This window comes from Homalodisca vitripennis, chromosome X, assembly GCF_021130785.1.
Source record: "Homalodisca vitripennis isolate AUS2020 chromosome X, UT_GWSS_2.1, whole genome shotgun sequence".
Taxonomy (NCBI): Eukaryota; Metazoa; Arthropoda; class Insecta; order Hemiptera; family Cicadellidae; genus Homalodisca; species Homalodisca vitripennis.
Genome location: NC_060215.1, coordinates 71,889,693 through 71,956,788, shown reverse-complemented (window position 1 = coordinate 71,956,788; position 67,096 = coordinate 71,889,693). Strand labels below are relative to the sequence as shown.

General features: G+C 32.2%; 1 protein-coding gene across 3 annotated transcripts; it reads right to left on the bottom strand.

Annotated features, from left to right (window-relative positions):
* Positions 1-20,776: 20,776 nt before the first annotated feature.
* On the bottom strand, positions 20,777-49,147 carry LOC124369183 (cysteine dioxygenase type 1). 3 transcript variants are annotated; one of them, XM_046826995.1, is made up of 7 exons: positions 40,929-41,091; positions 31,121-31,300; positions 29,937-30,224; positions 28,050-28,176; positions 26,884-26,998; positions 22,737-22,906; positions 20,777-21,034 (listed from the first exon to the last, which is right to left on the bottom strand). In XM_046826995.1, exons 3-7 carry the CDS (start codon positions 30,206-30,208, stop codon positions 20,993-20,995), a joined length of 726 nt encoding a protein of 241 aa, XP_046682951.1. In that variant the 5' UTR covers positions 30,209-30,224; positions 31,121-31,300; positions 40,929-41,091; the 3' UTR covers positions 20,777-20,992. The 3 variants fall into 3 exon arrangements, with proteins under 3 accessions (XP_046682951.1, XP_046682952.1, XP_046682950.1); XM_046826996.1 differs by lacking the exons at positions 31,121-31,300; positions 40,929-41,091 and adding an exon at positions 49,015-49,147; XM_046826994.1 differs by lacking the exon at positions 31,121-31,300.
* Between the last annotated feature and the right edge of the window lie 17,949 nt (positions 49,148-67,096).

Below are 67,096 nucleotides of genomic sequence, written 5' to 3'. Positions count from 1 at the left end.
ATTAATAAATGAGAGAGAGAGAGAGAGAGAGGAGAGAGTGAGAAAGAGGGATGGAGGGAGTGATGGAGAGAGGGAGGGAGTGATTGAGAGGGAGGGAGTGAGAGAGAGAGAGAGGGAGGGATAGTGAGAAGGGGGATGGAGAGAGAGAGAGAGAGAGAGAGAGAGAGAGAGAGAGAGTGTGTGTGTGTGTGTGTGTGTGTGTGTGTGTGTGTGTGTGTGTGTTTCCAAAGTTTCCGCTTCCTTAAATTAAATCTAATCTAGTAAAGTATCTCGCATAAAAACTGTTCTGAAATGTTTTTATATTTTTACAAATTTCTTCAAATTCTCGGAAGGCTCATGGTCTCATTTCATTTTGCATGTAATACAGATCCAGTAAATCCTTCTAATTCTTTTGCTAAACAATTTAAAATATATCTAACTACAGGAATCACCTCTTTTTCTAACAAACCTCCCAATAATCTTTCAATTGATTACAAGAAAATTTAATTATAATTCCTTTATTGTTTTTCTTGTTTATCAAGTTTATTAAATTGTCTATTTTTATCATATATCATCTTTACCATTTTTAATTGATTTACATTTGTGTGTGTTTTAAGATGTTATTTTATATTTTTAAATAAAGTTTATATAAACAGATTTTTGAAATAATTTTCTAAATTAAAATTGAAGAATATATTCAATAACCATTCCTAATTTTCAGTGGAATATGTAACTTCCACTGATGGACGGTAATTCCTTCACCTAAACTACTATCTTTTGATAAAAGTCTATTCATTGCTTGATCTTGTGAAGTGTTTTGCAATATGTCTAGTATTTGTATCTCTGCGTTTACATAAAAAATACGGTATTCCGTTGCAGCTTTATAACATTTATTTATACCAGGACTCCTCTTTCATTCTTTTCTCAAGCTTTATTCCAGGTCTCAGATACTACTAACATACTAACATAGTACGTGCAATTCAATTGGTAAATTGTTGATACATTTTTTTGAAAGTACACTTTTTACTACAATTGGTGACCTTATTGCTGGAAAATTCTCTTTAAATACATAATTCTGTTTGTTTTTAATCATTTCATAAAGACGTTTATTCGAAATACAATTCTCAACTGTTTTCTTTTTGTAAAAAAAAGGCTGGTTTCCGCTTTTCCTTTGGCAAAAATACAATTAGTAATACTATCAAGTTGTATTAAATTGTCAATGTATCTCTTTCTAATTTTATCATTCGAATATTGCCTTATCCACGATCCTTCGATTTTATCTTTACTATTCCAAATTTGTTTGATTAAATTCATATTATTATACTTCTGCATGGTTTAGGCTTTTAGTTGGTGTATCACTTATAAATTGAATCAAATTTTCATAAAATTTTAGTACAATCTTTTTTATTTTCTTGAGACTATAAATTATCTTTTGGTACATATGTTGTCTTTAAACAATCTCCACATATCTTGAGTTCCATTATGTTCAAAATCCACTGTTAAATTTCCAAACATAAAACTTTTCTTTTATATCTCAATACAAACCAAATTGTCATATTTTGCTTTAGGAAAACTTTTTACCAATTTCACAATTTATTATAATATAACGACGTTACTGTAGACTACAATAATTTCAGGATGAAACTGTACTGAATATGGTAATTTCGGTAATTCCAATTCTTCTTCTGTATCTGGAAATGAAATATCTGTAATTTTTCGAACAACAGGAACCAAATTAATAACATTTTGATTTATTTAAAAACATTTTCAATTTTACCTCCAACTTTTTTCATAGCAGTACTTAAAAGTTGATTAATTTTTGACTAATTTATTGTTCTTTTGAAGTTTCTTCCAAAGTTAATTTTATCATTTATTTAGAAAAAATTGAAATGTTAAAAATAAAACACAAAAGTGAAATATCTTAATTATATAATATTTTTTTCAAATATGATCACATAATTCATGACATTTATAAAACTTGTTCAGAACAATATCAGAACAATATAATTGTTTTTAAATTTCCTTAAATAGTAGTTACTTTGCTTAAAACACATAAAATTTACATAGTATTTCTAATAATTTGTTTATCAACTTTAGAAAAACATTGTGAAAGACAATTACAAGATATATTTTTATGTTAATGCCATCTTGACTGTCTTAAATATAATCATAAAAAAGATCAAAGAGTTTGGTTTGCAGTCGTTCAATAAAACAATATCTTCTGAAGAATTATAACAGTATGTTATCTTATTGTTTGAATATTTCACAATATTTTTAAACCCTTTTTGTAAATTCTTATATCCATCTTGTTCTGAAGATTAAAAAAAACGTATAAATTTGAATAAATAAATAGATTGATTAAAATATCAATCTATTCTAGGTACATTTAAAGAGTAGTTTTTAAAATCCACTTGAAACAATTAATAATGTATTGGTTAATTTCTATAAATGTTTTGGTTTTATTTTACTTTTCTGTTTTAAACATTCCTTCATTTAAATAGCGCAGATGACATGTTTAAGTTAATTTCTGAAAATGCTAGATCAGTTCTAAATTTATAATATAGAATGCGTTTGAAAGAAATACAAATTAATTTATCGGATTGAGTAATATATATTTGGATAATGTTGTAATGATTATTGTTAAAAAAAACACGATAATAAAATAAAAGATCTTCTGGAATTAAAAAAGAATATTACACTTTTGACAAAATTAAAGATGTTAATGAGGATTATTTCATGATATTCAAACAATCGGATAAAACTTTACAATTCATTGAAAAAGACTCATAAAAATGTTACTTAATAACATTCAATTAAATTTCTTGATATGTTCTACTTTTTAATCATTTTGAATTAAATTTATTAAAAAGCGATTGAAGGAGAAATTTTTGAACCTTATCAAATGCATTTAAGAAATCCAACATGTTGATGTTACTTAAATTCATGGCATATTCTGAAACCTAGTTTTTAAAATCATTCTGAACATTCTATTCTCATTTACATAAATAATCTGAAATGTCATATACTTTTTTTTCCAAGAGTTGCATTTGGTTCTAAAATTAGTGCAGGTTGATTATAACTATTATTATATTTTGTTTTGACTAAATAATACATTAATTTATATCCTCAAGAGAGATCTAAATTGTCAAATTAAGTTCTTTGCTGATGTTTTTTAATGTGTTAAAATATAATAAGGAACCTCCAAACAGGCTTAGCCTTGGAGGCCCTATATTTTCTCATTTATTGTAAAGTATAGGCCTAAGCGCATTTAGCTGTAGGTTATTTTTTTAACTATAAGTTTAGTTTATAAGTATTTTGAAGAAGTAATTTTTTATTTCCAGTCTTTTGTAATGGTGCAGTCAGACCTGGCAAGATTTAGGAATATATAACTCCATTATGTTAATTTACCTTTATGTATTGATGTATGTATGTAGCCTGTAAGAAAATGAGAAAATAAATCATTCTTTATTATTATATTATTATTATTATTGAAAATCCAAATGAAATCGATTATATCGCAATACGATGGATTAAAATTATTGTTCGAACTATTAAAGATTCTGGAAGAAATTTGTCATTGCTATAAAATTTTCATCAAATATTTTAACGAATTTAAAATTTGTTTTATCTGCTTGATTTGTTAATAATCTTCATTTCCTAGTTTAATATCACTTCTATTTCTTACGTGTTCCAAAAACTGAATTTTCCATTAACTTATAAATTCTTTATAAACTCATTTATAACTCCAGTACTCATATCTATATTAAAATATACATCTTATAGATGATTTTCGATCAAATTCAATAAGTGTAATAACACGTTTCAAAATAATGTTTTGTTCTAGATAATATTTTTAATTTCTCGAATGAACGACCTATACAGATGTATTAAAAAGAGCCGTTCATAATTTATTTTTGTGATTTCATCATTCATTAATCACCAGTAAGTTCTAGAATTGAAACTTTCCATTTTTCAATTGCACAAGTTTTCGGATTCATTTATTTTATATCATCTTAATGTAAGTTTTATGGAAGTGCCCTAAACTATAAAGATTATTTGCATCAAAATATTTTAAGAAATGTTTAGGTTTAATTTCATTATAATCTTTTTAATATTTATCATTTTCTTTAACATATCGTTTTATTAGATTGAGAAATTCTATCTCCAATACCATTTTTAATAAAAAAATACGTACTATAATCATGAGTCAATTGCAATTTAATTTCGATCAATTTTAACATTGCATCCCAAGATAGACATGAAGCAGTTAGATGATGAAATGGATCTAACTAATAACAATGTACGCTGATTTATCAAAAATTTAAAAAATATCTGCAAGTAATAAAACATTTTGAATACTGTATATACCTTAATACTATACTTGATTTTGAACTTGATCAATACAGTCAAATAATGTTGACAATCTGTTTCAGAAATGTTCTCATTTGTTGGAATTGAATAAAAATCTTGAATTTTTAATTCTTCAGTAGAGAAAGAAAATTCTAATCAACAATTTAAAAGCCTTTGAACTTCTTATTGATCTATCTACAGATATTCCATAAAATAATCACCTTAAGCAATCTGAGTATAGGCACCCGAAAGACACTAACATACTCAAAAGGTCATTACATTAATCAGTTGGTTTGACAGTAGGCTACAATTATATTTTTTTTCTACTAGCGAATGAATAGTATAGAAATTTTAACAGTTGAAACTACTTAAACCTAAAAATGTGCCTGGTATCATGATAACTACCATCATGTCATTCAGAGTTAATTAGAAAAAATTTTGCCTTAAGAAATAAACTTAAAGACTATTAGTGTTTAATTACTTATGAAATATGCACTTTAAAAACTGTAAATCAAGTACAGGTGTATTCACTACATAGTTGCGCAATGGTTTATCCCCATCTTTAAATGTTTAAATTATACTTCTAACGTGCAATTGTTGGAATTGTTTTAGCCTATTTATTCTGAGTAAGTAGTCGTAAATCTATCTCAAAAGGACTAAAATATTAAATATTATGACTGATAAAAGTTTCAAGGCGCTTTTATATTATTCAATGTTATATGTTATAACTAAGTTCAGGCAACAAAAACATTGATGGTGTTTAGTTGGAATGTTACTGAAAATATGTTCAATGGATGGATTTATAACAGTAATACATACATAAAAGATTTTTTTAAACCTATTGATACATTTAATGACATTCGTAGACTTAAAAAGATCGAAATTGACATATTCATTAGGCCTAGTCACTTTCTTAGTAACAAAAGACGCTTGTTTTGGATTGTTAGATTTTACAAGCTTATTGTAGATCAAGATATAACCTTTCTACATTCCTTCTTTCAGCATACCTACTGATACAAATCCAATACAAGTGTAATACCTGTAGGGGACAGGTAGTTAGTTACCGAGCTTCACCCTGCAATGGTACTGACTTAGTGTGAACGAGTGACATCTTTATTGATGCAGATTATGATGAATGAGTGAGGTCATGCCTTGAAGAGCACAACTTATTTAGTGATACATTTCTCGAGAGAAATCGATCATCCCATTCAAAATTCGGAAAAACTGTTTAAAGTTTTGGATTGGCGGGTAGGGTAAAAGCCGTTCGAATTTCAGAAGACCAAAAAGACTGACGAATAACATTAATTTTGTAGAAACAAACAATCTTCCTCTGAATGATAATTCTAAAGCATGAGAAATATTATAGTTCATATATATTGTTTGAAGTATAATAGTTTTATGCTCTAAAATCCATTTATCACAAGAACTATAAAAATGCAGTTTTGCGCTGGAGAAAATCCTAACTGGGTAAGGAAATTTTTACACTCAGCAGCGGGATAAAATTAACGTGTGTGGGTTTGCATTTTAGAACGGGAATAAAATTATAGGAACCTTATTTTATGTTGGTAATTTGAATGAAATTATTAGCTGAGTTTTAATGAATCATACATAAAACACTAACAAACAAAGCCTTGTTGTTACTCGAGGGGCTGGAAAATTTTATTTCTGTCTACCTATTCACATTATACATCGAAAACAAACTGATATATATATATATATATATATATATATATCATATTACTTATTTATTTATTACTATACTGGCAACACTCGAGTTTGAGTATGGTTAATATTACTTCATAGGTTTTGGTTAAGCATTAGTGAATATTTGTTTGTGGGTCTTATAGGTAACCATGATGGCAAGAAAAATGTAGCAGAATAAATAAATTTGTTAAGAAATTCTGTCCAATCATATAAGATTTCAACATGCGACTTTCATTCATAGAGTGAACAGTATATATTTACTGTAAAGTCAATATTAAAAGATGGAGTCAAGATTTGATGTCGGTTCACTATTGCTTTGTATGACCCTCCTTAGCTCACCGGATCGTTAAACACTCTGTTAAGAAACCTGCCTTAATGAACAAAAATGTGATGTATCATGTGACAAGATATCTTGAGATATGTTTAATTGCTAGATTTACAATTTTGCATAAAACTGCATTTCTACATAGACAAGTATGAGTGGAGTCCAACCATGGAAATTGACTAAGCGTCATTGATAACTCTGTGTGTTGACAAGATTTTTCTTTTTCTGCTGGTGGGTAGGAGGGGGATAAATATTTATTCCTTTATGATTGTATTCTGTCCGCAGGACATCTCTAGAATAAATTGAACTATGGACTTGAAATATTGCATGCAATTTCGGCAAAGCCTATTACGCGCTCGTTGTGTGGTGCATAATCCTACCATGTTGTAATATGCTTCAGAACCAAACACTCCCTGCTGTTAAAAATGAAGACCAACACCGCATAGTCAGGTTTGAACAGAATAAAGCAGCTTCACAATTTGGAATGTGAGTACGAGAGTACTTACATAAACTAAATGTTCCCTCAAACATAAATTAGGCTAAGAGCTATCGTGATCACCAGATTTTATATTGTCTTTTGGCCACAGGTCCAAAACCTTGTGATATGTGAGGCAAGGACTATTTGATAAACTAGTCTAATTTATTAAAAAGCATTACATAACACAATAATATATATATATATTTATTTATTTATTTATTTATTTATCGTAACCTAATATTTATGAATCGAAAAAATCAATCATCAATATATACGAGTCGTAAACAAAGATATGTAAGACAAAGACTGACTCCGTGAGTTAAAGAATTTTAAAACAACAAGTGGAGATTTTTTGAAAGAGACTATTGTAGCGAATGGGAAATGGCGGTATGTGAATGTGAGGTGGGCAGACTCAGACACTACGGAGTACCGGCTCTCCATTATTCAAGGGCCGGGATGGCGAGATGGCCACTTCGGCTGAGTGCTCAGCGTGCAATCTTGCTCTGGAATTGTAAATGTAACTCGGACAACAGCGCGGGGAGGGAGGGTTTCCAGATTAGCTTCAAATCATTCCATCCCGGTTCCCTTGATCCTGGTTTTTCTCTGACACCAAGCTTTTACTCGATTACTTGGCGGAAGAGGGTGATTACCAAGTCAGCCAATCAATTTACCACAGAATTAGATAAACTACCCTCGGCAAACCGCGTCGACTATCACCTACAAAGCCATTTGTGTTCGAGTATCACTTACTTACGCTTTGGTTAGTCTCCCGCCGTACTCATGTTATTAACTTGTATACGGTGTCTTAGATAAATAATAGTTCACACCATCACAGTTGTCATACTCGTACGGCATCAATGTTAATACAACTACTTTATATTTTTATTCTGACCTGTTCAAAAAGTGTAAAACTTTAAACAATAATAACATTTTAAATATCGTTTAACGGTTCGTCCTTAACAGTTGTGTATCTATTAAATGTATCCTAAAACAAAAAATTATATTATGTGGTGCAACAATATAATTGAAAAATATAATAAATTATGTCAGTACAAGTTACTCAAAAAGTATAATGCTTAAAAATATAAGTTATAATTGTTATTTGTTCTAAAAATACAGACAAGACACATAATAATGAATTTTATTGGCTGAGCTTTAGCGAACTCGTGGAGCTGGAAAAGTTTCATTCATGTACGGGTATGTCTGTCTGTCTGTCTATCCACACGGTATTTCGAAAACGAACTGATCTACAGACTTGGAAATTGTGCATAAAGTTTCGTTTCTATATGAGGGACACAAAGTTCGGTGATGAGTCAGGTCACTCCATGGGATTTGGATGAGCGTTAGCGAATGTTTTTACATTGGTCTTATAGGTAACCATGTTGTCAACGAGAAAATAGAAGAATAAATAAATTAGTAAACAAACTGAATACACACATAAGACATTCATACATGGGATATACACTTGTATCCTAAATACAAAATCGGAGTGTATCATTTGGTAAGTATGTCGAGAAAGATTTAATGTGGATACCTTAAATTTTGCATGAAACTTTTTTTATACAAGAATAAGTTCTATGACACGTCATTTTCGTCTCAAACAATATTGTGAGGAAGTCTCGAGAGTGAAATAAATGAGCTATACATTTGAATTTTGCATTGGAACATCAGCGAGGGCTGTTACGACACTTGCTGTAATAAACTAATCTTGCACCGATGGTTTTATATTTGTTTTAGTGCTGTAAAGGTCCGTATTAGCACACAAATCAAACTTTTTGCATAATATTACACTCTTAAATATAATTTACGTTTGATGAGTTATATCTTTTTATTAAGAATAATAAACATGCTTAATAAGTATATGTTTTAGTAGGTTAGAAATTTTGAAGAGAGAGAAGAGACAAAATCTAATCTTTGCAAGTCCAGGTATAAACGTCTTGTTGATTAACGTCCTGCATAAAATAAGAATAAAACATGTGCAGGAATCTGTGTCATTTCCGTAGTTGTAGTTAGGTTTTCTTTTGTTACAATACGCTTAGTTATCAAAAGTTTTGTTTCTGTCAAAATCTATATCCTTCTCATATTTAAATATGTCATTTCTTAATACACTTGTAATATATTTGTAAGTTCACTTTATTTTGTAATTACATAAACAATGCTTCTTCAATTCTTTGCTTTACTGCTATATGACATATTCTAAAAAACGGACGTCTACAGTACGAGACCTATCAGTAAGAGATCTCAATTAATAATTTTAATACTAGTGCATTATACAACAGTTTATTTGGCACAATTCAAGCTTGTAATGATATGTTGTGTACTATTATAGTCCTCTCAATTTTTCTCAAAAACTTCATGTGTGAAACTTCAGAGATATTTAAGATTATTTGCCATGAAGCCAGTATTGTTCTGCAGCCTTTGGAACCGATAGGGCATTAGAATTACAATGATAAACGTTTTAGTTAATCTAATTCTAACTCATTCCTAACCTGCTAAAATAAAGTTTGTACAGTCAGGTGCTCTAATTAGTGAACCTGATCAATCTTAGTGTTTTATTGAAATATCAAACCTTTTCAGGAAAGTTTATAATTAGTACATCCTTTCAAATTAAAGAACAAGGTGGAGAGATCATTGTGGCTTAAAAATCTAACATATCGCGCAATAATAAAACATTCTGAAAATAAACTACTGAAGCGTATCGTCTAAAATTATAAGTCGACGACGAAGAAGTTCGAAGTCGTCATCATACATCGTTTCGACCTCACAGACATCCAGACTACAAAATCAAGTGTAACCTAGATGAAGAGGTGTTCTCATTGCCTCATCAGGTGCACAATTGTGTCTAAAACATCGTAGTGCACTGAACGTTCTGCCACACTTTCATGATGACTACATTCGGTGGCACCAAAAGCCTGCCTGCCGCTACCAACGAAGCTTGAGTCTCAGGGCAGTCAAGTGTAGTGTGTGTACGGGAACTAGGTAAGAGGACTGAAACTGCCGAAATAAACAAGGAAGAAAGAAACGGATGGAAAAGGAAGACAGGATATGCGATGATTCTCAGCGCTAAGGGCGATGTGGGGAGGTGGACAGATGTGTAGTAGCCTGCACAAATGTCAAGGTTAAGAGATATTGGAAGAAGGGAATAATGAAAATGGAAAGAAGCCTGGTTTACGACTTGTGCCGGAGTGGAGGTGGAAACACTATATAAAATATATATATAATATATATATATATTATATATATATAGAAACTAATATAAAATAAATAGCTTGTCTTATTTCAGCTGTCTTTCTATGTCCGCGTTGAGTTCTTCTAATAAACTTGGATCCAAATTTAATTTGTCTTCATATAAAATGTAAGTTTCATTTAATTGGCTTTAAATATATTTACACTGTTTGATAATTCCAACTAAATTTTAATTCATTATATATTTTCCATTGACCTTTTCTAAAGCTTCAGATCTTAATGTAAAATGGTTATGTTTTGGGTAAGGTGGCCTGATTTCAATTCTGTAAGTGTGCATTTTATTGAATAACCAAGACCTTTAAAATGATATGTTACAAGACTATGTGCTATTTAAAAATTGTGAGTTACCCCCACCTCTCTTCCCCCTCTGGATTAAAAATTTTCAAATTATCATTATTAGTGTAGCCCTTTGTATTTAGTAAGAGTGCCGCAAACAGATTTTACGTATCTAAAATAACAAAAACTTCGAGGGGGTGCAACTTACTTTTCAATCACCGTGTTTATACTTCTTCGGGTGAAGGAATTATTATAATCGGTAATAAGTAGTGCGTGAAAATAGACTACAGAATCTCTGATGAAATGGCAACATTTTAATTCTTGTATAATTAGTGTATGTTGATAAAATAATATGTCGAATAACGTACACAACAATAAATAAATTTAACGGTGTCACAAATTCTAACACATACCCATGATTTCTAATACAGAACTTGCAAAATACCGTGGTGATTGTAGAGATTGTTTGATATTATTCTTCTCCATTCATCAGTACGTTTATATATTCAATGTTTAAAGTACATGCACCACGTTGAATCTAATCAAGAAATACAATATTTTCAGTTTAATAATACATAAATCAGAGATTATTCCTTCTTTTGCATTTGTATTTTTGCTTGTATTTTGCAGTAGTCACAGGTGAAAAATTATGGGATTTCTATTAGATGTCTCCGTTGTGTTAGCGCCCGGAACAAAGTAGCTGCAATTATTACTTTTAAGTAAACGTATTGCTGTTAGCTAATTGAAGGCGTTATCATTTTCGCTTTAGTAGGGTATTATACCGGATACGTTTATATGTTATTTTAGACCATTCTTATCAATAGGGCAGTACTAGCCAGGAATTAGTTTCTATTAATATTAAAAATAATTTAACCCCTCTATTAACGTCTTTTAGTTGAAAATTAAATACAAATTTTAGGGAATGGTCATTACATTTCTTGACGTTTGTATATAAGCAATATTTAATCTCCATCCATTTTCCAAAAAAAAGGAAGATGTAAGGAACCATTCGGTATTTTATGACAGTCTAGACAGATTAAGACCCATTCAACAATTCAAGAGACCTTTGGGGCTATAATCTTTCTTGTTAACTTAATCACAAAGAATATACCTAAAATAAATATAAAAATGTAATGTGCTTCCTGACGATATGACTATTGATATCGTCTGCAAGACACATCACTGGGACGTGATGCGTGGCCAGGTGCATTTAATGATAAACCCCATTTGATCACAGCTAACTGCAGATATCAAGAAAACTAAGTATCTTCAAGTATTTATTAGAAATAAAATAGTTTCAATAGGTCACGTATTAAATGTAATCCTCCAAGTCACACCATATATGATGAACATTAGATTGTATGAATTCAGCTCTTAGATCGGTTCAAAGAATCACTACCTTTAAAATAAAATAATAAATAACGTCTTTATTCAGCAAGCTTTCTTCAAAGCTACAAACTCCGATTTACAGATCTTTTTGACATGCATTTTATACAAACTGTAATTAAGGCTCTTCAAAGCCGGGGGCAAAGCATTGTATATTTCTGGTTCAAAGTAGCTAAAGGATTTCTTGGCAATTTCTAGACGGACCCTTGGCAAATGAATTAGGCCGTCCTGTCGAGTATTGCGAGTGTTTATTTCATGCCTAATAAGCTTATGCCTGAGATTCAGGCTTGCCAGTCCGAAGTACTTTATAGATAAGTTGAGCAGTTTGCAAGTCGCAGCAGTCTTTAATCGATAACACCTGAGAACTTAACCTAAATTCACTTTTTAAGTTTGTTAATAACGATGCAAGGTTTGAAAGGATAATAGGATTTCGGACATTTGCCATCATTATAGGTTATAGTGTTATACCTTTTATAACTTATAACGATGCTAAATTCACTGATGTTATCAAATTTTTTGAGATTGTAGACAAATCTCAGACCTCTGTTTTGCAATCTACTCCGGACAACCATTACTCCGAGTAAGACAACGAGTGAAAGATGGAAAGCTTACTATTACAAAATAGGAAAAATTGTTGTGCGGAGAATTTCCGACTGAGTAGACACTGGCTACACATCTATATAGGATGTACGCTTGGTCACGACGCATGTACATAGTATAGATTTTACATGGTTCGTAAAATCAAGGTAAACATTCAGTCACTCCAAGGGTTCTTTAGAGAACTGTTTAACCCTCCAGTGTATATAAGAAAGAGTAATGATCCCAGGCAACTATCCTGAAGGACACTAACGAATCTGGGTAGCATGGAAGACAGCCGACCATTAACCCTAATACATACGACGAGAACTATCTAACTGTATTGTTATAAAAATGATCAAATCTAAGCTTTGCTAACCACAATACGAAATTAACCGAGTCGAAAACTTGTGAAAAGTATGAAACAGTAACCAAGGTCTGAAAACCATTATCCCTTGCAGAAAGCAGGTCATCAGTGACATTGAGAAGCGCGGAGCAGGTGCTAAATCTCCGTCTAAAACCTGATTGTGCTTCAGGCAGTAACTCCTCAGATTCCAAGTAGCTGACCATCTGTTCTGATACAATCCTCTCCAGTATTTTAAAAAGTACCGGATGGATGGATATTGGTCGAAACTGTTAAATCGAAGTAGGATTGTTTGTCTTTGGAAGAGGAATCGCTATGTTTTGATTCTACAAGGAAGGAAACCTTCCAGTACTCAGAGATACGAGTACATTGATTAGATACGTGATTGTTCCAGTATAAAAAGGGCTTAACCGTCTGGCCATAGTAATGGATACTCCTTCTATACAAAAAGCAGTATTTGTAAGACATGAGCTCTTTTATCTTTTGCTCAGACACAGGCACAAGGGTGAAAAGAGAATTGATACCTGCGTGCCTATTTTTCTTGAAGAAGCTAAGTTTATCCATGCTTATGTTCCCTCCACAACCCATGGTATAAAAATAGCCATTCAGCTCTTTTGATTAAAATGGATGGGGATTTTCTTCATTTGCACTCAGAATGCCACAAGTTCGTAACTTAGTCCAAAATCTCTTAGAGCTATTTATGTTTGGGTTCTTGGCGAAATACTTCTTTTTCGCCAATCGTATTTCAACATTGAGAACATTATGAACCCTGCAGCATTCGAATCTCGATTCTTGTGTTTTCAAGTACAGTAAACATCATTACACTTGTTCTTCTTTTGTGTAAGGATAATCAAGTTGGAATATTTCCAAGGAGTTCTTTTCCTTGTTTTTCTCTTTCTTTCCATAGGGGCGCACGCGTCAGACTTGGATAATATTTGAGGTTAACTCATTAGTGATGTCATCTACGTCTTTCAGAGTTATTATGTCTTCCCAACATAAACTTGAGGCAATCTCAATAAATTTAAAATCATATCTCTTTAAAATGGCGATATGAGATGAACTTAGCTTTAGACTTGGGTTCATTCCATCGCACGACACAATATATTAACTTATGATCTGTGATACGTTTCCCATTGTGCTCAAAAATATTGGAAGTATCAACTGTTCTCACAACTGGATTGAAATCCTTGTCCACAATTAGGACGTCAATAAGAGAAGATGTACTCTCTGTAATGCGAGTGGGTTCCCTTATAATTTGAACGACACCCAAAGAATGACACATTTTCTCAAAATTAACATCCTCTCTTCTTTGGCTAAGAAAATTCACAATAAGGTCGCCCAACAGAATCACCGAGTCTACTTCTGGTGACATTTCAATTAACAAAACATACATCAGAGAACTTGGTGCAAGAATATGGTGCATATGGTGGTCTACACGCAACACAGACACGCCGCTTCTGACCCATCAGATAACCAAGCAACAAATATATTCAATGTGAATATCTGCATTGAGAAATAGGACAAGAGTAAACTTAAAAATTGAACATTTATACTATAAGACGTCATGATACTACACTACACAGGCGCACAGCTGCAACATATTCTTGTATACTTGGTTTTGGATTTAAATTAGACGTTTGTGTTTTTTACTAACGATTTTGCTGTTGTTATTTATCTTAGGAGTGTTTTAACCATATTAACTTTATAACATGCTTAAACTTATTATGCACATTCTGACACAAGAAGAAGAGAGCAGATATCGGTTCTCCAATTATTGTCGTTTCAATGCATTTTATTTTAAAACTGAGGCATCTTCTTAGGACTGTTATGTTTGCCTACAAAACTGAAACCGCTTGAGATAAATCCCTCCACCACCCCCAAAATACCCCTTACCGATTTTTTAGGATGTTCCAAATAATTTTATCGAATTCTTTGGCCACAAAATGTGGGGGGAGGTTACAGTTGAAAAGGAGTTCTATCTTCAGTTGTTACACAGCTACAATCAGTGGCCCAGGTGGTTCACCCGGTATAACCGAGTAAGTTTCTCTTCGCCAAGAAAGAACTGCATTGCTTTTTGGTCACATAGGCTGTGTGCCTAGCTCGTATGCATAGAAGAGCTCCGCCGCGGGAATGTAAAAAGTGACTCTAGTGGGCAGCTGCTGTAATGTTACAGTAGTAAAACTGGCGAGCGGTTCCCTGTATCTTTCCCGCGTTAGCACTCTGCCCCACATTTAGCGTCAAATAATCAGTGTTATAATAGTGTTACAATGTTATAAATATCTTATACGTTTACTAAACTGCTATGATGGAATGATTTCTGGACAATATGTATGGCATCAATTAAATAATACACTAATTCAGAAGGTCCAAATATTACTTATGTAAATTAAAACAGCAGTTTATTATTATGATAAAGTTAAACTATTTTAAGCTGTTAATTTGTGGATTTATATTTTTACTAAGTTATTTTAAAAATATAATATATTTGTTTATATTATTACACTAAATACTAAAATGTCAAGACCCTGAAAAAATTAACGTTTAATAGTGTTTTATGTTATGGAAAGTTGTTATTAGTAAGGTTTTACCCATTTACAATCTTTTTTCTTGTGTATTTCAAATAAATATTTGTACTATTCAAATAATTATATTACTATAATAAACGTTCTTAATTTTTTAGTTAACCTGACAGCTTCTGGACATATATCTAGTAATTGTCTCTTCGAAATGTTAAGGAACCTTTTTTATGCGGTTCTCTGATTGAATAGCGTCCTTGTTACTGACAGGTGTCTATTGTTCTATACTGAAAACGGAGTCAAGTAATTCTGCGAGCTAGTATGACGAGGGTGATGTACAGTTTGCACTTTTCCATCTTCATCCTCTTCAACAATGTTAGATTTTAGAGACGGGTTTGGTAATTAATTGCATAAAGGCAATCTCTAAAACCGCTAACAAACGTCTGTTGCAGTTGTGTCGACAAACTTACTCCTCTTGGCTGGCTGAAATAATATCCAGTACGTCTTGGGTTAGCTAATAAGTGATGATTTGTTTAAACTCTGATGCTTAAGATCCTCCTATAAATGAAGTAAAGATTAAATAGAAATTAAAATTAATTTCTTAAAGGCAAGAACTTTTTTCTCCTTTATTTTACTTCTATTCTCGTGTGGTTATAAACATCCTTAAGTTGCATAAGAACTGCGTTTGCCTTGCGTTACCTTTTAAAGTTAGAAAATAAGGCTTCAGTTGATGTTAAACTTTAATCTAGTTTTTATTAGGGATTTATGGAGATATGTATTTAGTAGTTTCATTTTCCAATCTTAAGAGAGTGCGATAGCTAGCTGCCGGCTCCGCATCTGAAACTCTGCTTGTAACGTGAGGATAAAGTTTTAAACAGGAACTCGGTTCAAATCTATAAATATTTCAAAAGTTTGAGTTTTGTGTCTTATTGCTAATGAATTGTAGAAACAAGATTATCTGTTAATACTAATGGTTTAGAATTTATATTTAAAATAGGCTTTTTATGACAAAATCTATATTTAATATAAATTATTAGAGAAAGTCAGTTTGAAATAAAGTGGTGAAGCTCAGATCGGTACAATTTTAGAGCAGAGAAGCTTTGTTATAAATCAGGAGGACCTTACGACTGGATTATACTTTTCACATTACCAATGTCGTGGGTCTCATTAAAACTACTATATTACTGTACTGAGTAGGATTCTCCAAAGTAAATGGTTTAACAATAAATGATGAGTTGGTAATGTTATGTTGACAATATGGTTTGTAATTAAAATCCTTTAACCTCAATTGCACTCTTTCAGTTAAAATACAACATAAAAAAAATAATAGAAATAAAAAAATGAGTTTTGAGTTATATTTGAAATAGAAATGTGATAACAGTAAAAGACGTTATTAATTAGTTGAATTATTTGTGGATTAAATTATGGTAGTTGCAGTATGACATTCTTTATGTAGCAACAACAATAATGCTCATAGTTCTTGAGTTAAGACTATAACAATGCTTCATTCAGATTGATTTATTAATTGCTGATCAGTCAGAATAGACTTGGGTCTCTACGAAAAACTTAATATATTGGTTACAAAAAGGTAACGTTGAAAAGTGACCGTCAGTGTACATGGACTGTCCCTGAAAAGTGACCATCGGCGCAATTTGTATGTAATTTAGAAAAGCACTCTCTCTTGAAGTGGAGTCCCAAATGCGCAGCCAGCAGCGGACAAGAGTCTCTCTTAAGTCTTCATCAAAAAAGGTTTTCGGTTTTGTGGCGGCCAAAAGGAAGGTTAATGTTTTTCACTACTGATAGGGGAGCCTTTCCAAAGAATGTTGCAGCAACCTAACTTGGAAACAATAGATATGACGATAATTCCACTGTTTCTTGTTTGTTGTGTTGTTGTAATGATACAGTTAATATATTTTAGTCATAGTTTTGTCGGACTCTCAAAATGGATAGGCTGCCTTAAAGGTAAAGTCAGTCCTCTAGCCATGACAATCTGGACCTTATGAAAAGGGCTTAATGCTTGCTTGGTCTATCCGAGCGTGATAGGAAATCCTACAATTAGTATTCATTCTTCAAACCTAAGTTCTTTTCAAGACTAGACAAATTATTCTAGGTCTTTGAAAGTAGTTTCAATACATGGTACTTTTTATTCCATGGTGGCACTGACTCTTGAAACAGTATCGTCTTTATTTGTTTCTAATAGAAGAGACACCTAATTTTTCTCTAAAAAATCATACGAGTTTTGACTCATAGCTATCAGTATTACTGTTTTCGATATTTCTTCAGCATTCAATTTTACTCATTTTATGTTTTTTTTATTAATTCCTCGATTTGACAGTTTGTACAGATATTTTGGGTATTTTCATAAAATAATCTGAGATTAACATCATACTTTTCTTTTGTTTATGTTTTAAAAAACGTTGTACTTCAAACATCTGTTTAATTCGATATTAACTTTAAGTTTACATTTTGTTCATGAAGTCGCTTTTGGACTGTCTTTAATTAAGTATATTTAATTACGAAAATACTCTCATAACGCTCCGTCGGCTCCATCAACACTCTGTGATATCAGTTTATTTGAGAATTAATTAGTTAGTTATCTGAAAAATAGCTAATCAGCATAGTGTGTTAGAATAGGTAAGTTTTGAACAGACCACTGAGATCTAAATCATAGCAATAATCGGGAGGAACTCAGCATAAGATAACACAAACTATTGATAAATATACACACTTTTGTAACTTATTTTCGTAGTGGTCATCTAAGTATGATTTTTAACTCGCCTAATTATATCAGTGTATGAGCCTACTAAAATAAATGTGAATAATAAGTTGATAAGAACATTTATTTATTTATTTAAAACTTCAACTTCATTTGACTCAAAAGTGAAAAATATGTTTTATGAACAAGGTGCTTGGAACGTAGCCTAATGAGGGGGTACTAATTTCAGGATGTGCTATTTCCGATTCGTGTTTACTATCGTTTACTGGAATTAGCATCCATCTATACTAGCTTGCAGTTTTAATTCCAATACGGACGCAATACAACGTCGCAATAAAAATATTTATTTGTCCATAGCATTAATGAGTATATTAAGACTAGAGGGACCAAACATTAGACCACGTATGTGCGTTGAATAAGCCATCTTTGAAATATGGGGGGGGGGGGATAATTTAGCGCCTTGTAAGTACCCCAAAATATCCATGCGCTGAATAAGTTTATCCTAAGCGTGAAGTGGATGTCTTTATTTCAGTGCATGGTAAAGAAGCTAAACCTCACTTGTAGCGAAGAATTCATATGTAGTCACTCCCCACCTTCACAGTTCGTGCAGAGGCTTGAACTTATTAAACATGTACTGTCCACAAGTTTAATGACTTAAATACTCGATAATTATTCATTTTACATTTGAATAAAGATCTTCCGTACAGAATAACACGTTATCTGCCATATTAGTACTACTGCGATGGTAGTATCATGTACAATATTGTAGTGCAAATTAGAAATTGATTTCAGAACATTTTAAGCCGCAAAACGTTTTTAAAATGACTAAATACTGCATTTTATACGCATATACAAGTTTGTGAAGATAAATTTACTAAAAAAATCATGCAAGTAATAAATTGGAAATACTTCTGAGTGATTCAACCTAGTTTTATGAATTGAATGCGAATTCGACCTTTTAATATTCCACTGTACCAAATAGTGACACACCAGAAAAATACAACTGCTCGGTCGTGTAGTTAGTCTTGGTATAACGATGGTTAGTATGATAATACACCTAGCAGACCGCTAGATCACAAAAAGGTGACATACCAACAAACAGCAGTTGCTCGGTCGTGTAGTTGGTCTTGGTATAACGATGGTTAGTATGATAATACACCTAGCAGACCGCTAGATCACAAAAAGGTGACATACCAACAAACAGCAGTTGCTCGGTCGTGTAGTTAGTCTTGGTATAACGATGGTTAGTATGATAATACACCTAGCAGACCGCTAGATCACAAAAAGGTGACATACCAACAAACAGCAGTTGCTCGGTCGTGTGGTTGGTCTTGGTATAACGATGGTTAGTATGATAATACACCTAGCAGACCGCTAGATCACAAAAAGGTGACATACCAACAAACAGCAGTTGCTCGGTCGTGTAGTTGGTCTTGGTATAACGATGGTTAGTATGATAATACACCTAGCAGACCGCTAGATCACAAAAAGGTGACATACCAACAAACAGCAGTCGCTCGGTCGTGTAGTTGGTCTTGGTATAACGATGGTTAGGATGATAATACACCTAGCAGACTGCTAGATCACAAAAAGGTGACATACCAACAAACAGCAGTTGCTCGGTCGTGTAGTTGGTCTTGGTATAACGATGGTTAGTATGATAATACACCTAGCAGACCGCTAGATCACAAAAAGGTGACATACCAACAAACAGCAGTTGCTCGGTCGTGTAGTTGGTCTTGGTATAACGATGGTTAGGATGATAATACACCTAGCAGACTGCTAGATCACAAAAAGGTGACATACCACAAACAGCAGTTGCTCGGTCGTGTAGTTCACCTTGGTAACGTTAGGTTGTTCGTCGAAATCAATGTACCTAGCAGACTGGTGAAAAACAGCACTTGCCACGATAGTCTCGTGAGTACCATTAACTGTAATCGGACTCTAACAGCAGCATAATCTCGATTTAATAGAAATAATATATTTAATCAAGTAAGTTTACTTTTAAAATGTATTTCTTCCACTGTTTAAGAAACCGATTAAATACATTTATACCGAACATTGAAAATTATTCATTAAATAATACGTTAGTTAGTTTAAACTAAGATTAACCGCTCATTATATTTATACATTATTTATGAATGGTATATTTGATTGTATATTGTATAATTTGATCATTTTTAAGTTTTCAATTAAGTTGTAGATATACTTTTTGCAACTCATTAGATCATAGTGTTGATATTTATTATAAAATTAGTGTCCGTCCGTGTTTGTTTTTAATTGGAATATTAAAATACAATAATGAACGGAGAGAACCGGGTGTAAATCTTGAGTGAGCGCGTGGCCAAGAGTGTTATGAGGGGAGGGGGTGGCGGGCGGGCGACGGTGGATATTAGCGAGTTGAGCGGTGATTAGCCAAGATTTCCCAGGGGACTAGCTCTGACGTCACGGCTCCGGGGGATAATTAGTTTTAACGACTAGTGTTAATTGAAAGCAATTTCTCGGGCAGCAATAAAAACTGGCCTCACCCCTTGCCCGCACCCCCCGCCATCGGACAGGACCTGGCCGCCCGGCCCGCGCACATTACACGTAATGGGGACATGTTTCTCGGCAAATAAAACTGGAATGTACGAGAGGATGTTGGCACTTTTTTACATATTTTGGTTTTAAACTTTACCTGAACAGAGAACGCGTAACGCTAAATCTATGAAAACAAATTCACTATATAACATCACAACGTAATGTAAATGTTTACGACGCATTACGCCGTATCCATTTAATAATAGCTACCACACCCGCATATTTAGATATGCTGTTTTGAAATAATACATTTAGTTCGAGTAAATCAATAAAAGCTCAATAGAGTTTCTATTACATTTATTTGTTTCAATAACAATCTTTCGTTACAGCAAAATAAAAATAACGTTAAAAAATGTTAAAACATGCAGTACAATTTAATATATGTTTACATTAAATAGATTTCAATTGTGCGATACAGTATTCAAAGTTCATGTGTGAAACAACATTATATTTGTTGGTTGTGTCTCAAGGATAAAAGCTAAGGTTAAATATTGTATTAGTTGTCTTCTGGCTCTCTCTCTTCTTCGTCCTCGGATTTCTGAAACACAGAACACAATTTATTACTAACCCAAATCCAAGAGCATTCTTGAATTTATGATCAACGAGTAATACAGAGAGTTATTCTATAGGATTGGAACAGAGTGCCTTAGTTTTCATTGACGCCACAATTGAGGACAGAATAAGAAGGTGTTTATATGCTACTGCTAGCATTGAGTGTAGTGTAAACGGACACAGGCCTCATTTTTAGAATTTCTTTTGAATGCATACATTTTCATCTCCCCAAAGTCCCCTATTTTGGAAGAGTTTAACTCTTGTAAATGTGAAACCATTTTGAGTGGCATCATTGAGACAGAATAATAACACGCTTGCGAATTGTATTTATTCTTGATAGAAGGTGGGCAGCGGAAACTAGAATTCTCTGCTTTAGTTTGGATAAAAATTGCGTTTAACAAAGCAGATAGATCAAATTTAATATTCATAATTATCATTAATAACGATACAGTGAACAGGCGCAACGGAGTATCGAAGGGCCTGACATAATGCAACAAAAGTCTTTATGGAACTGATCGTACCTTTTTCCAGAATTATTTCAACTTTGTTGCACTTTGACCTTTGATCCCAAAATCAAAAGAGTTCTTCCCTGGATCAAGAGGAACCCACGTACCAAGTCTCAATGACCTTGTTATCGAGAGTTATCGCACAGACAGATAGACAATACTATTTTAAGTTCGGCCTCTCGGGTCCTTAATAGAGAACTGATTGCTTTAAGTATCCAGTGATACAGGGTTTGTGTGTATTAATTAATATTAATTGTTACAATCTTCATCAATAATAATATAGGTTTAATGTGTATAGTATCAGTAGCGTTTGTTATAAAATACAGCGTATTCTTAGGCCACAATTTTAAAATAACTATATTATAGAAAATGGAAATCAAAATGTAAAATATTTATTTTACCACTACAATACAGCAACTAATTTTTCCAGTTTGGTGGAAATTCGATGTATTTAGCAAAAATATATTTACTTTAAAAAATAAAATTTGTTTCTAAACGAAAGGACTTAGAAAAGGGCAAATATCATTTCATAGAAATGATAAACAGAGTCTGAGAATGTACAGCCAGTCACTTTTTTGTTGTAATATAGTGAAAGGAAGCAATATTTATTTTCAAAAGTGTACAATGAAAACTTAGTTTCTCACTACTGAAATGTTGTATACATTTAATTCTTTAAATGCAAGTTTGAAGTCATAATCTACTTAAATATTAATAGGAAAACTTTAATTTGACTAGATTAAGCTTGTTTCTAAATTAAATAAAAAAAATTCGGAAAAACAAAGATATGACAGATTTCCAAATATTTTTTTTACTGTTAGAATTAAAGAATCCTGATAGACGATGAATATACGGAAGTAAGGTCAGACTCGTGCTTGCTTATACATTACTCACTCTTTTTCAAATTCTATTTGTAGTCGAAATTTAATAACGTTTTCTTGAATACGAAAAAAGATTTAAGGTGTCGATGTCTGTACATATATTTCTGTAAAGTACACGAGAAATAAAAAAAATTTGTTTTTGCAAAGGATATGATCAATGTTAATACAGTAATGCCGACGTTTCCTATGCGCCTAGAATTTTAAGAAAGTAATATATCAGGGAAAATGGCATTAAAGTGTTTTGTGAACATTAATGATAAAATAAATACAAAATATATAGTTAACATAAGATAACTATAGTGACCTTGCTCTTCCTGTGGCCGAAGAGGGACCAGAAGGTGACCTGAGCTTTAGATCGTTGGCCAGTCTGCTGGTTGAAGACGGAGCAGCTCTGGAATGGTGGACAGTAGAGGTGAAGGCTCACAGAGACATCGCTGTGACTTGGATTTTCCACTCGGTGCAAGCCAAGGCTATCTGTAAAGTTGCTATATTTTACTACATTATAGAACTATATCTTCAACAATGTATCTGCATATATTAAATTCACCATTTACATTTCATGAATTGAAGATACACAAATTAAATTAACTTAAAGAACATATCCGATTTCTTTTGGAGCTTGTATAAATTCTTACTTCTATTTATCTTATTAGATTTTGTAACAGTCTCTGAATTAAATAAATTATACCTATCCTGTGATACAATTTTTAATATAAAGTATACAAATACTGAACGTTTTTATACAAATTATTCATCACTATAACTGTGTTCAATCAAAGCAATCGATGTTGCTATCCCTCAAAAGGGAATATACCATGATTAAAGATTAACGTTCTTAAACCTCTTAAAGTGCGTTCCAAAATTTGAGCCAAATAAAATCATTTTAACACCTAAAATCATTTCAAATCAAAACATGTTTGTGTGTACCATTTTGCGGGTATTCTGTAATACTGTTGTCTATATATAATTCGTTGTATGACGAGATATACTTTTCAGTTATTGCTAAGAATGAAATTAATATTTTAAAAATGGTCAGTACTCATTCGAAGTGCGGTCGAGTACTTGAGTCGAGGTCTGAGTACTGATGCGAGAACGCTTTGGTCCGGGGAGGGTTCATAGTAGGGTACATAGACAACAGACATCTGGACAGCGTATAGTAGCATGGGGTAGCTGGTAGAATATTGTAGTCTTACAACTGCCTAATTACATTCAGAAATTGTCGAATAATCGTAAAGTAAGACATACCTAGTACGACCAAAACATCAAAACTTGTATGTATATCGTTCGCTTTGTATACTTCATATCAACACTAAACAATTTGTATTTTTGACGTTGAGTGGTAGTGAGGTCCTGATACCCATACTCCGTGTCTTGAATAAAGTAATTTTTACTTCATTTCATTTATTTAATATTCTCTAAATCTAGGAGACATCAACGATTTAATCTTGTAGGCCTAGTTCATTTAATTGTCAAACACATAGCCTATATAAACACAACACAATACCATGTCAATAAATTGATAAGTTTATTACAAATGCGACCAAAATATTGATATTTCTATATGTACACAGGAGATTTTGATATCATACACCTATCAGAACTATCTGATAGATCTAATTGAGAAGATGGGAAACGATCAGAACTATAGCAAACGAACAGACTGCAACGTCATTTGTGGGTCATTTGCGTCATTTGCAACGTCAATCCATTTAAAGTAGTTTCATCAGATTGCATTTACAGATTGTGCAAAACCTGTGTTAAATGAGTTTATATTCAAATTGGCGGACCGATTTGTAACTAAATTAAGAGTATTATAAAACCCGTATTTTGTAAACGTGTAAATACGGGACAATAAACTAATACATTCTACACATTCATCAAATTTCATCAAAGCAACAAGCTACATGATCATATCAACCAGTTTATAAACCCCCAAACTGTAATATTTTGTAGACTCTTGGAGCAATTGGAAAATTCTTTAAATATTACTAAATGTAAACAACACCTAAACATTACCTTTTCCAAATTGTTTATTTTTTGGACGAGGCCTTTCGAATCCAAAGGTTTCATCTTCAGGTAACTCCACAAAGGAGTGTTTTTATTAAAATTTAGTAATATTTAAGTAATATATTGAACAAATTTAAAAAAGTACGGAAAGGTATGTTATGTTGTACCACATTTTAATGTATTTCAAAAAGGAACTTACATTGATTTACAATTGTTTTGTATTGTTAATCTTCCATATAAAAACTCAAAATTTTAATTGGATGTATATGGATGCAATATATTATTTTGTTAATAGTAGTGGACAAAATATTCTTTGAATCCAATATGTTACGTACTTATACAAATATAATGAAGAATGGATTTCCCACAAAATAGAGTACCACTTCTGACTACATGTACCTATACATTTACATACTTGAGTAGCATAACTTTCAAAAAATATAGAAGGATGGATACGTCATATAACACTTAATATTTTATAAACGTCATTAAAAAGGTAAAATTTAAAATTTGTATCCAGTGTTGCGTGAATTGTGTGAGAGCTCTAAAAATGTTTGTCAATAACATTATATGATAACTTTACACTGCTACATCGCTTACTTCAGAAAAACAAGTTATTTCTTATATTAAACCGATTTGGTTTGTATCCAAAACAAATAATAAGCAATTTGCTTGTTTATCAATAGGTGTTTGCTAACCAATATGCAAGCTGCAGTTTGTGCTTGCGGCCATATTTTGCAAGCCACTGTGTCTCAAAACCATTCAATATTCATCAGTAACAACCACTAGCTGAATTTTAGGATATTCCCTATCTTTTAACTGTTTGGATAGTAAATTTACTGTAACAGAAAAAATATTTTATTCACATGACCTGTGAAAAGTTGCATTTATCGCATTTCACGTACGTCGTACATGGATCAATAGTTATCAGAGTTAAAATTGAAGGGGAAAGATCCGTATGACGGGGTATGGCAGGCGCAATAGTTATCTCATTCAGCTTATCCCCGCCCTTCTAACGTAAGATATGTGGACGAAATACCTGATGACACCGTGCAGGTCACAGCTTTTGTGATAAAAATGTTCCGGTTTTTGACGCTTTTTAACCAAACTGCAATTTGGAAAATTCATAACTCGGAAACTTTTGATCCTGTTTGCACTAATTTTTTATACAAGATAGATACAAGTGTACTATTTGTGAGTATGAAGTTCTAGAATATGAAAATATTTGTGAGTACATTACTATCTTAACTTTTATTCGTTGACCAGGCGATTCAAAGAATTGCCACCATTGGTCTCGTTGTGGTGCTCATAAAATCATTATCATGGACGTTTAATCTTTTTAACCACTATTTAGAATTTTGAACACAGATGTAATTCAGCAGGTTTTGTCAATTTAACGTGACCAGCGCCTGCTCGTTTAGACACACAAACTGCCGTACCACTGATGCAACACCGCCCTGGGCAATCTTAATCAGATCTTATTTCTTATCATAACCGGATCACAAATTTCCGAGTATAACAAAAAGTACTACTATCTACTATTTACACTACTATTTACTATCTACTATCTACTATTACTATCTACTATCTACTATTTACACTACTATCTACTATTTACTATCTATACTTTTTTATCCGAGAGTAGTCGCAAGTTCCGGTGAGCAAAAGAGATATATGGCCAAAAGATATACGGAATTATGTAGTTGAGACCATAAATGATTATGCATGTAGACAAGAAGAAAATTATTATTAGTCTCTATAGTTTGAGACAGGACCAATGCCAATGTCTGATTGCTCTGATACTTAATCACCTACATGTCATGCAAACTGATTACTGTAGGATCTGCACTGACTAGCATACTTCAGTGTTGCTAGCACACAAGATGTTGTCTCTATTGCAAGTACAGCTAAAATCATGAGGTATCCCTTAAATAGATCATGATGTATCCCTTAAATCTGTCTTTAATGTAATAAATATGATAAAGCAGCACACATCATGGCACTCAATGCGATCGTCATCTGTTCTGAGGAAACTTTCTACGAGTATTGTGGAAACTGGAAGATAAACTCTTAATTTCTTTATTAAAATTTAATTTTTTTCCTTTCATAATTTTTTTAAGAACTTGTTGCAAGTTATTTAAAATACTTATCTATATCATTGTTATCAATTTTAAATACGTTAATCAATCACTCGTCTCTCAAATCTTTTCCTAATTCATAATGAAATTGACTATGCAAAAAAACTACAGTATAATTGTTGTTACTATTCCATTATACTCCTGGACCGACTTATTGAATTCTCGATCGAATAATGTACATCGCTTGAAGATTATTTCTGCTGTAAAAAACGGCAGTTGGGTCACAAGAGTATTTGAAGGTTAAAACCCTGATATCTTTAAATTAAGGCGTAACTAATTGTACCAAAGTTAGACTGGTCCACCTACCGTTAATATAGCATACTTCATTTTTATGAAGCGTTGACCTGGATATCTCCACCATTGAAGTCTGTTCGCTCATACCTTCCTTAGGCCAATCAAACCGTATTTCTGACAGTTCACCCTGAAATTTAATATTTTGTCAATAATTTGGTCTAATAAACTTTTTACTTACATGTGAATTTGTATTTTTATAAATACATATGACTTCATTGAAATATTACTTGACATTATTACACTTTTCTCTATAAATCTAGTCGGTGATTTACCTTCAATCAATACAATGAAACAATAATCTAAGTCTAAATTTTGTAATAAGGGCAGTGACAAAATACCAACCTTCTATTTGAAGTAGAGGAACTCTGAAATGTTTTGTGAGATGAATTACTTAGAGTATTACTTCAAATTTCATGGTTGATGAGACAAAATTAACGACACCAAAAATCTTCTGATTTCTCCATATGAAATGAGTACTGTTTAAATACAAGTAAATTTACAACTTAAATTAGTTGTGTCAAATGTTGAATAGAATCAACTTAGTGACCTCTAACTTTTTCCGTTATTCTTTTATTTATCAAAACTTTAAAAATGAGGTGTTAGACGATGAGGTTACTGGTAAAACACTTCCCTTCATAAAAAATAGAAGCTTGCAGGGTTTAGAAACGGCATTTTTAATTACTAATCACACTTCTTTGTAATGTTCAAGTTACAATTAATGCATTGTTCATACTGCACTCATTTTGGACATAGAAGACAGAAAGTAGTTAGGTTTTGTCACAACCTTTAATTTCAGGTAGCACTTGATGGATCGCATTACAAACGTTTGAGTTGATCCCCACGTAGGGAAAAAGGGAGATAATTTTTGAATTGATCAAAAATATCTGCGAGTAATCATATCACTTATCTCTAAACGAGATTTAAACATTTGCATCCACTCAAAAGTTAAGGTAGAGGGGACGGTTAAGTTTTTTGAACAATCATTACTTTTGTTGTATATGTTAGTTTATACGGACATTTGTAGCACTCACATTTAGTATCATATTTTATATTACATGGAGCAAGACAAATAAGGAAAAAAGTAATTTAAAAGACTAATTCAAATTTTTTTAAACTCATTCTCATGTAATTTATTGTGTTTTTAATTGTTGAAACACAAACACAAACAATCCATTTACCTCCAACATCTTCATGAAACAATGTGCGTTTGCGTGATCGTGTATTGCTGACCCGTGACCTTCTCCCCAACACAGAATCATCAAGTTAAACTTGCCATTTCCTTCATCCACGAGATTTCTTGTGTACCTTTAAAAATAGTAAAACATTGTGTTATATAAGTCAATACTCAGTATTTCAATAATTTTATTGTAGTGATTATATCGTCTACCGAGGTGGCCCAGTTAGCCAGTGTGCACAGTTTTGCTTCCCACAACAGTTGGCAACAATTTTTCGGTTGTTTTTCATTGAGTTCAGAATTGGGCCACAATCAGGCAGATGACATATCGTGGAAAGTCTCAAGGCCGAAATATTTCAGGATGTCAATTATGTAAGCAATATTTCAACGTGGACTTTGAACCGAAAGACTTTGATAACTATGTTAGTAAGCCTACGAACTAAGTGCGTAAATATTGTTGTATTTGGTATTTTATATTGTTATTATTGTTTTGTTACTATTATTAGATTTATATAATCTTATTATTTATCTATTAAATAGTACATAAGTAGATCGAAGTTAGATTTCATAAACAAGACAGTAGAGCACGTCTCTACGCTTGCTGCTCCGTACTCACGAACTCTTGTAGTGCCTACAGTGTTATCTCGGTTCAGTGATATCGCTTGGGACCTAAGGCCTGAAGTACCGGCGGTCGATACCCGCTCTGTGTGATTATGTTTGCTGGACTGGGCAACGATTTTAACCTTGTGATATGTGTTTTCAACTTCAGTGTTGATAATTTTTAATTATTTATTTATGCACCTTAACCAGACTTTTACTTTATTTCAACAATTTTATATGTTAAACTATTTATTTATTAACTACCCTATGTATTTATTTATTAACTTCGCTATTTATTTATTGCCTACCATTTTATCTATTTTGATCTACTGGTAACTAAGCATGAGGCATGACAGAACTCACAAAAAACGGCAAGCCCAATATTCTGTACAGCAATAACATATACCGAGAAAGTTATTGTTTGAAAAAACTGGTGAGGTTGTGTGGTGCTGTCTGCGTATAAACTGCGGTGCTACAATAAAAACAAATTCTGAAATAACTGTAGTCACCGTAGTTAATAGCAAAGACACAGGCCCTCACCCTGTCACGATGAGGGTCCTGGGGACATCTCCCCAGCCACGAGCCTCACCATCCTCTGCTGACACCGCTGTACCCCGGGCCTCTCATGTTCACACCACAAGAGCCATCTCCTGTCTCTTCGTCCTGATTTTCTCGGTCTGATTCAAGATTAATTACAACTACACCCACCCTTTCAGCCGTACAATAAGAAAATCTTAAACTCAAGGACGAACTCAAGTATCTGAAGGAAATGCACACGCGTGTATTGGATCATTTGATCGAATCGGACACCCGCCTGCTATTTGTGGCAAATACATCTCGAGTGACTGCCAATAAACTTCATTCTTCAATTGACTGCAGCGTACAGTGCAACTTGCCAATCAACTGTGTGGACGAGAGATGTATTACTACTGGAACTATTGGAAAACTTCAAGACAACGGTGGAGGCTCCGACTACCCGAAAAACTACACCAGACTTCCATCACAACTCGACATAGCACATCTGTCAGCTTCCTGTACGTCACCATCTAGAGCGAAAGTCATGCAGGGACTTGGTCAGCTGTAATTTAATTGATTATAACCTGTATTATAACATGAAAATAAACACTGGAACAAAAGCTATTCTTTCTACTAAAAAACTTTCCCAGGTAAATTTAAAATTCTAATTTGTAGTCAAGCTTTTGGTTAAGAAGGTCTTTAATGTACTTTAATTTATTATTTTAATTTTACAGTTGTCACTTATCTATGTAATATTTGTAGTCCCGTCACCTACCTGTATCGGTCAAATCTGGCGTATTTCCTCCACTCAGAAGGATTGCTCTGGTAGGCCACCATGAGGGCGTGCACGTGTTCAATGTTCACGTGGTCACTCTCAAATACCTTGTGCAATTCGGCGATTAACTCTTGCAGTGTTCTTATTTTCGAGTCCTTCCTTTTTAAACTACTAATGGCCCTTTTTATTTCTCCCATGTCGCCAACAAAATCTTCTCTTCTTACATCTTTTCCTACGATCTCTTCTTGTCGTGGTCCTCTATTTAACGCCATGTTGCAAGTTTTCTACCTGAACAGACGAATTTGCATTTATCGAAATTATAAACTAAAACTACAACAAACATAAAACTAAAAATGGTATATTTACTCGAGTCTCTTTTTTTGAATAGATCACGATATTTACTCTTTCTTAAATGGAATAATTCCGTGTATTAATTCTTTTTGTAAACATTATGGTGTTTCCTATAAAATTTCGTTACCATACATTTCACAAAATGCCAATATAATGTAAAACTGTCCTAATAAATACCAAATTTAAATTGTATTTTGGCAGATAAATTTCTCTAACCGTAATAATTTTGTTTCGAATCCTACTTTTTAATGGTCCTGTTTAGTTCGTAAAAATCCATTTAAAAAAAATTGAGAACTTCCTTTAAGTAACCTAACGTGCAAATGAGCTCTAAAACTTAATAAGATTGAATATTTTATAAAACACTGACCTGAATGAGCTTGTCTGTTACAAAAAAAAAATAATAAACTCAATAGATTAAAAGGTGTATAATTTCAAGTTAAGAATTTAGTACCATAACTAAGTATACTGTTGGAGGGTGTTAAAATCGCTATGACCACTTTTCGATTGTATTATTGAAACTGTATTTAAGACACATAAAGCAGCAATGGTGGGAAGATTTAGCCTTATCTTGTAATTATTTTCCTAAATATCCAACTTTCCCTATTTTAAGGTGTTGGAAGATGAAAAAGTAACGTTTAGTATTAATATCGATTATTGGGGACATGTTAACGATATCACGAAATTAAATTTCAATTTCAACATTTTATACTTTTAAGCGGGATCTCCATATATTGTTACTCCTTTGTTTGTTTTCAATAAAGTGAACGAGAAATCGCGTGCAGATGTTCCCATTCCCTATTTGGCTATTGTAGAGAGGATAAAAGCCTGCTTACCTTAGCCTTCAACTTGAATCTCTTGTTCTGGTGATCTTTTTTGCATGTGTAGAAAAATTATATATCTCTTTCTTGGTTTTGGCCTGAGGCCTTTGTTTCTTTGACGTGAGATCGATCGATGGGCTTGCATTCTGATACCTCATTTGCAGACTTCGGCCTTCGGCCTTGCATGAATCCGTCCTGGGACAGAACTAATGTCAGATTGATAGTAACTAGTTTTAACCACCTACGAGTTTCTTAGGAAATAAAAATATTCTTAGTTTTCACTAATGTATTGTTATACTGATTCGTCAAATAAATCCAAAAGTGGCATTGTGCCACCACCATGTTAGAAAAGTCTGTACCCTCAATATTTTTCTGAAGTGTCGTTATAAAAACATAATGCGGAGGTTTACTTCATACTATAAGTTTACATATTTCCAGATGCCAAACTTACATTTTGCCACATATGTAAAGAAGGACCTTTGACACCACAAAGAAAATCATGACATTCTCTTAAAGGACCCGTTAAGCATCAAAACTAAATCAATCCATTTCTAAAGGAGAAGTTATCGATACAGTTGTGTTCTCCTAGAGAAAGTAAATAAATTTTTAGCGCACTTTGAATACCTGTAAAGATTACAAAGGCAACATATATTTTATTTTGAGGTTTTAAGCTAAAAATGTTGTTACAACGAAAACATAAAACAAAAATGTTATAAAAGACTTATACTTTGAAACTTGGCCTGCTATACTTCATTAGGGTTTCTATTTAAAAGAAATGCTTGCTAAATCCAATTTTAGTACATGTTTTGAAAAACTTTGTTAAATTAATTTTTATACAACTTTAAATTGGTGGGCACCGATACAAAACAAATTGTTATTGTTAAAACAAATTGAAATATTTGTTGTTATCAAATATATGCTCGAATGGGGTACTATAAGGTGTTCTCATACTTGACTTGAATCCGCCATTTTGGATTTAAAAATATATAATTTATGTGCACAGGATCTCCAAAAACTAATATTTTTATTTACAATTTGTGCAAAAATAAAATGCATTAAAACGTACTTGAGAAGATATTAAAATAAAGGTTTTGGTTTACCGAATAGTGGCATACAAAAATTTAAAATTTCGAGGAACGGATCCAATGATTTTTTTATATTTATAATGTTTAGAGAATTTTAACAATTTTTAACGTATTCGTGTATTGGTTACAAAATAAAAGTTATTTTCATACCATAACGAAATCTGTTTTTGGTCACATTTGAGGGCATCTGTGTCCGAATAGTTTTTCTAAAGTACACCACGTTTACCAGCAACCCTACCTCACCAGTCTGGAGGAAGAATTTAAAATACGCCGGCTTAGCCGATGTCCAGCCATACTTGAGAAAAATATACTTAGGTCTGAATCTTGTTAGCCTCAAGACGGTATTGGGAATACTCTTGTTAATTCTAATCTTCAGCGCAATGGTGAGATTAAGAAATAAATATAGACTTCTCAAGTAGATCTATTATATCTCTAAGCAGTGTTGGGAATTCACCGACTTTACCAGCAAACTAGAAAGTATAACGGCTTTTGTCTGCACGCTTTTCCGCTTTGTGGTTATGGGAATCGCCAAGACAGCAACTTCGTATTTCAGCATAAAGGAGGAATTGAGAGTACAAATTATTAATAACCTTATCTCGTTAACACCAATGTTGTATTTGGGGACATATCAACGCTATCAGCAAACTTTTTTGTATCTGGTTCAAGATAGTAATGGGAATACACCGTCTTCGTTTGCAACCCGATTTGACATTTATGAAAATAATAATAAATATTTATTATACAGCTCTCCAAAATGGTACATCAAATATTTTAGAAATGTTGATCCGTTCACTTAAATACTTTGCACTTTGAATTGCATTCCACCCAACGTAACATTGTAATTTTTCACAAACTCAAAGCAATTTTTGAACATACTTTCTTTGAGGATTGTAGGATTCTTTCTTTCTTAATAAACCAGATGTGCTAGAGGTTTAATAGAAATTGTATCATCTATTTTGAGAAAATTCAGACTTTAGCATATATTAGTTTTGTTATAAGTATTAAAGTCACTTTGTTTAAAGTTTGTTATTGACTATGGTTGATTTAAAAGGATTTCGGACATTTGCCACCGTTAAATATTACAAAAAGTATAACACTAAGTTTCGAGGGTTTAAATCTATACCTGACGAAGAGGGTAGATTTCAACCCTCGAAACGCAGTGTTATACTTTTTGTAACGTATTTAGTTTGTTGTTTGAAAGCATAAACAATAAAATAGGTAGCGTGCAGTTTAATTTCATTGGTATCTCGAAAACTGCTGACCTCCTGTTAAACTCTCTTGACAAAATCAGAGGGAGCAGGTTCCAATTTAATTTTATAGATGCCGAATTCCATCAAATCATCGGGTTGTTCTCCATAACGATTTACTTAAATTCTAATAAAAGTTAAATTCAGCCTTTTGTAGTTATAATACATATTTTTATTAGGGTGCATTTTCTGAAAAACAATATTTTTCATGTTTAACATAATTATATGTAATATGTTTTAGCTGAGTTATTATATTACAAATGTTCTAACTGTATTGTTTCTTCTTTGAAATATTTATGCCGTTGAAATAAATATATAATCAAAATAATTAGAGGGGTTGATATAAAATAATATATTTGCTTTTACCAAAAACACGGTATTTACAGTTTTAAAACTGTAAATTTAAAACTGTATATCTTTACAAATTATTTCCACATTCAACATATTATCAAAATTCGACCATTCGTATAGCTCCGTACACTGACCGGATGAACATACGAAATCACAAGACATGCTCAATAAGTGCCGTCAAAATTGTTCATATTTTCAAATTTAATGAATTCAGAATATCACCTAACAAAAATATAAATTTTGATAACTAAAGTTTTGTAATCATTAATCAGTTAAGAGATTATCGACATTAACAATATTCCACTCAACACTAGGAAACTTCTCAGTACTACGGTACGAATAGTCCTTATCGTTGTCGAGGTAAGAGAAATAGTTTTTCGTTAATTTAACTAATTTATTTGTTCTGCAAATAAATTACCTGATTTGTTCGGAAAATATGGACACGAAGACTAAGTGGCATTAACGCTTAATTTAACGTTTGTTAATTTGGTTTGAAGAGATTCGATCTCTCATCTTCATTACTTGTCTTCAATTCAAATCCCTTTATGATGAGAGACATGTCTTTTGGAGGGGTTTACATTTCAAATATGGAGTTACTCCCAAAATTCTCCATTTTTGGGTAAATACAAATTTTATGAAGGTCAAATAATACTTCTACTTACACTGATACTACTACCCAATGGAGATTTGTTTATTTTAATATGATAAAACATAATGGAAGAGTCTGAATTTTACTTCCAAGCCACGTTCAAATTGCAAAATCCTCTCTATCTTTTTCCTAGTACCCGCCGTTTCATGATTCGCCACGAAGTTATAAATTGACTTGGAATGATCTATTTAGTGTAAAAACTTTGTGTAAGTCGAAGTTGTTTTAGACAGACTAATATTACGAGAAACTAATTATACAAAAAAAATACAATGATAATCAAAACAACCGATTTAAAAATGTACTAAATCCGTCTCAGAATGTTTTAAAGAATTTAGAATGTAAATTAAACATTTATTTTTTTATTAATTCTTTGCATTATTGGTTGAATGCAGCAATATTACACTATCACATATCCTTATACGCATTTTGAAAGTTTTGGAAAACCCTTACTACAGTTACATACAAAAAGATGTGGTTTTGTTGCATCAGTGATTGACTATTATATTTATATAAATTTATTTAAAAAAAAGTATTTCGTTAAGAACAGGAATTCAATTTATATATGAAAACTTTTACTTTTGGGTGCAAATAAACTTCTTTTTCATTTCAATAGATGTAGTAATTCTATATTAAACTTCAAACTAATATGATTTAAGATTACTCTCATGATTAATAGTTACAGAATTTGATAAAGACTTAAAATTAGGTACTTGCTTCTGCCATACAATCAAGTGGTGAACCTTTAATTGGGTTTGAAGGTTTTTATATTATTTCTTTATCTTCGGACTTGCGGTGTCGACACTTAGTAACGTACGTAGCACAACACCAAGTACGATCACGCGCGACGGCATGTAGACGACACTGGATTTACATAATGCCCCACTGCTGGCTCTGACCCGTACGCGGTGTTATCACAGATTAGTTGTTGAGGATGTGTGCTTTTCTTCGTTGATAATATCATTAACAAGTTTTGTTATAAATGTAAGTTGTCATTCTACAGATTTTTAGTCATTTAAAACTGCAGCATACATTTCACACTCATCCAATATTGATAATTTCCTTGTGATTTCCGGTTTGTTCTACATAGTTTTTATAAAATCAGGTAATTTTATTTTAATGTTTCCCACCACACCTACTAAAGATCCTTATCCATTTATGGTTGAAAGGTTGAATTTTCCACTTTCCAAAAAGGCTATTAAAAGAACGAAACGAATACAAATAATAAGATAACAGTCATTATCTTTGTTTTTGCATTTTACTAGGTAATATGTACCACTAATAATACAGTCTAAATGAAATATCAAAACACACAACTGTAAAAACTTTGTAATCACTTAAAACATCAACAATTACGTTTTTACAACCGTGAACATAACATACCAAACTGAAATCAATTAAAATGTTAAATTAGAGTTTCAAAAGAATTATATTACACTGCGATAGAAAATAAAAAAACAAAATTAAATGGGAAGGTGGCAATAAAGAAATTAAAAATTATCAACAATTACCTGAAAATATGCTTTATGCCGCTGTCTGGGACCGTATTCTCAGTGCTCATTTGCGATTGTGGTATTTGTACTGGCTGCTAATTAGCTACCGTTCATAAAATAATATCTTTAAGCGTTCAAATTCAAGCTTCCAAGAAGTCTCATGCGTAAAAGAGTAACGAATAAAATTGTTTTTTGTTGGTTAGGTACTGAATGAGTGCATATGAATTAATTCATTACAGATCAATCTAGTAGTATACTATCAAAACTTACTTGGTAGGAATAATTACTTTTACTACAAGTCGCAATTAATCAGTAGTTTTGTCTTATTATATTACTATTGGTTGAATTTTACGTTCTACAAACATACTAGAACATGAAGTACCCATGTCCTGTATGTAAACCTAGGTTCTGTTTTGATTTCTTCCGATTACTAAAATCAGTATATCGCTATAAACCGTATAAAATCAACTATATGTGTGACCTGTTTCTTTGATTATAATCACATTCGGATAAATAAAATCAACCTCCAATACCTTAGTACACGTATTTAAGGAATTTATTTGGTTTTACGAATATTTTATTGTTCCAAAAGGAGATTCACGGGATCTAAGAGGGAATTTTAACAAATCAACGATTTAATGTTATATGCATTTAAAGAACTTTTACACCAGAACTCAATTTCACAAATAAAAACTCTTACGGTCGCCCCTGCTAATGGAAGAAGAAATATCAAGATTAAAAAGCTTAAAATGTTTGGTGTTTAATACAATTATTTAAGTTCACAGTGTCAGTGAGAATATTTTAACTCCTATAAGCAATTTTGGACCAATCAAGCTTTTTTTATTAACCATGAACTTTTAGCCTTTATTAGGGAATAACCACGAAGCGCGATAAGGTCTTTGGGTAGAGCACGTTTTGAGTGTATACCAAATTAAAGTATTTACGTCCACATTTCAATGTAGAGTGTCCTCAAATGCCCCATCTGATCTTCAAAATACCATTAAATGTGTATTATTTTAACTTAAATCTTTAAAGACAAATTTTCGCTTGGGTCTCATATTAAGAATACTTAGCGAAGATTTAAGCAGTAAAAAGTCGTAAAATACTCAAACTCAAACATCAGTAGATGAGTCCATGTTTTTGCTCTATACGGGGATTTCCATGTTAGACATTGACCTTATTATTATTGTTGTTGAGCTTATCTTTACCTTCAACGTTTTTATTTGTTACGTCACATGTCCTTGTAAAATCGATGTAGCAGATTTCCACTGCAAATGTATTATTTCGCATAGTTTAAACATTTTCCGCTTTCAAACAGGTGGTAACTTCTTGTATAAAGAGAAGATAATGATATCGTATATTAAAATAAACCATAGAAAGGATAGTGCAGCAGTATTAAGGGATTCGCTTCAGATTTACTAATTCTTTGAGAACAGGCAACGCAGTTATAAATAAAAGATTATTTGGTTGTATATGTCTTTAAGGATTAACAGAAGGCACCCAGATGTCATCGTTAAAGTAACTAGAATGATAAAGGTTTAGAATAAATTAGGTATAACAAAACCAAGTAAAAAGATTATATACAGTCGCTGCTATAATCCAAAAAACCCTGCGGTACCAAAAAAGAGATTAAGATTCCATCTTTTGATGGAAATCGTCTGGCCCCAAACGATACAGAAAGATTTATTAGACGTATGCTAAGCATGAAAAGATCTGCTTAGTCTAACAATATAGTTTTAATGGCGTATTTGTTTCGAGTATTGTACAATATACCATTTAAGATCCAAATTATTGGTTTTCCATATTAATTGTTTCTTATTGTATTCCCAATCCATTGTATTTAAATAAACTTTTTTAGGTATATTTTGGTTAAATTTTGCTAAATTAAACGTTAAATACATTCAGACATTAGATAGATCGAATTGAAAAATGTTTTGGCCATTGCTTAAAAGATATTGCTATTAAATCAAAAATAAAACTATTCTTAAAGTGTTATCAAACAAATCTACGTCTATATAAAAACCATGCAGAACCCACGAAAATCTATTTCAAACTTGTTTTGTACACTTCTCTGAAAGCCATTCAGTACTTTACTCGTTTGTGTAATCTTTTGCACTTGTCAAAGTAGTATTAAAGTATGCAGATCCTAACGATGATAAAATGGAACTCATTAAAAAGTGTAACGGTTTTTTATCTTATCAAACCGATTAAATTCCCTTTAAGTAAATACCGTCTTATATAAATCACACAAGAACTTTTAATTATTAAAAGGTTTTCTCCTGCCTGGAGTCTACATATTAATAAACAGGTGTCGAGTAACATGATAACCTTTACTCGTCAAATCATAACGAATCGTTTCACCAGGCGATTAAAATTTACTATATGAAACCTACACAAGAGAACAGAAGAAATTGAGTAGTTATACCAATAATCATTTTCTTTACACGATCTGTATTTTAATCGTTTGTGAATATTTCCTTTAATTTCTTCATAAACTTTCAAAGTATGAAATAACGCAGTACCGAAGATACACAGTACAGGATCATACAAAAATAGACTTACTACTAAAAAAATAACTTTTAGCTTGACGAAACTTAAATGTTAAAATGTTATATACCTATATATATACGAGTATATATGTATATAAAAGTGTGTGTGTGTGTGTGTGTGTGTGTGTGTGTGTGTGTGTGTGTGTGTGTGTGTGTGTGTGTGTGTGTGTGTGTGTGTGTGTGTGTGTGTGTGTGTGTGTGTGTGTGTGTGTGTGTGTGTGTGTGTGTGTGTATAAGCATACGCACACAAACAAGTATCATAGTCACATAGTCATGTGTTATACCATTTTTCATGTTATGAATTGTCACTTACTGGTATATGTAAATTACATTCTTGGAGCATTAAAGTGTGAAATTAAAACCATAACAAATTTATTTTTAGTAGAAAAACACACCAACGTTATACGTCATATTCCTGCTAAACTCGAATCATAAAGAAAGAACATTCCCCTTACTTGATAACTGCTGTTTGTGCTCAGTTGAGCCATCTGTTACACAAACTAAACAATCTTTACAGTAAGTTAATGTGTTAGGTACTGTAGTACTGTAGTAGTTAGGTACTGATTGTAACCAAACTAAGTTCCAAAACTTGATGATCTGGTTCCTTTTGTCTAAAGAGTCAAACATGTTATTGTAACATAAGTTCTATAAGCATTTACTTTCTGAAATATTTCATATAACGTGTACCCACGTTTGTGTTTTCACTATGACATTTATATTTGGAACGGTATTTCGTTTATTGTTATCTAAAAGTACATCACATTATTTTCACTCTTTCCCAGTAGCAGTCATATTTAACAATTACTGATATAAATCAAATCACATATACAATAAATATCAAACACTAAGAACAAAATTTTGGTAACGCATTTTTTGAGTCGGATGACTATCACTTAGATAGGCAGTTTCCTTGTTTTATACAATTTCATTATACCCTACGCAATTTCTCTTACGTATGGTTTTTCAACCGGTAAAAATGCATTTCCTCTGTTATTTCTCTGTAGATTCCCAACGAATAAGGCATCAACTGTGTGGAAGGAAAATTAAGCATTTTAGGACCTATGTTTAGAGAAACATTTTTGACCCAAGTTATCATATCTTCGAGTTCTGAAATTTCTTTATATTTCAATCTCTGTATTACTTTACTAACTTATGAAATCAATCTCTTGCTAGTAATAATGGCTAAGACGTTTGGATTTACGTAGTAGATTTTGAACCTTACAAATTCACACATCGTACCACAAAATCTATTTTTACGATAGTGAATAAAGGCTGGAGTGATCTGTATCTTCACTCTGTTCCTTAGTTAAATACCGCGCTCCTTCACCTTCGCTCTCACAGGATACCACTACAAAATTGTCATTTATCCACAAAATATGACTAATCAAAACCTAACATAGTACTAAATTATAAACGTGTTTATTGTTTCATATTTGTAATTAAATAATCAAAACTTATTAAACATTTACCGTCTGCCAACTAATTTTGAAAAAGTATTACTTTTATTTATCTTTGATCTCTAGTGAAATTGTTACACTTGTTTGTTTGTTACGTTAATTTTATTTGTGAACTTGTAGCTTTTGAACAAATTATAGATAATCTTAATTGTTCTCCAATGGCTATCTAACAATAGGCTCTAATTTTCATGTGTTGTATAACATCTACTATGATCTTGTTGTTATATTTGTGTACAGAATGTGATTTTAAACGTATTGATGAGTATGTGGCATTAATTAGTTAAGTAATGAACTGGAACTCACGTTATTACAGCATTACGTACATTATTGTAATCACTAAACCCCGTCTGAATGTCATCAGTCGTTAATAAAAAGTATAATTCATTAATACTGTCGTAGCATATGTATATGTCATTAGATAATCAATTATTGAACTGAAATTGACATTATTACAGCTTACGTATAGTACTGTAATCATTACGCTCCACCTGAATATTATCAACTACTAATAAAATACATGTTTAACTAATCCTTGGTAGCATGACCCATTGTATGGTCAGATTGAAGAACAACTTAGCGTCATGTTTTTTCAGTTGGCCTGTCATATTATAATTGTATTTTGAGATAAATATGTTTTAGATATATTTACCTTTCTATTAGATTGTTTATAACTTTTATAATATTATTAGTATTTAGATATGATTTTTATTTACATACTAATATACATAGTAATAGTGATGATAGTTTTAATGTATAGTAATATTTGTATTAGTAATTTAATGTATAGTTATATTTGTATTATTAGTAATATTAATGCTATAAAATATGTATTCATGAGGTCGAATAGTAATTACGTATCAGTTGCCATTATTTTATTTGTCTAATGCGCAGATCACAACAATCTAGTAAGAAAGCAATTAAATTTCTAATTCCAACCGAGTCATAGTTTTCATGCAGAATATTTGAAATATGTATAAATACATGTTCGTACTTACTTAAATAATCGTATAAAGTTTACTCTAGGCCGTTCGAGATGTCTTCTAATGAATAAGTTTCAGTTCCAAATAAGGAATTGAGATGAAATAATATTTAAGCGTCAACACACTACAAAACTGGTTAAGAAAGTGAGGAACACGTCTTGGTGGTCTTATACATCGACAAATATCTGCATGTGGTTCACTTACGCAAAGATAGCCTTTGGGTCAAGATAACTACTTTTTTCTCGATTCCGAAAATAATACGACGTTTACAGGAATCAAAACACGTCCTCATAACAATGTTGCGAAGTTTCTATGTACACAACATGGAATACAAATATTTTATACATTGCATACGGCTCAGTTCAGAAATATTTGATCTTTTTTTAATTATATTGACCTTATATTGTCGTACGATTAGGCAAAGATTACACGCAATCAAAATGCACTGGAGATTATATAATCTCTTAAGTTATCACACGTCCTTTAACCTAAAGTGAGGCAACGCCTACTAATGAAAATTACTTTTGACTTATTGTAGCAATTTTTATATTCGACACTATTAACAATAAGAGATTAATTTATAACTCTTTTTACAACATTTTTAACATAACAATTTTGATTTCAATATTTTACTCTTATTAGTTATAAATTATTTAAATACTTATAAATTACTTTGATTAATTTATTAGTAATAAAATAAAAAGCAAATATAACTTCCATTAATGTTAAATTTAAATATGGCGTTTCTGAAGAAAGCAACCCCCCCCCCACCTTAATAATTTAGTTAGTTATTTAATTTGTATGCTAAACTGAAACTACTAAATTAAACTTAGCAATTGATAAATTAGGTTAATTTGGAATTTACTTGAAATTTCGTAAAAAAATAAAGAGTTAAAGTTAATTAAAATATGAAAATTTAATAAATACTGAGTCAAGTCACTTTTCTATTAAAATACATACAAACCCATTTGTAATCTCTGTACCTATAAGAAGATTGTGGAAATAAATTTATATTTCATTTCATTTTATTTAATTCTCATATAACTGAGGAATAACATTGGGTTATTTTATAACATATTATTAATTGGCTAACATACTTTAAATCGCTTAATTTTACTAAAACACAAATTTATCTAGTCGAACTCTAACATTATGTAGAGCAAACGTCAGATCAGAAACATTTGAAACGCGAGTATGGAGATCTTGTTAGCACAGTTCCAAGATTATCACTACCTACACACTTTAAGGAAGTGTAATCTGTTTTTCTTCGGTTATTTGTTTATTTCAGAGTCTAATCTCGTCACATAAATTTCGTGCAGATGTAAAGAAATGTTTTATTACTCTATGAGGAATTATAAAATTTTTAAATAGGAATTGAAAAAAATTGTAACTAGGCGCAAATGAAAACTGCTGAAAACAAAACGTACATTTTTACAGTTTGTAGGCGTATATTAAACATGGCTGGAGGGGAAGACTTGTTTTTAAATAAAGTGTTACAGTTAAATTATAGATTTTACAAATAATAAATATCCTTTTCTCAAGCTATATGTATATACATGATTATAAATTGCCCTAATTATTTATTTTAATGCCTTCCTGGAATTTTAAACAAGTTATTTCCTATCTTTTCATATTTAGTCTTCAAGAAAGGTATCTCAAAGGGCTGTGACTGAAACAACTTATTCCTCCGAACACCGACTGCTTAAAGTCACAAAGTTTCTTTCATGTAACATTTTATTCTTCTTTTATTATTGTATTTACCATTTATTTTGACTTAAAAATTAGAAATTATGTCCTATTACATAAATATCGTACGCTTTTATGAATAAAATGTTCTTAATAATTTGTTATATTCCTAAATGAAAACTTAAATCTCTGGCTTTGATTTTCATTAAAATAAATCGTTATAATAAAAACTGTTAGAGCAAGTGTTTTAATGATACAATGTTTATTTCTAATACATTAGGATGATTTTGAAGTTTTAAATTTTGAAATTATAGTTTGTTTTGTTGAACCTGTCTACATACACATTGCAACCAAATTTTTGATTAGCATATGAAAGACGTAATACTATATTTATTAGAATCCCCACATCTTACGAAATATTTGAAATTTATATCTACAAATGTAAGTTTTGAATTACTTTTATTAACTTTTATTTATATCTGCATGAAATATTATCTCATCAACACAATAAATCTTCTGATAAGAATGATTCAATTATTCAAGTAATAATATCAACACGATATGTAAAACACTTATTCGATACTGGGATCCAATAATATTAAATTTTATTTTATTTATATTTTCTATTGAGATTTTCATGTTACATATTTAGTGAATTTTTCTTATCGACAATATATTCAAAAAATAAAGTAACTATTCTGCGTAAGGTTGTACTTCAAATGAACCATTCCCGATTAAAACGTCATTAAAGTAATACCCTACTGGATTCCAGTTTATGTTCAAACCCCAATTTTATATAAATAATGTAAAAGACGAAAGAACAGATAAAAAAGTTATTACGAGAACAAAACCTGTCAACTTCAAAATATTTGTGTAAACTGTATTGAAAATCACAAATAAATTCGTTGTTTAACCATATTATGTCCACTCAATATACTTTTGGTACAAATTTATTTTTTTCTTTCGTCATATTGAAAATATACATTTTATGGGTTCTGGGCTTATCTTAAACATTTGTGAATGCTGATGGGTTCAATAATTTATGAGGTAATTTCAGGAAATGTGCAATAAAGTTCACACAATGCATAGGTATATAGAAATGTAGCCTATCGCCTGAATGCTGGCGGCCTCGTCGACTACTACGAGCACAAGATTGCTCCACATACTAGCTCTCCTGCTACCGTCTGTGATTCGTTCAAAATTTATTGATAACAGTTACTTAGATATGTTTAAGTGTTGTCCAAATCAACTAAAGAATTTATTTTTTGGATAAAAGTATTAATTTTACTAAATAGCTTTTTTATTGAAAAAGAAATTTATTTTAGTTGTTGATAAAGTTTAAACACAACTCTACAGTTTATGAATTTGTATGGTCATATTATGGAGGTTTAGTTAGAAAATCAAATTGTTGTATTTAGGGACCGAAAAGTGTGCACAAAGTAGAAAGTTTAGGTACATCTAGACGCCTAAAAATGTTTAGAAATTTTTTACAGTCAGTTCTTCAAACGTTATTCAAAATCTTCGATTAAAATATTTCTGTTGTGTAAATATTTGTAACCTTTTAATAGAGTTCATCCTCCATTTTTAAGTGACACTGTTATCTGCAATGATAACTATTTAAATAATAAATCAAACTTATAATGGTTTTCAGTGTACAATGATTTACTTCTTTACCCAAATGGCATCATAAATCATGACTATATGTTCGTTAAACTTTGACCTTGTTCGTTCAGTTATGAGATATTAAGTTTTTATTGTGGCCCAAGTGTAATAAATCCACTAAGAATAATTAATACGATAGATTTACTGTGCATATAAATATTGTTGAAATTATTCCCATATTATAGTATTTTTAAGAATGCAAAGTTAGCACCAGCAGAACTCTGGCTAAAAGATGCCAAATTATAAAAATAAGTCTTGACACAATCCAAATTGAGCACACAGACACATATGATTACATGCTAATTTCACGTTCCTACAAACTTTCTAAGTTCATAATCAAAAAGACGGCGGCATTCCATTATAGGATCAAAACCTTCGTAGTAAAGGAAGGCAAACGGGTCCTTGCAAGGAAATTTATACCCTGTTATTCTTAAATAGATTTAATAATTAATGTTTCCTTCCAAAATGTTCATCTCGTCGATATAAATTTGCTGATATAATATACGAATGTAATCTATCCGCTCTTTCAGCTCGTCCGGGGCTTCCTGTTCTTTTACAAAATGATGCATAGCCACACTTTTTGAAAGGATTGGATTAACTTTCAGATTTCTAATCAAAGTTTAAAATCCATAGATAAGAGCGGGAGAAATATTGATATTTGGAGTACAGTCCTAAATACGTTGATAAATAAGATAATGCTAAAGCAATTGTTCTTAATCAAAACATGATATGTAGAAGCGTAGTTTTTCCCCCGAAAACAAGAACTTCTGTCACATCCTAATGTCGACATTCAGAACAAAGCTGGAGGAATAGTGTCTTAGGAAATAGTTAACATATTTCTATACAATGCTTGACCAGTAAGTATAGGTCAAATATAATGTTAGTAATCTGAAGTCAAATTACTACCTTATATTGAGAATTGAGAATGCTCACTTTTACAAAAATGTAACTCAAGTTTTACTCAAAATAAATGTCATATCTCCTCATAATCCGGACTCAAATAAGGACGCAACCTCGGAATGAAGGATAATAAGCTAAAACATTGCATGCGTCTTTAAGTTAGTGTTATAAAACTCATAGTAATATGAATAAATAATTTCATTTAATAGTGCATGATTGGTAAGATGAACATTATTTAGAGAATCCTAGTATATTAAATAATGAAAACGTAATAGTAATAATAATAATAGTAGTATTTTCAGTGAATAATTAAAGAATGAGTGAGAATTTTCCGTTCTACAATTTTTCTAATCACCTTAAATATCATTCAGCGCAAGGGAAACGAGATAGTTGCAAAAACTGATTTTCGTGACCTTCGACCTTAAATACATTAAGCCGCGGACACGTGATTATATGAAATTGTTGATGTACGTTTCATAACACCAAAATAAAGACGCATGCGCATTTTTAGCTTATTATCTTTGATTCCGAGGTTTGCCCCTTTTTTGCCTTATAACGTCTAAACCATCCTTGTAAGCAAATTTAAGAAAAGATACTCATGGAATAACTGAATCTTTTTCATATGGATAAGAATTCTCATACTCTGAAAAGTCGCTAAAACACAATCAGTAGGACAGAGAAAACTACAGCTCATTTATAAAGTAATCCTGGGATGAAAAGAAAAAGAATCCCTTATCCAAATAATATTTCGACTATTTCACAACAGACGTTTTCCTTTTTTCTAAATTTCATTGAGTTCTTATTAGTCTCGCCATCATTATGGAGAGCTCCAGTATCTCTGGCCCTTGAGCTATTTAGACTGAAGTTTTACCTAAAGATCCAGAAATACGTGTAACTACAGGGGACCTCGAGCCAAGTTTATAATTTGGTTGGTGTAAGGACTATCAACCGGCTCGCCATTGCTTATTGAAATCTTAGCAAGTCGTGAACGACTCTGTCTTTAAGGGAATTCTAGTACAATTAACTACAAATGTATTTGTAAAAATACTTTGATGGAAGCCTAAGAATAATGAATTGACAAAAATAGCTGGAGAAAATACGCAGTCAACTGTATGCACTATTTGTTTTATAGTACTATCTATAAATGCATATATAAGTGGAGTTGACACACACGTTTGTTGTGATTCCTGACTTACGCATGTCACTATGTTTTGGTATGATTTGTTTATTTTAACCCAGATTGTAGTAATTTAATAGGTTATTTATCCACCTCAAGAAGAGAATATATATTATTTTGTAACGATGGAAAATCTTATTTCCTTCAGAAACCTTTCAAAACCAAACGGTAAACAAAATGTTTGCTCCGAATATCACAGACATAATGCAGAGGAAATCGAATCTCTAAATTTAAATTCGAGAAGGCCCAAAAGTGCAAATTCAACGACCGTATCAGATTGTCATTTTTAAACAGTTTAAGAGTCAAAATGTTTATATGAAACCTACAATGAACATTTAACACGATATCTTAACTTGACATGTTAATTTTAAATTTGAAGAATTTTAGATTCAAAAGAACCTCTGGATTATCCAAGGTATGCGTCCGTCTTAACTATGGAAGTCTGTGACGGCGTTAGATTCCAGATGTTGCACTAAGAAGACGACTTGAGCTAAACTCAACACTCACGTTGAATCAATCCTTCCCACCATAGCTGCGTTGTGTGGTATCCAAGGTATTCGACATTTTGTGTTAAAATATATAGGTCAATTATAAAAATGTATGTTAATGATAACATTGAACATATAACATAACATAACATAACGTAATAATGACAGAGAAACATATTTATAATAAAAGAGCTCGATGATTGTATTACTGATTGAAAAAACATTTTTCATACAAAAAAGAAAACTTAAGAAAGAGGTATTTTATAAAAGACCAATACATTCATATAGTTTATGTATTAATAAACTACTAAAGTTTATTTCTGGACTGAATATTAAGCGAGAAAAATATGTCCATTAGTAATCAAAATCATGTTAAGAATCATTCTATCTCTATTTTATGTCAGCTGGGCTGAGGAATCAATTGTTACAAACAATTGAATGGTTCAAGGACATTCTTTTTTATGTATTTTCAATCCATGAGGAAGAAACTGATGAATAAATGTGACGGCCTGGATAATAGTCAATATGGTCCAACAATGCACTTTGTTTGTATTTGACTTAATAAAAACATGTTTATACAATGAGCTTTGTGCACGTATAGTTAATTCAAAACGTGCTTTATAAATGCCTTTCGCGCAAAATACACAAAACTTGTTTTAAAGATATTTTATTGTTAAAGTTGAAATGTTTGGAGAGTAATAGCAAGTTTGGCCTCTAAACAATAAATTGTTCATCACTTTAAAATAGTTATTTCTAACTCGAAAGATCGCTTTCTGAATTATATATCCTCTTTACATTAATTTTGTAACACTTAACGAAGAAATGTCCACTACATTCTTGTTTTCATATCAAAAGAGAAGAGAGTTTGTGGCCGGACCTTTCCAAATAGTCAATAGGACAAGCTTTGAATTCCTCGCTATTCTACGGAGTGAAAGATATCACCTCCCCCCTACAATACTTTCGCTCTCGTAGTCTGGTCTACGCACCCTACTCAGCCACCCCCTCCCCCGCATGCGATGTCGCCGGCCCGTTAGCCTTGGATTGGCATTTTCAACTTAACCTTGGAAGTTCAGTGTGAATGCTACAACAACTATGATTTGCCAGAGTGTCAGTGATAAAAAACAGTTAAAATCCAAACATAGTTTAATGAATATAAATTATATTTGTATATTTAGAATGATTTACTCGAGTTTTAATCCTAACTGCTTAAAGGGTAATGATGACGAAAATTATAGTGACTTAAATAAAAAACTATGGATTAAGCAAATTAATAATTTTATATATTTACAAAAAAAATAATCTTGAGAAATTATTCCTTTTTAAAGCATATTAACAACTTAAGTAAAAGAGAATATATATACATGAGAATGGGCCGTTATTCTTAAAGTTGTGATCCCATTCCGATTCAAACCTCACACACGAATTTTACTTTTTCGGTTTATGATTGTGTTGCCTGTTTAAGTATTTAAATTGAGATTAAGCTATTCAATATTAATAAGAAATTATATGTTTGGGTGTTACTGAAACCAATAAAGGTTATGGTTTTTTTAGTTACCTGTAAAATAAAAATATGAATCGCTAATTTGTGTTCATTTTTATTTTTTAAAGTTTTTAACTAATGATATATTACGGCCATTATTTAAATATTAGTAAAATTGCTATTAAGCTAAATAATTCACAAGCTTTTGGGACCATTATCTAAAATTTTTTCATCTAAAATTGAATTAAAGCAAACGTTTTATTTATTTGTACAAACACTTAGTATACCTCAATTTATTAAAAAACACAGAAACATTGCATAGTAAATTGCATAGAGGATCAGTAATTTTACTATAAATCTATAATTGTGAACTTGTAAATATTAATCTGTGTATATCTTGGAGGTTAATTTTTAATTAATTCAAATGATCTATAGAAAGTTCAATTATTTTTTTGTAATTTCTTAAGTGTGCAGAGTTACTGGTTGACTAAACTTGGACTAAAACTAATTCCGACATTTTAAATGCTCAAATTATTACTAACCAACAAAATTGCAAATCAATCCTAAAAGTCACTATGAACATTATTTTTATATATTACATTGTTAAGAATCAGTAAGTTTTACGTGATTATTGTTGTACGTGTTTTGGACTTGATGTGCAATTTTCAGGAGTTTGGCCTAACTACGACTACCACAGTCTACTCTTACCTTTAAGATGCCGTTGGCAGCGAGCAACACAGCTCCGCACAAAGTGAGTCCACAAAACCTCGGCTTGTCCGCAAACCCCCTCCCTCTCTCCTCCTATCGCTTTGTTGTAGGACTGAAGAAAAGTATACCGTTGACCTGTTATTATCCTCCGGACCTAGACAATACCGTGGTTACTGACCGGTCGCAACAGAAAAAGTCCCTGTCACTAAAAAAACAAACCTTGGTAGTAATAGTTTATTGGATACGATGGCAACGCTGGAAAGAATATTAACCGACTTGAAATGCCAGGTTCACTTTAACCCCTTAAATGGTAATCAAGTATTGTAAGGATCAGGAACGAAGTGTAAATGTTTTGTAAGCGCAAGCTTTGTTTGTAATACTGAACACTCAGCATTCAATCACTTTTAACTACACATATTTTTTATATATCTTCAAATTATGCATTATCTTGCCGTTTTTATCTCTTAGAGTTCTTTCAAATTATATGAATTTAATTTATGCTTAAATTGAAGAATTGGTTGACTGGGGGGTTCACCCCCAGACCTCCAATGGGATGTTCAGCTAAATTGTGATGTTTGAATAGAATTCGGAGGCCAGGTTAGCCAAGCAGCTAATTGGATCAATAGTGAGGTTGTTAAGGGTTGGGGGTTGCGTTATTCAGAATTAAGTTCTGTAAAGGCGCATATAAAAAAACTTGCAGAGGATCGTAGATTCTTTATCAAATATGTTCTGTTCCTGATTTAAGAAGGAATTTAATTCTATGTCTGGTGAAGTTGGCTTTATACCATGTATGTTCCAACCAACGGTTAACTTTAACAATTATTAGAATGGGAAGATTCTATTCTCTAAAGTAGGTCTTACAACGTAAAACCTCTGCCCATTTCAAGCAATATAGTACATAGAGAAAAGCCTCTAGCGCCTATAATAAGGGTCGGATCCGGACCTCCGCAGCAGTGGTGGAGGAAACGTAAAAGGTCTCGTGGGTGTGACAAATCCATATACGAAATTTGAACTAAATGAAACTATAAATATTGAGTTTATATAAATTATTAGTACATTGAGATTGAAGTCCTAATGTACCTCTTGAACTCCGTTTCAAAACTATCAAATTTATCAATAGATTCAATAAACGGTGTATTTGCAATATTTTAAACACCTGTATTCACAATTTCTGTTGTATAACAGTATGCCTCAGTGAAGGTACAACAATTTCCTTAACTTCCAATATAATAGGTATCTTTAAATAAAATGTGTTCAGGAATTAACGAGTGCGATAAACCAACATACGAGATGTAAACAAAATGGACAATGATCCCTGGATGTCGTTTCATTTAAAAAATTTGAAAATTGTCATTAATATGAGCCGTATATAGCAACAAAACAATATACTGTCCCTGACTATTATAATAATCTACAATTCAAATGTTTTCACTATTGCTGTACTGATTTAGTCAGAATCAGAACCACCTGCTGTTGTACTATGGGTATTTATCATCGTACAAGAGTAACACATCACCCCAAGTGTTGGACAGCTGCATATCAAGTACAAACACTGGCCCTATCTACTGTACTACTGCACTGACAGTAAATTGAACCAGGGCCATTCGGTGCTATAGATATTTGGATATAACCCCTAGTGCAAGGATCATTGCGTGTGAGAAACCTAGTTACCAAATTTCAGCTATAACGGAGTTATAACTTTTCAGTTAATAAGGAAGTTACAATGTAGTCAGTAATATTAAAGGACATGCGTACTATCATATTTGATACCTTGGTCTCCCGTTTCAAAATTTTGAAAATGTTACTTTACAAACAATGCATGTGCCAAATTTTTTGTATTTGCGTTTTCGATTTTTAATCAATTTGGCCAATAATTACAATTTTGGGGGTCTTTTGCGAATTCTTCTGCCTTAAAAATGCCTTAACCATCATAATATTGTGTCGTTCTGTCAAATATTTTAATTTATAAAGCAATTATTAAAGAAATATTACCTATGTATGTATTTTTTTTTATTTTGTTACCCCATACGGGCTAAAAGTGTTCAACCTATATGCAAGTGTTTAATAATATTGGGGTCGCGTAAGATTAACACAGGAAGAAATACTCACGTCCCTTTAAAACCTCCTAAAAATTAAAAAAAGTTCCAATTTATGACTATTCTTCTTAACCCTTACTCATTCACATGTATGCCGAGTTTCATGTTCACAACGTCCCTCTAAATAGCATTAATGTTTTCTGTGAAATATCCTAATAAGAACAACAGGAGCAATTTTTGGACCCTTAAACCCTATATAGTTTTATAACTTAACAATTTTTACACCTTTCCCTCCAATGCGCTTTTGAAAGCTAGAAGTATGTCAAATTTTTGCAATTAGGTAAATTACTCCATCAAGGAGTAAGCGAGTTTAATGCCTAGCTTTATAATACATTAATTTTCACCGATTACTCAGAGACCCCTCCCCCCAAAAAATTATGCGCTCCTCATGGAATTATAAGGAAAGATGAAAGTAATCGATATTCAGAGTTTTAACCATTAAAGTAAACCCTTAATCTTGTGGTGTGGGAGTAATATACAAGGTGACCCAAACCTTCGTTTAACTTTTAAACCGTTGAGACTGATGGGGATATTTAACAACATCACTTGAGAACTTTTTCGACGGATTTCAAAATTACCCATCTCTTTCCCGAAATGGAGACAGGAAGCAATTACAAAATTTCAATGAGACAACCCATCGAGTGATGCCTCAAATTATAAAGGAGGGATAAGACAAAACAAAGGACAAGAACTCCTATTTTCAACTGTTCAATCTGAAATGAGCATCGTTTTAACAATGTTAAAATTCTACCTCCTGTTAGGCTCTATGTTGAATTAAGTCAATACAGAGACATGTAATTAAGTTATCTTTTATCAACATCTTTAAAATAAGGAGAGGCAATTATTCAAAATGCATTAGGGCCTACCCCTCCTCGAAAAATAAAAAAACGGGTAATATAAAGAATATTTATTTCCGTAACTATATAAAACTAGCAGTTACCTGCGGCTTCACCCGCAATTTCGTAGACTTTGCACGCGTATAAGCACTTCCGGTTCGAGCGAATTATATTTCTGAAGTCAGTGTTGAATTTGTCTTGATTCCATATTCAAGAAAATTTGTCAGTGTATTTAGTATTCTTTGTGCCATGGTTGGTATTTTCTTTGCTTCCCCGATCAAGGAAATATATAAAACATACACAGGTATGAGAAGCCTACTTCTGAAAAGCCAACTAAACTAATACGGGTTTTATAACAGTCTTTTAATTTATAGTAAATGTTAGTTAGTAACTCTGTCTTTGATATTGCATTACAGTTACAAGTATATTTTTACTAAAACTTCTAATTTTCTTATCTGAATGTTTTCTTACTCTGTATTCAATAGTGGTCGCAGAAAAGGTTGATATAATAAGTGTTGTTACTATCAAGGTTACTTTGAAGACTATAAATGTAAATGTATTTAAAAATTAATTAAACATATGGTTATGATATCATAAAACAATGTTTAAACAGGACAGTTGATTACATTGGACAATTTTTATCTATATTATTACATAAAAATCTTTTTCTTTTTCTATTGACGTAATTTTTACAATATTTTAATATGTATTCTGTTATTCGGGTAGGATACGAATTCAACAATTGAAAGATCATTATAGCTGGTACAGCCATTCTGAGTTATAAATGGTATAACTTAACTAACCCGACTTTGTTTTACGTGTATAGAATATGTTTACAAAAAGATTGTTGAAAATTCTTACTATCTCATCAGGAAGTGAGGCAGAAGCAAAACACTAAACATTCTTGAACACTTTAGATAGTTAACATTGATATCGTGTGTGCTCCTGCGCACGTATCCATGCCACAACAAACAAAGATAATATTATTTCTACAAGCTTTTACTAATAATAAGTTGTTTATTGCTAAAATATTTCTTATTTACGTTAACAGATGAATTTAACTAACACTAAGAGTTTCATGAATATAATATATGTTCAGATCCATTCGTTTAAGTGAGTTGAAGATTTTTGTACACTATGTATTATATTTTTAATAAATCATTATAGCACTTAGGCCCTAAAAGACGAAAGACTTTTTAAAAATTGCTTTATTGACTTTGTGTATTTTAAATGAACACATAGTTATGTTTCTAGTTCCGTGTTCATGTAAAAAGCGATGCTCATCTTTAAACTGACCGCATCGGTAGTAAAAATTTCTTTAAGTTTTAAGTACAAAAAGGTACTTTAATGGCAGAATTTGTATGTCTCTAGATAAAAGAAGAGATAATTTTCTTTTTTTTTAATAAAGATTACTCTAATAAAATACATTTTTTTTATAGTTTCAAGTCTGGCCGTTATTGTTTTAAACTCCTTAACAATGTATTCCTTACTGAATTCTTGAATTTATTAATGCATTGTATAATGACCTCCAGAAATACATATAATAAAGGTTTCTTGAATAATAAAAAGGTCTAATACTTTTTAAATGTGAGTTAAAAATTGTTTAAGTGCTCTCCATGTGAGGCTTTTGTTAATATAGATTCCCAAAATATTTTAAGATTGTTATTTTTCTTAATTTTGTTACATATACAAGTAATATCATGTTTACAAGTATATTCAGAAAAAATTAAATCCCTACCGAAATTGAAACTGTGAAAACATAAATTTCTAAACCTTGTTTTTGAGACATTGACCACCATTTTGTTACTATGACACCACTGTCATAAAATAATCATATCATGATTGATTGACTCCAAGATTGTTTCTTTATCGCTTTCGGAGTAGCTAAAAGCCATGTCGTCAGCGAAAGCTGTTATCTTGCCTTTAATGTTTTTCCAAATGGATCTTTTATAAAAAAAGAAAGCTGATAATACCGATCCTTGTGGTCTCCTTTATCAATAATTCTAGGATTACCCTGAGAATCTTTAAAATTTATAGTTTAAATTTTGTCCAATTAGATAACTTCTGAACAAACCCAGTACCACGCCACCATTTCTATATTTTACATTTTTGCAATTAGAATTTAAAAATCAACTAATAGGGGTTGGAAGGGGTAATTAAAAGACCTTTAGACATATAAGAATTTAAAAATAAAGGTCTCATATATAGAGGTTTTAAAATTTATGCTGACTTAGGTGACGGTTTTAAACTTTGGCTTTGAGATTGAGAATTAAGGAATTTAATACCGTATCTGGATATTAATAGCGTGCACATCACTTAATACAGGCACTCCAGTGTCATTGTTGAGCAGGTTATCGCCTCTTGAACAGGCTTCAGATGTAGCAGTGACAGATCCCATCGGCTTCTAAATGGTTTACCGCATTGCTTCAATTCTACCAGCAAAACATAAAGCCACTGTCATTTTGTCGCAAACAGTATTATGACTCTTAATGCGAGTACCATTCTTTGTTTAAAGATTGTTATTGACGATGGGTGATTTGAAAGGACAGTAGGGCTTCGGACATTCACTGGAATTACACACAACTAAAATACTACGTTTAGAGAATTGAAATCAGTCCTCTTCTTCAGGTGTCGATAATTCTATATAAGGGTAAGCGTACACAACAAATTGAAGTCTGAAATGTGTGGTGATTAAATGAACTCTCTAGAGTCTAACATTAAAATAGAGCGTGTTGAACGCCAACAAACTAAAGCCAAGAAACTAAGCGCTCTCGCTCCTGTTCTGGTCGCACACGACACGTATTGTGTTTTGCTCTATTGGTTCTGTGCAGGAGCATTGTTTGGGTTCATTGTTACCATCTTGATCTTACAGGTATGAACCTGGTATTTCACCTCGTCCTCTGTAATTGTTCAGTCAGCAGATTCAAACTTGAACAAACTGTAGACAATCCGGATCCATGCCTCCAAGAGATTTCACCCTTGATGTCAATATAGTGATATTTTGAATCTTACTGAGACCAAGCCGTCTGTAGGGCTTTGAAGAGATCTACACTACCACTATTCGCACATTTTCGGAAACTGTTCCTGCTTCTAGTTGTATCCTTGTCTACCACATAGCACGTCAGTTCCAAGATAAAGCTAAGCCGTCTGCATGTCTGCATGTCTGCATTCACAATAAAGGTGTATTTAAGCCATCCACTCTTGAATCTGAAGTGTCTCAGATTTCACACAATTAACTGTTCCAACTAGCAACTGATCTAACATTGTCCAGCCCGAGGAATGGTGAAGAGAGGACTGCCGCCAACCTTAACGAGGCATCCATCGCAGAGAAGGAAAGACGGGATGCCCTGTTGTCGACTTCCGCGTGAAACCTTCTCTGCTGTGGTTGAGACAGCACTCCACACCTGCACTCTGCTAAAGGTGAAATTGCAACCGTTTCAGGGACAATGGAGCTGTTTATAGCATTATAAATCCGAAAACTCATAACTTTATACGGTTCATCAAAGTTAATCTGTACATTAATTGATGACCTAAAAACCAATATTGTTTATGTAAGCAGTGACCACATGTAAGCTCAGAGGTATAGCTATGCAGATACTGGTGACATGTTTAATAATTCTAAAATTTAAAGTACCACTTGAATAAGCAAGTATTGCTTTCTCTTAACGGATGAGGGAAAAGAATTGTTGAAAATTCTAACGAAATTTAAGATATTGGTGTTTAATTAAACGAATATTACGGCTTTGGAAATTCTGTTATGGAAATCATGAATGTAAGATATAAATTTAAAATATTAAGAACTAAAAAAGATGCGTGTTATATGTTTCGTTATTTGACAAAATGGATTTAGATTGTTTAAAATTCGAAATGAAAATACAAGAGTAAAGACACTCGATTGATGCTTAGTAATATAAAAATCGTCAGATATAATTTATTTTTTAATTCATTTTATGATTCCTCAAATGTATGTGTGAATGTAATAATCGTTAAGCCAATTGCACGATTATAACCATAGGAATCTTTTGTGAATTTGCGTTGTATTATAAAAATCGTTAATGCAACGTAATTACATAAAACATTTTTCAATCTTCATTATGGGAGATACCACTACAGTTTTGTGAATGTTAATGTACTAAATTTTCTAGCTCGTTTCCATTACAGAAATATAGTGCATGTTTAAGAAGGAAGAATCAAGAATACAGTTATTCATAAAAAGGTAATTGTTTAAGAAGTAAATGCAAAAAACCACTGATATTTGTCTGCATTTAACATTATTTAACAATTTTATATATTTAATTTATTTGAATTACTACTTTATTTAAAAAATAGAATAAATTATATTATATTATGTACACAAAAAAGTAACGTAACAGAAGTAACTTCATTGATATTACATTTCTTTATATTAACTAGTTTAAAGGTTTTATAGGCCAATTTAACCAGCATATCAAGTTAAAGCAAGTTAAGAACAGTATTCTCAGATCACAGTCTAATTCTGAGCATCCTTGGACAGCGAGACACCGCTTTCCATACAGGCACATCTGAATAGTCCCATTGATCCTTTGATGGAATTTGAAAAAATGATATGTCAACGAAAACAGAGGCGATGGATAGGCTTATCTAAACACTTGAACTTCGTGAACTTAACGTATTCCTTAGTAATTCTTGGTATATCGGTATGTTTAAATAATGTATCAAGGGAATTAAAGGTTTTATTATTCCTATAAATGGAAGTCTGCTAAATATTGGATAGAAGTTCAGATACAATAGTTGCGGAAGTAACTTACATATCTCTATCAGTAGGTCGTTCATATACAGACTGATATCTTATCTCGAACTCGAGTGTTATCGCGACTAGTTTTCGAAAGCTCTAAACAATAATTGTAAACGATGACTTTAAGGAACTCGTATTCACTTCTGTAAAGAGGAGGCTTTTAGATGTATAATTTTAAATGCAAGAAAAAAAGTGGAAAACGTAGTGGGTAAACTCTAGTAAATTGAAAAGTGACACCCCTGTCTTTACTCGTAAACAGCTGGAAAACAGGAAAACCGGAAGGCACGGTATTCATTAACTCACATTATTTATTCACGTACACAAAAGAATAACATTTACAATACTTCAAGTCCAAAACAAAGATATCCTAATAAAGATGTTTTTGATTTTCATGGCCATGTTCGGAGGAAACCATATTAGTAGACCCAGGTAGTAAGATTTATTATTCTGGATATTTGCAGGCTTTACTTCTTTAAGGAATTTTTCAAATTAAACGCTAAATTTTAATATTGTCGAACTAAATACTATTTCTGTGACGTCTATACGTTAAATAAAAACCGTATACATATTGTGGAAAATTTAAAACATTTTTGGAATTTTTTATTGTGGAATTTCTTAGGCTATTATTCCTTTTATTAAGCAAGATTTGATAAACTGATCATATAATAGAAAAGGAAGAAGTTTGTAACTACATTAACTAAATATTAATCCCGTAATATTAAATTGTAATGAAACCAAATTATGAACTAGAGGATAATATTTAGAATTTATTTTCATTCATTGCTTATCAAATACGCTCATTTTTCACATTGTATTTGAACCATTTAAACCATAATATGTATCGTAGTTAAAACAATTATTTAAATTACCTATTTCAACTTACTCAAGTCTAATTATTTCACTTCCAGAGTTGTCATTGTGCTCAAGAAGTAAGTACCTTTATGACGTGTAGGTCATTGTAGATATTAAATTCTTTACTTTTTTACTTTCCAAAATTTGTAAGTTTATTTCAATTTCTCTTGCAAACCGCTGAAAAAGGTTATAACTATTAGCCAAAAACTTTAATCTAGCTTAATTAGATCCATATAAAAATTAGGCAAACTTAAACACAACCTTACAGTCTAAACTATACTTAATAAACACCGCTAAAAAAATACTGTACAAAAAAAGTATTATTGTTGCGGTAACAAGGGTGCGGATATGTTCAGAAGTTTACACTTTTAGGTTCCAAGGGGTTGCTGACCAGCATACACGGGCATTAAGTTACAGCACTAATGGACCTAATACAGCAAAGTAGGATGTTGAGCTTTTTTTCTCAAATATACATTCATAGTTTGTATAATTTTCATACTTTTGTTCCGCTGGGCACATCTGAATAATAAACAATCGAAACACTTCCCTATAAAATGCAAAAAGTAGTACCCACGTAGTTCGAATAACTAAAATATGTGTGATATTGAATACTTAACGGACAGGGCGTTTTACGACTGTCACAAGTCTGATTTTTATTCGGCTAAGTGTAATCGTGTAATGACGTGGGGAGTATATGAGCTTAACGAACTGGGTGAGAAATTCCATCAGGACAGACATCAAGGCCACTTGGGCCTGACTTCCCACTGTTTGTTGTTGAAGACCAACCTAAAGAAATGTCTCTCAATCTTTATATTTTGATTTCCACTAGAAAGAAAGGGGAGTACAGTTAAACTAAATATAAAAAAACAAAAGAATGTACATAAAAATAATATAGGAACTCTATAGATTACACTTCACAGATCTCTAGACGCATTCCCGTCTACTAATAAAATCAAAATCAGGTTTAAATGTGTTTACAATTGTAACTTGTAGACTGGACTTAAGGGCCCGTTCCATGTACCTACGTAAAATCCAATTATTTTGTTTTAATCTTCCTTAGAATAGTCATAAATAAATATAAACAAAAACGTTCGGTGAAACGGGTTGTAATTAACGCTCCGTCCTCCCAATACCAAGTGCAAAATATGTTGCTTTATTCTATTGTAAGCAGCATCTAAATATTATTACCATCAGACACATAATTTCTGAGTTCCCTTATAATGTAATTATATAAAAAGTTGTGATTTATAAAAGTATAACGATTAAAATCGAGATTGGCCTTTCACCTTTACATTCTTAGTGTGTGGCATTTAAAATGTGTTATAGTGTGTGATATTTATTTTATAAGGTTAACTCTTTATTATAAATGACACTCTTCTTTTCTTGAGTGTTATGTATCTCAAACATCTTAATTTAGGTTTGACTTGAGTTCTAGTGCATTTTTTATACCTAGACAGTTTGTGGGTTATGACAATAATGTTGTTATGATTACCGGAACAGAAATACAATTGTTGGCATTAAGCGCTAACCTTTGACCTTAAATCAGCTCATGTCTCAAAAATTCGAATTGTATTAAATGGTGCCGAGAGCATTGTTGAATTTTCAAGAGACATTTTTTAAACTTATTACATTATTATATGTTAACCCGAAAAACATAGGCTAAAAATAAACACAGTTTAAGACAATATGTAATGTCCTTTAATTTGGAAACTTTCGTGTCCTACATTTCATTTTTCTTCCTGTATGAATCCAAAATCTGTTTTTAAATTGTTTCAAATTTAAAAAGACTACTAACATTTCTCTGTTGACATTTAAAACTTGGTGAAAATATTTTAAAAAAAAAAACCTTCTGTTCTATGTTTAATTGAGAAAAGTCGTTCTAACATTTTTCTTTGCACCTGATTTCAAAAGTTCTTACACTTTTTGTGGGGTAATCAATGAAATACTGTTCCTTCTCTCTTATTGTCAAGAGTCGTGGCACTGGAATTAGAAATAAATAATCCAATAAAAAACCAATTGTATCCCCCAAAGATGATTTACTATAAATTATACAAGCTCACAGTACAAGCAGAAGAAGTTCTTCATGGTAAAAATGACCATTAATTAGTTGAATAAATCAGAGAAAACTATTGTTGACAAGAAAGTAAAATCAACCTACATTTGGGTTCGAGATATGGTAATACAAGACAGTTGTATAATTTGATGAATCGTGTACATTTCTTCCGCGTTATGGATAAAAACAGTCATAACTTGATAATTGTTTTTAACCTCTGTCGAGGTTCACCGAAAGACTAAATAATATATAAATTTAATCAAAACAATTGTTAAGTAGCAGGAAAAATACAAATTAAAGATAAATAACTCAGATGCAAAACTTAGAAATGCTTTTTTAACTTAATTTTTTAGTTTCTGGACGAGCATGTTTTCTAGTATAATTTCATTTTGGATGACATAATGTAACTATTACAAAACTCTCCAAACCCACACGAAATCCAACGTCCACAAGTATGAATAATACACAGAACACACAAAAATAAACACAGAGCTATGACTGACATTTGCAATCGCCATTGGACCAACAAACACTGGGACCGAACACATCTTCTATGCTAGAATGAAATAAGTTTGCCTAGCGCTGTTTAGTGAGGAAAACTCTTATTAACTTTGATGATGAAATTTATTTATTTGAACATACATACATAACAAAATACTTTTTAACTAAAATAAAAATTTTCACAGGCCGTTATGCCACAATGTAACATACTGTACACGAAATTCCCTATTAATGATAGAGAAGTTCCTTATAGTATGTAATGTACAATAGCTTACAACATTACTATATTATTGATAGCTTATTAGATACCAATAAGTACAAACCAGTATGTACATTTTAGTTGTAAGCTTATGATATGCATGCAGTTTTCTGCAATCTTAGCTGAGTTTTTCTTTTTTTGCCGATTTATTGCTTGAAATAATAAATATTAGTGTCTAAATATTTGTTATGCTTTAAGACAAACACTTGGAGAATGACGGTTGAAAATAAATTGTCCACGACTTTATACAATATATTTTGTAACCGAGTAGATAACTAAGAAAAGATTACGTTTTTTAAACTGCACGTTATGGTATTATAGTCTTGGGATCTCATACATTATCCTTTTTCCTCCCGAAGAAATTTTTAGTAGGCTATTTTGTGAAATATATACTCGTGTTTAGATCATAGTTACTGGACAGTGATTTTTTATTATGTTCTTGTTCCTATGCTGTGTTATACAGTGTGAGTTTAAAGTATGGATACACTCTGTTTAGTCTTTTATGAATAAAGATGGAAGGATGGAACTCTGAACACATTTCTAGGAAATAGAAGTGAACTTTTTAGTCACTGTTACAACTTTGCCCGTTTCCATAAAATTCTATTTTGGGGGGTGACTTAAAATTTCTAAATGTAAAGACAAGTGACTTGATAAAAGAAAGAGAACAGAGGAAACTATCTCAACCCAGTACATTAAAAGCAATTAAAAATTAACAGAGGCAAAACATGAACATTCACACTTGGAAGGTAAGTAATTCAATAGATAACCACTTTCCTTACCTACTGAAACCTGTTTAACAGTTATTATCTACAGCAGGACAAGCCTTCCTTATCTTATCAGTTTTGAGGAAGTCCAGTATATCATGTTCAATTTCCGGTTGGAATTTAAAAAGTTAAAAGCTGTTTTTGAGATACTTTATGTCGAAATGGAGTGTTTAAATTAACACGAGCGTGTTATAACCCTGGTGATACAAGGCTACTGAGACCGGGTGAGATCTTATCATGAAGTAAGGAATTTATTTAATGACACTTATCCCAATCGAAACCCTGTATCTAAATCACGAGTTCTAAAAACAATCCAACTTTTCCAGGCAGCGTTAAAGACAACCCCAAACTTGGACGACCAAAATCAGCTACAAACGAAGCATTGCCACTTGACGTTTTACAGTCTGTTGTAGAATCCTCATTCCTCAACAAGAAATGTTTCTCAAATATTAGGCGTATCTCATTTATCAGTTTGTAAAGTTTTATATGACAGTGGTTATAAAGTGTATAAAATTCGTTTAGTTCATGAGTTAAGTGAGGGCGATTTTGATCGTCGCGTAGAATTTTGTGAAATAATGATGCAGAACATTGATAATAATACAATTAAATTAAACAACATTGCTTTCTTAGATGAAGAAACTTATGCTCGTTATTGGGCTGATGTTAACCCTTATTGGATGAGAAAGCAACATACCCAGCACCCCGAGAAATTTAATGTTTGGCTTGGCATTGTGAGGGATCAGTTTGTTGGGCCCTTTTTTATTGATGGAAACCTTAATGCCGAGATACCAGGAAGTTTTACAAAATCAGGTCTATCCAGCTATCTAAGTAGCAACCAACAACTGTAATGAAGTTTGGTTCCAGCAGTATGGAGCACCTCCACACTATGTTCTGCATGCCCGCGGGTTTTTAAACAATATTTTTTGAAATCGCTGGATAGGCAGAAGAGGAAGTATCGAGTGGCCACCAAGATTGCCAGATATATCTCCACTTGACTACTTTATGTATGGTCACATTAAAAACAACGTCTATAAAACGAAACCTTAGTGCATTAAGGACCTTATGGACAGAATATGATCTAGAATTCAAAAATCCTGAGTGAATCCATACAGCTTGCCGTTTCAAGTTTTTACAACAGGCTTGGACATTTTCAAACTGTCCTGAATCAGCAGTTTGAACACAAGATATAAAAAAACACAGGTTAGCAAGTTTTAACCGTTTTATTGTTTAACGTATTTGTAATTACTAGTGCTACTGTAACTTTACATTTAAAAATGTTTAACTGGCCCCCAAAAAGCCCATTTTGAAGAAATGGTTCGCTTTTTCCTACAGGAGTGTCCTGAGTTTCATTTTTCTATCTTTTTCCATGGAATGTTGAGCAGGATCCATCCATGCTTAATTAATTTCAATGAGCTGCCATTTTGTACTGGGTTAAGATAGAAAGCTCTAGTTTTCACTGTTCTTCTTCTTCTTGTCAAGTCATGTAATGGGTCTTTACATTTAACAATTTTGAGCCGCCGTCATCCAAAATCCTATTTTGGGGAAATGGGGAAAGTTGTAACAGTTATTAAGAAATTCACTTCTATTTCCTATAAAGATTTCCCGAGTTCCATCACTCCATCTTTATTTATCAAAAACTAAACAGAGTATATCCACACTTTTAACTCACATTGTATATGTCACAATGCTAGCTACATATAACCAAATTTTAAACAGTTGAAACCGATTTTTTTTAGTTATTGATTCTAGAAATCCACATATTTTATGCTGTTACTTTCGTTATAACATTAAAGTACATTAAGTTATTAGTTTTGTAGGTGTTTAATCAATGACCTATGTTTAAAAATTGACATTTTAGCGTAATGATTACTGCTGCAAATGTTAACCAAGCACTTGTAGGAGTGCTGTATTGAAAAATAACTTAATACATTAAACAGTAACTACGAAAACCTTGAACTCTTAATGTTTGTCCACTTCAAAATAAAGGCTGGAATACAGCGGCAGGAGGTAGCCTGCGACGTAGTATATTGTGTTGTTGTGTTTTGTGTATTGTAGTGTTGTGTTTTTGTACTTTATTGTGTACTCTTCTGATCAAAGCAAGTAAACAAATTACAAATTAACGATCTAATATGTTCCACAAGTGAATTCCAAACAAACACTAAAATAACCTAACAAATGATTTCAATATGTCTAGTATTTTTTTGAAAAACTAATAAGTTTTGTAGAAAAATTCAACTACATCACTACTGTCCAGTTTGGTTCCATGAGGGGTAAATTGCCAGTTTGAGATGTAGTAAAATAGATCGAAATGATTTTAGAGGGCTAGATGGTCTAAGGTGGAGGGTTAGAAGTTTTCTAAAGCGTTCGACTGTGTTGATCACAAAACATTGCTTGACAATTCTCGCGGGATTCGAGGACTTCCATTTCCAATGGTTCCAGTCTTTTTGAATGACAGATCGTAAGTTGTACACACTTGAAACAAGTTTTCTAAATCAGCCGTGTTACTATATGCAGTCACATACGGATCCATTTTCAGCCCAACTTTGTTTCTTTGTGTACGTCAACAACATTCGTCCGTCGCTACAGATCGGTAAACTCTTGAAGTATTCTGACGACACGACTCTCTGTGTCAGTAAAAAGTCAACTCTGCTGGAGCAAATTATCTTTGAGGATCTGAATTGTTGTGTTCAGAATTCAACCAGGTGAATCAAAAACCCAATATATAAAACACAAATGTTAACAATTTTCTTTTCGCTCTTTGGATCTTGGTTATGGTGCAGCTGTCATGTTGAATGACACCATGGTTAAGTAAGTATATAAAAATAAATTCCTATCAGTACACCTTGAGCAAGGTTTGGCCTGAGATGTACTGTTGTGTGTGTTCAAAGTTATACTCAGGCATTTACGTGTTGAGAAAGTTGGCTAAATACTGCCCTTCTCAGGTAGTGATTATGAGGACTTATAGGATACGGCTTATTAAAGGTTGATTTACTCAAGTTTATCCTACGGAATGAGATTGTGGTGCGCCCGCCGGCGCAGTTGAAGTTCTTAGAGAATTTCGACTTTCAAAGTACTAATTTGGCACACAGACACCAATGTAATCCAACGTTCAGTAAGGTGCAACTGTTAACTTTACCTTGCATTTATGTTTTATAGACAACGCTATAAATGGGGCGTGACGTGCACGAATGTGAAACTAAAGGCAGAGACATGTATCGTATTGACGAGAGTTCATTTCTTCAACAGTTCGCCAAATTCTATCTAAATGCATTGTATAAGCGCGCTAAATGATTTTTATTGAAAAAAAAAAACAGAAAAATGTCTCCTAGCTTTGGTGTAAATCAAAATGGAACGGTATCTAAAGAATTAAATGTGTGAAACGATAATTTATTATTCATAACTTGATACACTTAAAACCGACCGTCAAACACATAAATAATAGCTATATTACCGTCAAACACATAAATAATAGCTATATTACCGTCAAACAACAAGAAAAAGATACTGAAACTCGCCTCTTAAAGGTTCTGTAAATGGTTAGCTAACCCCGATTTAATATTTATTTACGGGTCTGTGGGTTGGTTTTAAGTGTGTCACGCTAAGAAAAATATCCATTTCAATCGTAACCAAAACTAAGGGGGCTGATGATCGGTTTCTTTCTTAGGAAAATCTCTCTATGGACATCACACAAAACCAAATTTTGAGCTTGTAAAATTAAAATGGCTCTCGGTTCTTGGACTAAAGTTTATTAATAATTCATATTGAAATGATAAACACGAAAGGTTACAAAATAACTAATGTCAGCTTTTAAAAAATACGTTGATGTTTGTATGCCTGGTTGTAAGTAAAATTAAAAGGTCTGTAAAAGAACATTTATCAAACTGTTTTTCAGTTGAGTAGGTGAATATTTGATCCTTTTTTGGTTTTTTTGTACTTAATTTTAAAACCCTGTATTGAAACCGCCAGCAAGTAGTTTTGTCATTTTGAAGTTACCAGCTAATTTCTAAAGGTTCCCATAGTTTCCTTCAAATTGTTAGCTTAGATTTACTTTGGTTCGTAATCTACTTGTATAACTTAGAATAAAGGTACTCAACTCTCCACGACGAATAAATTATATTCTGGTAATAATGTATATAAATGTAATTTTCCTTTTATAAGTTCGTCATACCAATATATGTGTTAATAAAAATACTTTTATAGTTATACAATAATGTGTATAGACAGTTCTTATAAAACAGTATAATTGTATATAATATAGCAGTAATTGCATCAAATAAGACAGTGTAGGAAAACACAATTAGATTTTTGAAGTGTTGCCTTTTGGATAGAAACTCGATGTTGACATTCTTGGGTCTGGGCCAGGCTTACCGCCGAGGGGCGAGGGGGTGTTGGTTTATTGCACCCTCGTCATATTTGGGACAACGGGACATTGACAGGTGCAACATGATCAAGAAGACGTTCCGTACTCGGTTTTGATACAATTTACTGTCCTTAGCTTACGTACTCAATACGTATTGCCAATACTCGCCTATCTATGAAGCGCGTTGGTCAGTAACGAAATCTTCGCTGGATGGAGCGCCCTCTTAACGATAACGGTGCTTCACAGGTGCTTAACCAACTCAAAATGGCGACTGAAGGGCAAATTACCTCGGCAGTACAAACGCCAACATTGGTAAAACAGGGCACATTACCACCAATCACGAAATAAAATTAAATGACAGGAACTAGCCTATGACCATTACAAGAAAAGTGTCAAAACATGACCTAACCATTCAGCCACGAGGTCGCTATATCAACCGCTCGTAAATTCAACTTCGACACAGACCTTACTCAGCCCTGACTCAAGGAGCTTCAACTGGGAACAGCAAAAATCTGAGAGACCATTGTGCTAAGTACAAAAGGAAATCTTATTTCCATTGTAATTATTTTTATTATTTAAAGTGTTTATTGTTATAAATATTTAATTTCTTTAATTTAAATCTTCAAAATTATCCAACATTAGTTTTAAAATTATAATACCAAGCACGTGTATGTTTGTATTTTGATGTGCATAACAAGTCCTTACAATGTTGATATCAGTGACATGTAAGTAATTCGTCGGGTGCAAAGTGACGGGGTCTTCGTACTCCAATGCTTGTCAAATCAGTGCGATCTCTAAGCACTTTCACAGCCACATTCTCTCTTCTTCAAGAGATGTATTTCCGGACTGTAGTACTGTGGGCCCACACCTGGGGTTGCTGACGTCACAATTTCAAAGGGTGGGGCGTCAGTCAGTCCACGCCGACATCCGAGAACTACCGCTCTTACTTTCCAAAACTGGCTACTACTTACCTCACTGTACATTATTGTCTCTACTTGAACAAATCAAATCACTAATAGAGAATGTTCTCTCCACAAAGACTGCACGTCTGCGTGGAGCTCCAATAGCAAACCGTAATAGTGAAAATAATATTAACATAACTTAACTAACAAAAATTACTGAGACGTAAATACACAAAAAAATGGAAAGAAGAACTATGAAATTGAATTAAATTGTGTTTTAATATTAATGATTAACAGTTTTATTAATTTAATTTACTATAAGAGCTTATTTGGTATTTTATTAAAAAGGTTTTAAAATTAATTAATTTGACACATAAATAGGAACTATAGCTGACTCGAACTGCAAATTGAATAGAGATTAGTGTTATGAATTTTGAATGTAATTCAGCCTATGTATGTATAGTGAGTGGTTTTATCATTAATTCTGCCACCGACGTACCGGTACTGGCCCTTTCACAGATCCAATGCTTGTAGGCCACGACACTACCTACCTCGGCCTTGATCACCTCACGAGGGACAGTTTTGTTAGTAACGAGCAATATTGAATTAATTTCCCTTACAAATCCAGGGTTCCTGTAACAGGGACACGTACTTTTGAACTGATAAAAAGAGCAAGTGGTGCAAA

Excerpts from the sequence above, each read along its gene's own strand:
- LOC124369183 (XM_046826996.1), bottom strand. The coding sequence starts at position 30,208 with ATGGCGTTAAATAGAGGACCACGACAAGAAGAGATCGTAGGAAAAGAT. Across the intron at positions 26,999-28,049 it reads GTTTCATGAAGATGTTGGAG|GGTGAACTGTCAGAAATACG; the intron begins GTAAATGGATTG and ends ATTAAATTTCAG. Across the intron at positions 22,907-26,883 it reads TGAAGTATGCTATATTAACG|ATAGCCTTGGCTTGCACCGA; the intron begins GTAGGTGGACCA and ends GCAACTTTACAG.